Here is a 61,824-nt window from a genome sequence, read left to right on the forward strand (position 1 = left end):
ATGGCTCTCCAGGTGGCCGGCCTCATTAGAGCTGAGGGCCACGTTGGGCCTGCCAGAACTGCGGAACACCGTCCAGCGCAGGAGGCTTGGGGAAGCTGTTTCCAGTTCTTTCCAGGCCCAGAGACACGTCTCCCCAATGCCTGGCTAGATGTGAGCCCAGGCAGTTTGTGTGCCAGCCTGGAGACTGTCCTCTCACACAACACCCTGGCCAGGGCGAGAGAGGACCTTAGCGACTGAGTCCAGCCCGCTTGCCCCCATTTTCAGTTGAAGAACCTGAGGCTCGCAGAGGCAGGAACCAACTGAAAGGTCAGATCGGGGGGCTTCTCTGAGGCCCAGCAATGTTGCAAAGAGCAGAAATCAGACTACAGCCTCCCCGCTGCCCACCTCTTCCCATTCCTGTTATTTTCCAGTTTCTTTCCATCAGGACCATGGCTCTCTCACCTCCTGAGATTCCTGGCCAGCCCAACTGGCCCCACCGGCCTGAGGCCTCCACCTGAGGCTAGGACTCCGCACCCCCCGCCCCAGCTCACCCGCGGCCCTGGGCTGCCCTGGGCAGTGGGTGTGGGCACCGGGGAGGGAAGAGGGTCAGGAGCTGCCACCCGGGTCCACTCCTGCCACTAATGGAAAAAATGTCACCTTTTGAAAAAACGACTCTTCCACTGAGACCCTGTGTGGGAGCTTCTGCTTTTCCTTACACCACCTCCCGGACCATTCATTCTTCCCTCTGACGTTCATTCTCATTCCCTGAAACCTTGCTGAGAACTGAGACTTGGCGCCGTGCCCTGTGCCCAGGGCACTGACACTACTTACCAACTCCGCCCAGGTCCTTGGGTGCTCCCAGTCTGGTTGAGGAGACATCAGCGTGGGCATTTGCCACCAATGTGATCATGCTAGAGGCCCAGAGCATGCCCGTCAGCCCCAAGGCCTTGACCGGTCAGAGAAGGCCTCAAATGGAACTTGAGGAGACACTTCCTGGAGAGACGAGGTGGAGAGAGGCATCCCGGAAGCCCTCACTGAGGGGAGAAGGAAAGAGGGACGACAGAGCTGGAGTTCCCGTGCCTCAAACTACAGGCTGAACGGGCGCAAAGAGGGTGAGGCTGAGGGTGACAGAAGAGGCCACGTGTGAAGATGGCTGAAGGCAGGTCTGAAGTGGGTTTTCCAACATCCCCAGGCAGTTAACGCAATTTTGACTCTCTCTACCTGGAGACAGAGTCATATCCCACAGTTTAAGGGCTTAGTCCCCTAAGATCACCCCCACCTGTGCTGCTGGCTAATTAGCTGTGAATTGGTGGTTCCGCAACCTCCTCCTCAGGTTTGATTAATTTGCTAGAGTGGCTCATGGAATTTAAAGAAATATTTACTTACATTTACTAGTTTATTTTAAAGGATATAGAGGATGAAGATGAACACCCAGATAAAGAGATACAAAGAGCAGAACCTGGAAGGGTTCCTAGTGAACACATGTGGGTGTGTTCACTAACCCAGGGGCTCTCTAAACCCCGTAGTTTAGGGATTTATAAACGAGCTTTATTATGTAGGCACAATTGATTGAATCCTTGTGATTCAACCAAAGTCATTGATTCAACCTCCTCCAGACCCTTCCCCCTCCCTGAAGGTCAGAGGTCAGATGTGGGGTGTAGTGGGGCTGAACATTCCAACCCTCTAATCCAGGGTTGGTTCACCTGGCAACAATTCAGGTGTGGTTGAAAGGGGCTTGTTCTAAACAACAAAAGACACTTTTATGGCTCTCGTCACTTACAAAATTCCATGAATTTTAGGAGCTATGTGCCAGAAACCGGGATGAAGACCAAATATATATTTCTTATGATAAATCACAATACCACAGAAGCATAATGTTTGGAGTTGATCCTGTTAATGTTGGGGAAGCCCCTGAAGTTTTGAGCAGGGGAGAGATACAATCAAATATGCATTCCAGAAACACCCTTCTGGCTTATAGGGCAAAGGCCAGGAGGACTGGGATTGAGGAGTCTGGGGGTGTCAAGTCCAACCCTCCCTTTTCCCTCAGAAGCTGGGGCCTTCTGGAGAGGTTCCAGGCAGTTCCAACAAGCCCACATTCTTTGTAGAATGCCAGGCCTGGTATTTCTTTTCCTTACTGAGCCTTAGGCTTCCCACCCAGCAATAGGAAGGATGAAACTCAATCATATCTCAGGGGATTTCACTCCCAGATAAATCAGAATCAACCATGGAACTTTCTACATGACAAACATATGGACGTCGTCCCAAGCTTACTAATCACCCCTTCATTCCCCAAATATTTATTGAGCACAGTCCACGTCCTGGACAAGTTCTAGGCAGTAGAGACATGGCAATGGGCAAAGACCCAGCCCTCATGGAGCTTAGACTCTCTGGGGAGGGGACTGGACATCTATATTTAGAAAAGCTCCAATGGTGATCAGAAAAGATTGGAAAAGCCAGGTGTTATGGGCTAAAACGTGTCCCCCTCAAATTCATATGTTGAAGTCCTAACCCCCAGCACCTCAGAATGTGACTGCATTGGAGACAGGGCTGTTAAAGAAATAATTAAGATAAATGAGATAATTGGGGGGGGGGTCTCATCTAGTATGACTGGTGTCCTTATAAGAGGAGGAGATTAGGACACAGACAGACAGAGGAGAGACCATGTCTAGACACAGGGAGAAGACGGCCATCTAAAAGCCAAGGAGAGATGCCTCAGAAGAAACCAGCCCTGCTGACACCTTGGCCTTGGACTGCTAGCCTCCAGAATTGTGAGAAAATTGATGTCTGTAGTTTAAGCCACCCAGTCTGTGGTACTTAGTAAAGGCAGCCCTAGCACATTAATACCCCTAGCCTGACCCAGGAACTTAAAGGAACTGGCCAAGGACGCAGGATGCAGATGGGAAGGACATCTGAGCAGTGTGAGCTGGGTAACCCAAATCTTAGTGATATCTCCAGAGATCTGGCCCTGATAGAAGACAGTTAACTTCACATAGGTTCACAGAGGCATGATTCTCTGTTCGCTCAGAACAGCCTAGTGTTGCAGCCCTGCCCTACACCCTGGCAGGCCTGGCTTGGGCTCCTGCTCACCCGCAAAGAGCCACAACTACAGGAATGACCCTAAGAGTCCAAGGTTCTTGCCCTCTGCAAGGAGGCTTCAGTGGGAATGGGCCTCGGGAACATCACCAGGGACCCATGCTGCCCAGAGAGACCCAGAATGGGCAAGGACCTGGCCTGAAGTCACACAGCATGACAGATGACAGCCAACCAGTCTCACCCCCTGCTGGTCCCAGCTGCTTCACTCCTCCAGCCCCGGCACCTTGCCCAAACCTGCTGCCACCCACTCTGCTTTCCCACCCTCTCTTCCCCACCTCTCTGGCTCTGGCTAAGGCCAGGAGCATGATTTCAGAATGATGAAACCCAGCTCCTAAGGTCACGCCGGCCTCTCTGCAGTGGCTGTAATTTTGCACTGCCCCATTCCCCCCCTCCCCCTGCCCCAGCAAGCTGGGGAAGCTTCCAGGCCTTTGGCACATGTCTGGGGGAAATGTGAGGATGAGACGATCAGAAGGGATCACTTCAAACCAGGTCAAGAGGAACTGTACATTACAGACCATCTCCTGACCCAGCGCTGGTCTGGGGGACACACAGACCCACAATGCAACCTTCTGCTCACGTCATGCCTTCACCCGTCATCCCACTTAATCCTCGTGGCATCCCGTTTACACTGAGGCTTTCCAAGTCAACACCACCAGCTGCTGGTACCTCTGTCCCCCATGCTAGGCTGATTCATGTCTCTGGGGTCTTGCTGCTGCCGTTCTCCCTGTCTGGATTGTTCTTTTTTCCTTCTTCCCAATCCTACTTATCTCCTTTTCTTGGCTAACTCCTACTCATTCTTTAAGGCCTAGCTCTGGTGTCATCTTTTCCAGGAAGCCTTCCCTGACCATCCTCTCAGCAGGTGGGTCTATATGTGTCCCCTCTGCACACTCATAACAATCTATCTTTGTGTTCTTCACATTGTATTTTAATTACTTGCTTATGTGTCTGTCTGTTCCCTCATCCAGAATGGAAGCTTCCCAAGAGCAGGGATGGGGTTGGAACTAGGTCTGATCCATCCTGATGCCCCAGCCCCCAGCACAGAGCGGAGCATAGCATGAGTCACTGAATGTTTGACAACCTGCTTCCCCACCCTAACAAAGAGAGATGAGACAGGAGTGTTACCCTCCCCTGCCATTTTACAGAAAACTGAGGCCCAAGAGAAATTACCTGAGCTGTTCAAGGTCCCAGGGTGAGATAGTATCAGAGCAGGGACTAGAATCCAGCCCTCCTGGAGCTTAGACTAGTTCTCTTACACTGCAAGGACAACATTATTGGAGCAGCCAGCCAAAAGGGCCCACTGAGCCATCCTCGGTGTATTAGTTTCCCATTGCTGCTATAATGAATTGCCACAAACTTAGTGGCTTAAAACAACATAACTTTTTTCTCTTATAGTCCTGGAGTTCAGAAGTTCAAAATGGGTCTCACTGGGCTAAAATCAAGACATTGGTAGCTCTGTATTCGTTTCTGAACACTCTAGGGGAGAATCCATTTTCTTAATTCTCCCAGCTTCTCGAGGCTGCTCCTATTCCTTGGCTCATGGCCATCTTCTTGCTTCAAAGCCAACAATGGCTGGTCAAGTCTTTCTTACACTGCAGCACTCTGACACTCCCCCTTGTGCTTCCCTCTTCAATGTATTAGGATCTCACGATCGCACTGAGCTCGCCCAGATAAATGAGGTTAATCGCCCATCTCAAGCAGCTGATCTGCAATCTTAATTCTCTTTGCCCTGTGATCTAACATATCCTCAGGTTCCAGGAAATAGGAAGTGGCTATCTTTCAGAGGTGAGGGGTTGTTATTCTGCCTACCACACTGGTGGGCAAGAAAGTAACGGATCTGTCAAGGGTGGAGTGACACCCTCAGCAGTGTGCCCAGAAATGTCCTGGCTTAAACCTGTCATCCTGAGGTAATTACTGATAGCACCCCCTTCCACTCTCAGAATTATTTGAAGGATAAATCGTATGGTTACCCTAGTCACAGACTATCAGAGCAGGTGGTCCAAGCCTACCACTTTGTAGATAAAGAAATTAAGGAAGGGAAGAAACTTGCCCTCCTGGTCACACAGTGACAGAGATGAGAATAAAATTCAGATCTTCTGTCAGGAGGAGAAAGCCAGGGTGGTGCCCAGTTCAGACTGAAATTTTTCTTTCATCAAGTCAAGAAAGCTTCCTATGGGGTAGGGTATAGCTCAAGTGGTAAAGCACATGCTTAGCACGCACAAGGTTCTGGGTTCAATTCCCAGTACCTCCGTTTAAAAAAACTAATTAAATAAGTAAACTTAATTACCCCCTCAAAAATAAATAAAAGCAAGAAGGCTTCCTAGAGGAAGTGGTAGGCAGTCATCAGTGATGATGGTAATGAAGATGATGATGACAACTTATTAAATACTTCCCATATTCCAGGCAGTGCTAAGTAATGCTGAATATTTTATATGTATCATCTCCTTTGGTCCTCATGAAAATCCTGGATCATTTTACAAATAGGGAACTAAGATTTAGAGTAGTCAAGTGACCAACCAGTAGGTACTGAAGCTCAGTTTCAAACCCCTATCCTTCTTATTATAAACCTAATGTCTTTCCTCTCTACTTAGAGGGTTACTGACCTTGGGGAACTAAAAGGACTAGAAGCTTTACTCTGGAGAAGAATCAGCTTTGGGGTAGAGGTGGAGGGTGAAGGAGGGGCTGGTGATTTATCAAGCCTGGGAATCTATGCGGGAAAGAACACGAAGCTGAGGTGGCTCTATCAGTTGTGTTTAATTTCCACTGAGGAGTAAATTATGGTCACAGCAGGAGGAGTTTATCTATCTGTTTTAAAAGGTTTATTTTTTCCATATCTGCTCAAAGTAGCACATTTGGAAAATGCCAAAAGCAAAAAGAAGATAATAACTATCATGATAATTCCATACTCCCAACAAACCACTGTTAAGATTTTGACACATTTCCTTACAGGGATTTTTTTTAATGAAATATTTTAACATATGAAAAAGTATAAGAACAATGTTATCGACACCCATGTACCCACCGTTCAGCTTGAGAAATAAGCTGTTACATTCATGAACTCTGGTGCACCTGTTTCCCATTGAATTCCCTGCTTCCCTGACAAGAGATCCTTCCAGACTATTCTCTATGCATATAACTTTTACTTAGTTGATATCACTGTGATTTTACAATTTTACCAGAAGAGTTCAGGAGAAACATCAGAGGATCTCAACCTCCCTCAGTCAGCAGTTCCAATTTTTTTTTTTCTTACGGAAAAGAGAAAGAAGCTTTGGAATGGCTCCACATTCACCCATGTGGTTCTTGGTGGCCTAGCGATGTCACAGCACCCTTGGTGTTTCCTACCCCAGGTGTGTGGGTGTGAATCTGGTTCAGCACAGTCCCTCCTCCTGCCCTCTCCCCACCTGTCTGACCCATGTGCTCTCCATCCTCCCTCTTGGTCTCCACCTTTCCCTTTTCTCCCCTCTCAGCCTCACTGCCTTCTCCTGTCAGTCCCTTCCCTTGTCGTCCCATCTCCTGTCTCAGGCCCCTCTCCTCATCTAAGCTGCTGCCCCTCCTCTACTGTGATGCTCAGCCAGGTGGACAGAGCAGCTCTGCTTCCTGCCAAAGGTCTTGCTGCCCAAGGGTTATAAAGTCCCCCACATCTTCCCCGCCGACACCTGGAATTCCTCCATTTCAGCTAAGTCCTTGATTATCAGGACTGGAAGCGCACTTAGAAACTATCTAGCACCCCCTCTTCCTGGCCCCATTTTATAGCTGAAGAAATAGGCTGAGGGGAGAATTGATCTGCCCGGCATCACCCGGCAGGGTGGACGACAGAGCAGAACCAGAACCGGGGGCTCCTGCCTCTTGTTCCAGTACTCTTGAGACCCCTCCCACTGGGTCGTACCCACAAGCCTGCTTCCAGAGAAACGGTGTGTTGTGTGCCTGGGTGTGGGGTGCTGGCCCCTGCCACTGTCATCTCTGGAGCAAGGAAGTACCTGCAGCGGGGCAGGAGTAGGGTGGGCCACGACCTGGCATCTGAGACATCCATTCGAGGGAAGAGGGTCAGAGCTGGCGAGGTCTCCGATCATCCAGAGCCCACTCCTTCCAGGCGGAAGGAAGCTGGAGCTCAGAGGGACTGTGCTTTGCCCAGGGGAAATGCACAGTCTGTGGTGTTGCCACCTGATTCATGCTGACTGGCTGCCCAAACTGGCTTGTGGTCTGGGAGAAAGAAACCCATGGGCCCTGAGGAGACACAGCCTCTCTTCCCGTGTTCACGTGTCCCCTCTTTCTCATTTTCTGAGACACACATGTGTGTTAGTGAGAAAAAGCAGGACTGCTTGGGAGCAGTGAGGAGCTAGTGGTTGGCTGTGAGATCATTCTGCAAAAAGTCTTAAGTGCCAGATGAATTTGATCTTGATCCTGTGGGACGTAAGGAGTTAGGACATAGGATGGAGGCCTGCTCTATCATTTAGTAGTTGTGTGACCTTGGGCAAGTAACTAAATAAACTCCGAGCCTCCAGATCCTCATCTGTAAGACTGCATAACGGTAACATTTAATGTGCAGATTAAATAAGATGGTGCAGGGGGAGCACACAGTGCAGAGCCTGGCACACACATTTACCCACGGTGAGTGGCACCTGTGTCACTCCTGCAGATATCCTGGGCTTGCACTGGGTGCTGCTGCCAAGAACCTTAGACCTACACCTAGTTTAGCTGCACCCAATTTCTTAGACCTTGCTTAGTACCTCACTATCAAAGGCCTGACCCCAAAGAGGGTCAAAGGTGAGAGAGATGTGTTCTCTCTAACCTGTCAAACACAGAGCTCATGGTCTTTCTGAACAGCTAGCTGCGTGCACGCACAGGAGCTGTGATTCTTACTGGTGAGGGGACAGGTGTGACATGATGGAGGCAGGTGTCCTGGGAGGGAGGACCTGGAGGTGTAGGGCTGTGAGGCAGCTCTGGCCAAACCACATGTTCCTTGGGGATAAAGGGCCAAGATTCTGCTCTGAATGCCAGTGCCCAGCACAGGGCAGACATCAGGGAGTGACAGTGGGCTGCCTGTCCCGCTGCATCCAGACCCCTCTCAACAACATCCACAGGCCACCAGGGATGCTGCAAAGACCACAGACTCAGGGGCAGCCCCTCCTGAGCTCACCCCAGCTTCACCACCACTAACTGGAAATGGAACAAGCCTCCCCTGCAGCCTCTCCGAATCTCAGTTTCTCATCTGTCAACAGGATACTACTACTCACCTGATGGAGTTGACCTATTCCATGAAACATCACACACAGTGCACACTGCACATGGCTGGCATGGAGTAAATGCTCCAAAAACAGTTGTGGCTATGTTTTGTGTAAATCCCCTCTTCCCAGACAGACTGTGAGCCCTTGGAGGGCTGTGCTGGGGTCTTTTTTCTTGTGCCCCCTCAGACCCAAATGGTGCCAGGCACCCAAGGGTTTTGTTTTTTTTTTTTAACCCTGTACCCATTGACCAAATGACGGAAGAATCTGCTAACCTGAGGGAGGGAAGAAGGCGAGGATTTGCCATTTGGTGTTTTCACGCGGGTGAGATCATAAATGATGAATCACGTGTAATTGGATGCTGAGTCTCTGCGTGGTTTCCAATTTGTGATCTCATTTTATTCGCACAACCCCTGCCCCCTGCCAACATCATGTTTTGTGGGAAGATATGGAGACACAGGGATGGGTCGCCCCAATTTCCAGATGAGAAAACTGAGCTTAGGAGAGGCTGAGCGACTTATCTGGGCCACCTGGCAGTTACTGCCATGGCTGGGGCTTCTTCCTTCCAGCCCGAGGGTTTCTGCAGGAGTCCAGAGGTAAGTCTTGGTTGCTCAGGTTGTATGGGGCCGAGACCCACTGATCATTGTGGGTACATGCAGGCGTGGTGAGGGAGCACAGGACTTCTCAGGTGGAATGGCCTTTTTGAAATCAGTGTCTAAATGGTGCCTCTACTGGCCCAGCAGCTCCTCCAGTGCCCTCCAGAGGTGCAGCCTCAGCTCCCCCTTAGCCTCTTCTAGTCCTGTGACTCAGCCTCCCGTGCTCTCTGCTGCCTACTCTTTCCTGCCTGCTTTCTGGGCCTCCTATTTAAACCCCCTAAAAGGCAGAATCTGTTACCGAGGCAAGCATTTAGTTTGCAAGGAGCACAGGCTCTCTCAGGCCATCTTAGGAAGATTTTCTTAGGTCAGGGGATGCATGGTCTGGATCTGGGAAAAGCTCGGACACTAAGGCAGTCTTCTACAAGCTCCATCCTCCTCCACTCTCACTTGCCCAGTGCTCTGACCAGCCCTATCCAGAATCCTGGAGGGAACATGCAGACAGCCCGAGCTATTCACTGTTGGTGAGCTAAGCACCTCACCAGCTGACCCTTCTCAGAGGCCACCTTGGGGCCCAGGGAACCTATGAGCTCGTACTCTTCCTGCCTCTGCTTGGATCAGCGGTCTTCCCTGGGCAAACACCTGCCCAGCAATGCTTCCTCAAAAGGTCACAGGGTAGCTGTGTCACCAGAAGAAAATGCTGGGCAGGCATGGCAGGACTGCAAACATCCTTACTATCCTCAGACTGGCTTTCCTCGTCTTACCCTGGGGTGCCACTAGGGGGCAGGATTCCCAGGCCGGGGCACCTCATAGAGAACTAATCTCTCTGAGGTCCAGCCTAGAGATGGCTGTTTTCCCCTGAGATGTGGCTAGGGTAGAAGGGGCATATAAGTCAAACCTGGCAATGTACATGTCCAGAGTAGCCATTTTCCTCAGAAGGGGCTATGCACGTAGCACGCTCTCTGAGGCAGGCAATGACCCTCTCTTGCAGAGGGACCTCTGAGTGGGAGCCAAGTGAAACAGCCAGTGACTCCCTGGGTCCACAGTCAGAGCCCTGTCAGCCCACAAGGTGTGTGACAGATTGGGACTCAGGGCAAGTGTTGCCTCATGCTGTTCTGGAAAATTCTACGCAGCAAGTGGGGAGGTGCAGATGGGGTGAAGTGCCCTGTGGGTGTGGAGGGATGGCTGGAGTGAATGTGCAGGCCTCCTATAGGCCTACCTGGAATGAGCCTGTTGCAGTGTAGAATTCACGGTGATGTCAAAAGAGGAAGAAATGGTACACAGGTCCCCATACTGGGTGGGCCTGGGGAGCTAGAGACCACAGGAGGGCCATACCCAGGGGCTGTTGTGAGGGACCCAGCACAGTCAGGCCCCCCGAAGGGAGGTCTCGAGTCTTCGCACTGCTGACCACCACTAGCCCTTCCTGCTATAGCCCCGAATGGGGCGTGTGTGAGGACCAGGAAGAAGATTTTAGCTCTGGCTTTACTTTCCCCTTCTAGGAAAGGGCATTTAAGTCTGGTTCAGTCGATTCATGGGAGGATTAGGGAGAGACGAGAGAAGCTACCTAGTAGGCTGCGTCCAGGCTTTGCTATGACGCTAAGAGGACTGGGATCCACCTGCTGAACATCTCCAGGGGATGCCCCTAAACCCAACTGAAAGCGAGGCACTGCAGGGCAATGTGGTGTTTCTGGTCATGGTACTCCCCAGGGCCTTCTTAGCTCTGATCCATGGGAATATCTAGAACAAGAGGCTTCTAGAAGCAAGTGACTGGCTTCTTACAGGCTGTCCCCACTGATTTAGAAGGAACCCAAGGTACCCTGAGGCAACATGGGGAGGCTCTGGTCCCAACTTTACTGGGTGACCTCAGATAAGTTATTATCTCTCCCAAGACTTGGTTTCTTCAACTGTCATCTGGGAAAAACAGTATGTATTCTGTTCTGTGAGTTTATATGAAAACACCCTGAATACAGCAGAGCTCTGTGCAGATCTTGCCATTAGACTGTAATGGAACTTACCAGAAAGCAGGAGCCTGATTGTCCAGTTCATCTTTGTGAACTCAGTGCCTGGCATGCAACAGGTGGTCAGTAAATCTTTTCTAAATAAACCAACAATGGAAAAGGAGCATTTTTGAGACTCAATTTGGGTCATTCCAACAGCCAGCAGAAGGGGAGGCCGAGGGGCCTGTTGTAAAGGGCATCGGGCTGGCAGATCTGAGTTCTAGCCCAGTCCTGCCACTGGCTTGCTGAGGAACCTGGGACAAGTCACACCACCAGTCAAGGCCTCGGTTTCCTCATTTGCTCAATGAAGGGGTTGGACAAGAGAAGCCCTCAGGCTGCTTCTAGGCTCTGAGGTCCCAGGGATTTGCTGGGAGGTGAACACAGGCTCACCCTCACCTGGATCCTTGATGACCCTGGAGCCACTCTCCTGGCCATGTCCTCCTCCCCTCCTGTTTTCTTTCTTCATCTTCTTAATATTTTTTTTTTTACTCTGATGGGTTATTTTCTTTTTCAGGAGTTTAAACACTGCTCTGGTCTTTCTGTACATATGTGTCCTACCCCCTTTCCATGACCTCCACCCCGATTTGGGGAGCTCCCTGTGGGCAGCGCTGCCTCCTCCAAGCACTTTATAGGCAGGACTGTCTCACCTCCTCAGCCCGCACATCCCCCTCCCCGCCCCCATCAGATAGGGACAAGCCTCATCTTCTCCCTTGGATAGGACCCAGGGCTGTGGCCGCCCTCACGATGGGTGGGGGGAGGGCAGAGTGACACACTTGCTGACAGACCAAGGCGGCGCTCTGAGGGGAACGGGCCAGCAGCCGCAAAGGTGCAGCCTGTGCCAGGTGGGCCTTGCCAGCTGGAGCTATTTTTAGAAGCCGTGTTTGCAAATTTTGTGTTAATAGTGGCTCTGTCCAAGCTTTGGCTCCCAGGGCTGAGGGAGGGAGGGAGTCTTTGAGAAACCTGCCCTCCCTCCTTGTTCCCCTCCTCATTAGTGCTTTTCTCTTCACAGGTGCCTGGGATCAGTGGGGAACTTTCATCCAGGTTGGAGCCCTCCCCAGCCAGCCGTCTGCAGACACAAGGCAAATGGGGGTGGGGGTGGGAGTCAGGGAGAGGGAGGTAGAGAGGCTTACAGCTCAGGTTGCTAGAGGCCCAGTCTCCAAGGGAGAGGCCCCTGGCCACAGGACCCCTCTGTCAGTGCTCATGTCACTGGACAGAAATTGTTTCCTGGTCTGTCACCCACCGAGGTGGTGATCTCAGGCCCCCACCAGGCTCTGTATCTCTCTGATGGCAGCCACCCTCACCCAAAGTCTCCTGCCAGTTCTTCACTGAGCCTGTGCTGGCCTAGGCTGAGTTCTGATCTGGAGGCATGGAAGGAAATACTACTCAAAGTATGTATCTTCTAAGGGTCAGCTCATGAAGGGAGGGGACTGGCGGCAGAGAGGTGAGCAAGGCCCATACGGTCCCAACCTCAGGGGCCCCAGTCTGGCAGAAAAGGCTACGGCCTTGAGCAGATCATTACCACTGTGGTTGGAAGAGACAGTGCTGCCCACAGGGAGCTCCCCAAATCGTGGTAGGGGTAGGGGGTGGGTGGGACATTACTGAAAGAGAAGTGATGGGTACTGGGAGAGTTCAACCTGCTGTGAGCTGACAGCTGAAGGATGAGAAGTCAGGTGAAAAGTGGGTGGAAGGAACATCCACATAGCAGGAACAAGTTCTCATCACAGGAGGCCTAAGTGTAAAGGCCCAGAGCTTGAGCCTAAGGTTCAGTGATTCTGGGACCTGAGTGGCCAGGGGATCCTTCCAAGCACAGAGACTCCCATGGAAGAGGCTCCAATATTTCTCTGATCCCCACCCACCTACACAGACCTGCACCCTTGCAGGCACATTCACTACCTCACCCCACCCCCATGTACAGCCCAGTCTGGAAGGTGCCGTCCCTGCAGGGCAGTGCCACGGGTGCACAACCAGGGGATCCTAGAGACCCGGGCCTGGAAGGGACCTCAGGGAGCCACACGACTCCTGGTTAGGGCTCTGCTTGAATACCCCAGCGCTGGGCAGTGCACTCTGATCAGCAGCTTAACAGGGAGTTAGCAGGTTCTGACCAGGAAAGTTCTTCCTACTGAAACCCACCTTTCTGTTACTCCCAGTTGTCCCTAGCCCTGCTCTCCCTATGCTGGGAGGCAGCCTCCTGTAACTTCTGGAGTCACACTCTTGGATTCCAGGCCTGGCTCTTTTAGACCTGTGTGAAATTGGGCAAGATGCTCAAACTCTCCGGGCTTCATCTGTAAAATGGGGCTATTAACAGACTTAAGAGAAATAAAATGAAGTGGGAAAAGCTTTCGCCCAGGGCCGGGAATACAATAAGCGCTCAATAAATATTCTTAGTGATTACGACTAGGTTACCATCATTATCATGTAATACAAGGGGACACTGAGGCCCCGAGGGGTAAGGGACCGGCCCAAGGTAGCCCCCAGAGGAGCGTTGGGGGTGAGGGCCGCAGAGCGAGGAGCAGGCCGGGCGGGGGCGAGCGGTCGTGGCCTCAGGGGCCCTCTCGTGGCTCGGCCCCCCTCGCCGCCCGGGCACCACTCGGCTGCCGCGCTTTACGAGCAAAAACAAACACGTCCCACAAGCGGCCCCTGTGCGGCGCGGCCCCGAGCCCGCCAGCGCCGCCGCCGCCCGGTCAAAGCCGGCTTTGTGCCCGCGCCGCCGCCCCCGCGGCCCAGGCGATTTTAATTAGTGTCTGGGTCTGCGCCGAGAGATGGGAATCAAAGCCCCCGTTCTTCCAGCGTCCCCGCCCCGACCCCCGCCTCCTGCCTCCCGGATCCCCCGGGCTCCGCGTACCCCTGCTGGCGGCCGCAGGAAGTGGAGCCTTCCCGGGCAACCGCCTCGAGTTCGAGTCTCGCCTTTTACGACAGAGGGACGTGAGGCACGTTATTCGTGCTCCGAGCCTCAGTTTCCCCCAATAATAATACTCATCTGGTCAGCCAGCCCTTAACACGTTAGTGGAAGGGGTTACGTAAGAAAATAGGAGGACTAGCCCTGGGGCAAGGCACCGAAAACCCTTCTTAGGGGATAGGAGGCTGCGTCTTAGGTAAGTTGAGGTGTTCACGGCGGGGACAGAAAACGCAGCCCTGGCAGAGGGAACAGGCTCGTAAAAGGCGGGCTTGTCGCATCCTCCAGAGGTGGGCCGCGGAGTTCGGACTTTTCATCTGTGTGGAAGGTGTTTGAGGTGGGGAGTGAGAAGGTCATATTGGCTCTGCGGAGAGTTCACTCGGACTGCCCTGTAAAGGAGGGGTTGAAGGGTTGGGGCTGGAGGCAGTGGCTTGGGATGAGGTTTCACACGGGACGAAGTCTGATACGGGCTGAGGCAGCCGCCAGAGGAATGGGGGGGGGCGGGGAGGGGGAGAGGGGCCCTTGAGGGGGAAGGCTGCATCGCGGGCAGTGTTCTGCTACGAGGTTTTGACCCTTACGCTCTTGAGGGTTTCTTAAAGGGTAGCCTGGACTTTCGCGTCTACCTGGGGTGCTTGTTTAAAATGCCCAAACCTGGACCTACTCCACACCTGCTGAATCAGAACGGGCTTGGGTCCCAGAATCCACATTTCGAACAATCCCCATGTTGATTCCGGTATGTGAATGTGGGATGTGCGGAGGCTGAATGAGCCATGGTCTGTAGGAAACAAATGAATCTTTGGTCTCCATTACCCCAGCACCATGACTGAGGTGGGATACTTGGCTCCACTATTGAGCCCCAGTTTCCTCGTAGAGCAGCGTGTCTTTCAATGGACCTCCATGTCCTTGCCCATAAAATAGGCACAGCCTCTCTCATCTCTTTTTGGGCTTTAGGAGGACCAAAGGTGCCCTTGCTTGGGAAAGGCCATTAGAGGCAAGAAAACTCTAAACAGTCCCCTCTTCTACATGCTGCCATTAACTCGTCTAAAGCCATATTTGTGCATGACTGCTGTTGCTCAACATCTTTCTGTGGCTCCCAAATGCCTTCAAAATAAAACTCTTGACTCCTCAGCCTGGTGTTCCAGATTGGGTCCTGGCCACACCTGCAGCCTCCTTTCTCACAGTCCCCCAGCTTGGTCTGAAACAACCCTCTATCCCGAACACCTGTGCTTTCTTGCTTCCTTGCCTTTGTCCCAGCTGGACATGCCCTTCCTCCCCACTCCTTCCACCTCCCCCATTTTCTATTGATTTCTTTATAACCCTGTTGAAGGGCTGCCTCTTCCATTCCTGCCTCACCCTACCCCCTGCCCCAGTCTCCTGTGAACTATTCCAGCATGCCCTAGTCCTCTGTTAGAGCACTAACAACCTTCTACACTGATTAAGATCTTGGGTTTGCAGTTTGATAAACCTTGTTTGTTGCCACGACTCTACCATTGTGTGACCTTGGGCAAGTCCCTTAACCTCTATTTCCTTGTGATTATTGAGGGGATTCAAGGACATTAGGAAAAGGGAAGGTACTTGGGGCAGTCAATGCAGTGTCATAATTAAGACTGTGGACTCTGAACTAGAGTACATTTGTTTGAAACCACATTCTCCTCCACTCATTGGCAGTATGGCTTTGGGTAAGATTACTAAATCCCCTCTTTGCTGCAGTTTCCCCAACTATAAAATTTGGATAATATTAATGTGACAGACAGACCCTAGGGTGGCCCCCATGATGTTCACACCCATGTAATCGTTCTATTTGAGTGTGAGTGGAACCTGTGATTTTTTTCTGGCCAGTGGAGTACGGCAGAGGTGAAGGGATTTTTGCAGATTAATTCAGATTCCAAATCAATTGATATTTGAGTTACTTAAAAGGAAGATTATCCTGCCTAGGCCTGATTTAATCAAGTGAAAGTTCCTAAAAGAGGAACCAGACCCTCCTTGGAGTCATAGACTCTGTTCCTGACTTTTGAGAAATAAGCCATTATGTTGTGAGAGGGCTCGTGAAAAGGGCATGTGGTGGTCTCTAGGAACTGAGAGTGGCCCCTGGTTGACTCAAGAAAACAGGGACTTCAGTTCTGCGACCACAAGGAGGTGAATTTTGCCAGTACCTTGAGGGTGCTTTGTAGTGGGTCTTTCCCCCAGTTGACTCTTTGATGAGACTGCAGCCCCTACTGACACCAGGTTTGGAGACTGGTGAGACCATAAAGCAGAGAACCCAGTTAAGCTGTGTTCAGACTTCTGACCTATATAAACTTTGAGATAATGAATGTGTTTTTTTGAGTAAATTGATGTACAATATTTTAGTTTCGGATGTACGACATAGTAATCTGACAGTCAAATACATTATAAAATGTATGTATATGTATAACTGAATTGCTTTGCTGTACACCTGAAACTAACATTGTAAATCGACTACAATGCAATAAAAACAGAATTTAAAAAGATATATTACAAAATAATCACCATGACAAATCCAGTAACCATCTGTCACCACACAAAATTAGTACAGTACTATGACTATATATTCCTTATGCTGTAGATTATGTCCCTGCAATTTACTTATAACAGGAAGTTTGAATCTCTTAATCTCTTTCACCCATTTCACCTATTTTGCCCAATACCCTACCCATAATAAATGTGCTTTAAACTGCTAAATTTATGGTAGTTTGTTACTCAGCCTAGAAAACAAATACAAATAGTATCTACTTTATAGGGTTCTGGTAATGATTAAATTAGGTCACTAAGGTAAAGCCTTAGTCTGGTTCTAGGCTCATGGGAGATGCTCAGTAATTGGTTGCAATTAGCTGCCATTGTTATTATGTTTAGAATATAGCACTTTACAAATTTTTAATCACCTTATTAATTTTTTTTTAAAGTAGAATTTGCAATCAGGAAACCTACATTTGAGCAAACTTGCTATGAGACCTTCACTTTGTTGGGTTATGTCTGTTAGGATACTTTAGGCTGCAAGTACAGAAACCTGACCAATAGTGGCTGTCTTAGGTTGGAATTCCTAGAAGCAGAACTTGAGACAAGGAATCTTGTGAAAGTGATGTATTAAGAAGGATTTTTGAGACAAGCCAGTAGTAGGGAAGTGTAGAAGTGGGACTGGGAGGGCAAGTATGATATCAAGCAAGTCCCACAAAGGGAATCTTTGGCTTCTTCCTGCAGAGGAGCTCTGGGGATAGCACAGATCATTCCTCAGAGCTGTACAGGTCAGTACAAGGCAGCTGGAGGACTGACATCTCCATACTCATCCGTCATTGGTTAAGGGGCACCTGTGGGTGGATGGGGGTGTAAATTCCCAGGCTTTTCAGGCTTTCCATGCTCACAGGCAAAGTGGGCTCCGGCAGCCTGAGGGCCATCTTCTGACAAGGAGAAGCAGGTGCTGGCTGTTGGGAGTGAAAGCACTCTGGGAGCCGGCAAGTATGAAAATGCTAAAGGGATGAGAGGGTCATTGGCAGTACTGCTACAGTGGCCTAAGTTATAAGGACATCTGTTGTTTTCTTAACAAAAAATGTAGGTGGTCCCCAGATTGGGCTCAGTGTGGGGTCATTGGTGTCATCAAGGACTCAACTCTGTACAGCCTTCCTCAACATTGCTGACTTTCATAATCCTTGGCCTCATGGTTACAAGATGGCTGCTACAGCTCCATGTCTCATGTCCGTAGCATTTGAAGCAGGAAGCAGTGAAAAGTTTTTCTCCTCATGTGACTCTCTACTATGTGGAAGAAAATCTCCCTGCCCTCTGTAACACCCCACCAGAAATGGGGTCATGTGCCCAGTTCTAGACAGTCTCCAGCAGAAAGAGTTGGGTTGCCAAAGCTGACTTAGATCAGTCATGGTTTGCTCTAGATGCTGAGCACCCATCCAAATAGGGTTCTGTTGGCAAAGAGGAGGTTGGGGAATGGCTGCTGGGTGGGCAGCCAAAAGTATCTGCCATAGAACATCACTTTTCCTCATTTGTGAAAGAGGAACCTGCCTCTGAGATTCCTGGTGAGGATGAAATGAGAGGACTTCAATGGCTGTGCATATCCACATTGTTTCTACTTTGTTGCACTGTGAGCTCCTTGAAGGTAGAAGCCATCATGACTGACTCGCCTTTGCTTCCCTTGATTCTACTGTGGAAATGATGTTTAACCCCATCTACTTCTCTCCATCTCTGTTGCCACTCCTTAGTCCAGACTGCCATCATCTCTCTCATGATAGCTGAGATAAATTACTCACCGATGGCTTTGCTTCCATTCTTGGCTCCTTCTAAGGCTTTTTCTCCCACAGAAGCCTGAGGGATCTTTGTAAAACCCAAATCTGATTGAGTCATCTCTTTGCTGAAAAAATGGTGGTGATGTTTAGAATAATGACTGGTTTGGAGTAGGCCCTGGCCAATCAGAATAAGCACCAGCATTGACAGCCACGCCAGGACATCCTCCCTGAGCACTATCCCTGTTCTCAGGGCCCTGGAAGAGCTGGCCTCTGCCTACCTCTCTGGGCTTTTCTCTAGAGACTGTCCTCCCCACTCCCTGCTGCTGTCCAGCCACCTCCACTGCCCAGCCCGACTCTCTTGCCAGGCTGATCTGCTTGTGCTTCCCCAGATGTACCATCTTACTGGTCTCCAGGCCTCCAAGTATGCCGTTTCCTAGGACTGGAACATGATTTCTCCACTCTCTTTGGCTACTTCCTTAAGTCTCTATTTGGGTGTCCCCTCCTCAGTGTGCTTTTTCTGAAACCCCTCTCCCCCCAACATGGTTGCTCACAGCTCCCCCAATGCTTTCTTCTGTTGGAGTGCTTGTCACTCTCAACTGTCATGTTTATGTCTCTTTCTCCCTCACCAGACTGGCATCTTTTTGAGGGTACAGTGGGACACAGAGGACAGTTATATGACCGGTGCTGGTAGTAATGGGTAGTGATAGTGGTGGTGATGGTGGAGGGCAGGGCCACTACTCTTAGATCCAGGCAAGGGGGACCCTCCTTCTGGCCCATACCCTCTAGAGAGCCCCACTCTGACCTGCTTCCAGCTGCACCCCTAACCATATAGCACAAGGAGTCTGTGGGACCAAGGGGTTGCATGCCCCCCACTTCCCTCCTAGGCCAGAGAACCCAGGATTCTGGAATTCTCTGTCCAGACAGCCTGAGTCTGCTTCCAGGACTGTGCAGTCCTCTCCTCCAGGTCTGTTTTCTAAGCTTCAGGGGTAGTTTGCCCAGGGAGTGGGGAGGGAAGAGGGGCATTTGTATGAAGCTTGGATATTTCTCTGGTTACTATTGCTGCATAACAGATTACTCCAGAACTTAGCTTACAATGACTATTTCTGGAGGGGATTTTAAATATTTTTAATTGAAATATAGTTGATGTACAATATTATGTTAGTTTCTAATATACTACATAATGATTTGACTTTTGCATACCACGGTAAGTCTAGTAACCATCTGTCCCCGTATAAAGTTATTACAATGTTGTTGACTGTATTCCTTATGCTGTATATTACATCCCCTGGCTTATTTATTATATAACTGGAGATTTTTTACCTCTTAATCCCTTACAACTACTTCGCCCAACCTTCACCCCACTTCCCTCCCTTCTGGCAACCACTCATTTGTTCCCTGTATCTGTGAGTCTATTTTTCTTTCATTTGTTTATTTCTTTAGAATCCACGTATAAGTGAGATCAGGCAGTATTTGTGTCTCTCTGTCTGACTTATTTCACTTAGCATAATACCCTCTAGGTCCATTCGTGTTGTGGCAAATGGCAAAATTTCATTCTTTTTCATGGCTAATATCCCATTGTATGTGTGTATATATGTATCATATATATATTTATATATACATCTCTATCACATCTTCTTTATCCATTAATCTGTCAATGGACACTTAAGTTGCTTCCATATCTTGGCTATTGAAAATAATGCTGTGGTGAGACACAGAGAACAGACTTATGGTTACTAGGGGGAAAAGGGGATAGGAAGGGATAAACTGAGAGTTCGGAATTTGCCCCTTTTGGGGAGTGATACATGTGTAGTTTATTGTACAGAAATTATACCACAATAAAGTTGTTTAAAAAAATAATGCCATGATGAACATTGGTGTGCATGTATCTTTTCAAATTAGTCTTTTTGTTTTCTTTGGATAAATACCCAGAAGTGGAATTGGCAGTTCCTATGGTAGTTCTATTTTTAATTTTTTCAGGAATGTCCATAATGTTTTGCACAGTGGCTGCATGAATTTACAGTCCCCACCAGCAGTGTAAGGAGTTCCCTTTTCTCCACATCCTCACCAACACTTGCTATTTGTTGTCTTTTTGATAATAGCCATTCTGACAGGTGTGAGGTGATATCTTATTGTGGTTTTGATTTGCATTTCTTTCCCTGATGGTTACTGATGTTGAGCATCTTTTCGTGTGTCTCTTGGCCATCTGTATATCTTCTTTGGAAAAAGTGTCTATTTAGGTCATCTGCCCATTTTTAAATTGGGTTGTTTGTTTTTTTTGATGTTGAGTTTTATGAGTTACTTTTATATTTTGGATATTAACTCCCTATCAGATATATCATTTGCAAATATCTTCTCCCATTCAGTAGGCTGCCTTTTCATTTTGTTGGTAGTTTCCCTTGCTGTGCAAACACTTTTTAGATTGATGTAGTCACATTTGTTTACTTTTGCTTTTGTTTCCCTTGCCTGAGGAGACATATCTGAAAAAATATTGCTAAGACTGATGTCAAAGAGCATACTGCCTATGTTTTCAAGGAGCTTTATAATTCCAGGTCTTACATTTAAGTCTTTAATACATTTTGAGTTAACTTTTGTGTATGGTGTGAAAAAGTAGTCCAGTTGATTCTTTTGCATGTGACTGTTCAGATTCCTCAACACTATTTATTGAAGAGGCTGTCTTTCCCCCATTGTATAGTCTTGCCTCCTTTGTCTCGATCAATTCCCCATATAAATGTGGGTTCATTTCTGAACTCTCTGTTCTGTTCCATTGATCTATGTGTCTATTTTTGTATCAGGACCATGCTATTTTGATTACTGTAGCTCTGTAGTATAGTTTGAAATCAGAGCCCGTGACACCTCTAGTTTTGTACTTCTTTCTCAAAACTGTTTTGGTTATTCAGGGTCTTTTGAGTTCCCATACAAACTTTAGAATTACTTGTAAAGCAACTATTTTTTTTAATGCTCATGAATTCTGTGGGTTAGGAACTTGGACAGGGCACAATGGGAATGGTGCGTCTCTGCTTCATGATATCTGGGGGGAAGACTGGCAGGGAAGACTCAGTAACTGGGGTGTGGAAGCATCTGGAGGGGTCTTTATCTGTGCATCTGATGGCTGATGTTGATGGTTGGCTGGGAGGTCAGTGGGGGCTGTTGACTGGAGCATCTGTCTGTGGCCTCTCCATGTGCTCTGGGCTTCCTCACAGTGTGGTGGCCTCAGAGCAGTTGGACTTCTTAGAGCAAGTATCTCAGTAAGCAGAGCAGTGGCTGCATTGCCTTTTCTGTCCTGGCCTTGGAAGTCACCCAGCAAAATCTGTTGGTTACAGGTGAATAACAGTCCACCTAGACTTAAGGGGAGGGGACATGGGCCACACCTCTCCATGAGAGGAGTATAAAAGCATTTGTGGACTGTTTTAAAACCACTAAAGACATACAGACTAGAGTGTCCACACCTAGTCTGTGTGTATATGAGGCCCCTGGGAGTTCGGGACAGAGCTGGAATGAGGAGAGAGGTGGGCCATGAGCTGGAAGCCAGGGGTTGGTCTCCCTGAGCTTCCACGTTCTGCAAAGAATTCAGAGAAGTCAGACATATTAAAATTTGAACTTGGCCTTCCAGGTCATTAAGAAAGTGTATTTGTCAAGGTGGGAAGATAGAACATATGTGTTTTATAGTTAATTTAATTTTTAACTTTTAAATATTTCAGGTATGATAAGCAGCCTCCACTTATATTCCTAGCTGGACCCTGTAAATGTGAGGGGTGGTCCTGGTGATGGAGGTGACAGTAATAGTGGTGGCAGTGGTAGTAATGGTGGGGAAAACAGTAGTGGCGATCGCTCAAGGGCTCAGCATTTATTGTGCACCTACTGTGTGTCTGCAGTCAACCACATCTTACCACTATTATCTTCACCATCATCAGCTCCCTTCCTTCCCTCATTTCTTTCTCCAATAAGCATGTATTACTGGAGCCACACTAGGGGCTGGGAATGCTGAGATGACCACCAAATGGTCTGTGGCTCAAGAAGCTTCCTGTCCAGTGAGAGAAAGGCTCAGGAACAGATCATTGCAGAAGGTTGAGTTCAATTACAGAAGAGCATACAATGCTGGGGCAGCAGAGAGGACCAGGGGAAGCTATTCTGAGGAAGTCTCCTGAGGTCTAGCCTCCTGAAATCTAAGCTGGGCCACTATAAACAGAGAATAGGAAAAAGCACTCCAGAAAGTGGGAACAGCATGTTTAAGGTGTGGAAGAGAGGACACTGGTTTAAGAAATGATCTGAAGGTCTAGCAGTGGCAGCCTGGGAGCAGGGATCCCTTTTCTGACCATGTGTGTGCTGTCCACCCCCTTATTTGGGGGCACTGCCTCTCAGTCCAGTCATATGATTCTTGTACCTCATCCCTGTCCACCCAAGGTGGACCAATCCAAGTCCTTCCCTAGAATCTTTCTACTGGAATTGGAAGGGAAGAGCCTTTGCATCCTATCTGATTGAGAGCTGGCAGGATGCTGAGCAGTGCCACAGTGTTTTGTCTGCTTCTTGAAAGAGTTGGTCGGAAAGAAAGTGATGATATGCAGAGGATAACAGAGAGAGAACATCCTGGTGGTGCTGGAGCCCACATCCATCCCAGCTTGATCAAGTGGGGCAGCACACTGGACCCTGAGTTGCTGCTGGGAGAAAAGGTGGGGGAACTGTGCTGAAGAGGCAGCAGGATTCAGATGCTGAAGGGCCAGAAGAGGGAGTTTCAATGCTGTTCTGAGGGCAGAGGGAAACCACTGAAGGAGGGGCTTAGTGGAGAGGAGACAGGGGAAGATTCATGTTTTTCAAAGATCATTCTGGGTTGATAGGCAAGATTTGCTAGGAGGGGATAGGGGTGGAGAGGAAAGGCTGGCGGCAGGGGAGCTGGTGAGAAGACAGATTTCCTCATCCCAGAAGTCATAGGACAGAGGGAGGGGACAGACTTTGGAGTCAGACCCTGTGGGTTCCAGTCATAGCCCCAAGTCTTCATTGCTGTTTGACTTTGGGCAAGTTATATGAGCTCTGTTCTGTTTTGAGGGTAGATAAAGGTGGGGAGAGACATTAGATGTCATGTGATCATTTAAACAGCCTTGGGCCGGGACCAGAGATCCAGGTCCTAATTTCCATTATAGAAAGTCTGAGATAGCCCCAGTTCATAGAAACCCATGCCATCCCCCCCCCCACCACCCTCAGCCAACCTCCTAAGGTACTTACTGTTCATCTTCCATGAGCTGACCCTGCAGGAGGAGAAGGCAGGCAGTGGGTGTCTCCCAGGGAAGGAGAGTGGCCGGGCCTGCCCTGGAGAGAGATGCCATTGTGCCTGGTGGGGCCCCAGGCCTTCCCTCACCCCCAGGCCAGCCCCAAACCACAGGCCACGTCCTGTTTCTCAGAAATATAGTTATTTCCCAGAGCCCAGGGTTCATGGAGAGGCGGGAAGAGGTAGCTTCACAGCTGCTGGAGGAGGAGGAGGAAACCTGGAGGCCAGGCTTGGCCTAATAATAGGATGGTCAAGTTTGGGGGCCAGGAAGCTATCTGGGAAGGTTGGGTGGAGCAGAGGCTGCGCCTGGCCCAGCCCAGGACCTGGGCCCTCTAGTGCTCTTGGAGCCATTGGGGCACAGAATCCCAGACCTCAGCTGGAGTCCAAGCCCTCCATTTACTAGTGTGTGATCTTGATTAGGTCACTTCCTCTCCCTGAGCCTTAGTTTCCTTGGCTCCATAATGTGATTGACATCCCTGCTTCACTGGGTTGTCCTGGGGGTCAGATGAGACAATGGACTTGACCGTGCATATAGGAGCGGATGTCCCTACTTCTTCCAGAGCCTGGAATGTGCCCAGCCTAGTCACCAAGCAGGATGGTGGACCCCACAGGACTCCTTGCTGGAGTCTCCCTGAGCCGCATCAGGGACAGAGCTGGGCAGCTCCAGGGGACCACCCTGTCCCTCTCCCCCATCACACTCATGGGGAGACCAGCCAGGGTTATGCAGTGAGTTAGTGGCCAAGGAAGAATGGATTTTAACGTGTCCCTAAATCTTCCATTCCTCCATCTTCATTTCTGTTTATTCTACTTTTCCCTCTCCTGTGAGGTCTTCTCATCACCAAGACTTGCTTAAATCTCTCCTGTTTGAAAAACCCCCTTCTTCCATCTCATATCCACTGCCAGCCACTGCCCTGCCTCTCTCCCCTCCTTTGCCACCAAAGTTCTTCAAAGGCTTGTCTGTTTCCTCACCTCCCAGACACCACCTCAGCCCCCACCCCCAGCCTGCTTCTGCCTCCCAGCCCCCCTGACATTGCCCATTGCCATGCTCACCAGAAGCCCCCTTCTGCGGAGGACCCTCTGGGCTTCATCTGTTGTAATCTCAGCCACGCGCCCTCCTGGCTTCTCTCTCACCTCCACGTGGTTCCTTGCTGAGGCTCCAGGGTTCTGTCCTAATGCCCCTTTTCTTTTCATTCTACACTTTCTCCCAAGCCAGTGCCTCCTGCAGGCCATCAGCTCCCAAATCCCCTTCTCTGGCCCAACCTTCTCTCCAGACCGTAATACACCAAAGGGCTGAGTCTTCTGAAACTCAGCTCAGCTAAAACTCCTGGTTCTCTCCTTGTCACCACACAAGGCACCAGCTATACCCAGGACCCCCCTCTCCCTCAGCCCGACGTCCTTAGCTCTGCCTTCCCTCCTATCTCTGTCACCTCTCTCCTGCCCGGGTGCTGTCATCCCTTCTGTGGACCCCACAACAACCTCCAACCTGGTGTCCGCCTCGCTCCTCCACACCGTCCTTCACCCAGCAGGCAGATCTAAACAACAGATCTGACAGAAGCACTGAAACCCTTTCAAGGCCATCTGCTGCCCTCAGGGTGATGGTAAAGCTTCTCAGCTGGGTATTCAGCCTGACTTCCCTCTGCTCTTTGCCTCACATTTTATTGTCCAGCAACAGTGAGCTGTTTGTGGTTCTCCCTGTAAGATGCTATTTTTCATCTTCCACGCAGCTATCTCTTCCTGCTCCATTGCCCACCCTCCGCTCACTTCCTCCATGTTTTCTTCTCATCCCTGCTCATCCTTCAGAGCCAGCTGGAGCATCCCTCATCTGGGCAGGGACTGTGTTCCCCTCAGCCCTGCTGTCACAGCCCTTGCACTCATGGTGTTGTGAGGCCTCATCTCCTGCTCAAGACTTTAGCTCCACCACTGTGTCAGTGGTCTAGCGTAAGGCCTAGCCCAGTGTAGCTCAGAAAGTGTTTTATGAATGAGTACAGGGAAGGAGAAGACAACTGAGAGAGATGTAAAACCCTGGGAGAGCTGCTTTGAGATTGCCGAGGCAAGCTTTGTGTTGACACACTCAAAAAGGTCTGGACCAAAGTCAGGAAGTGCTGATATGCTGAACATGCCTCCCGTGGTGGGAAAGATTTGGGGTGAACATCACAAGCTTTGGATTAGCCCATCAGAGAAACCCGAAGGCAGTTGGCCTGCAACACCAGGAGAAGTGTACAGGGAGGTCATTCCTGTCCTTAGGCCCCAGAGATGCCCCTGATTACAGAGCCCCACCTTCAATCCCATTCTTCAGTGGAGGGGGCCCCCTGTGCAAGGGCAAGAGTGGGGTTGGGGTGGCAGGGAAAGCTCCACTGAGAAGGAGACATCTGAGCTAGTTTGAAGGATGACCAGTTAACCATGTGAAAGTCTGATTCCTATGCTTTAAATTTGGGAGGCTCTGAAGCCAGCCTGGATGTCCAGGTTAACCCCACGTGGTGAGCAAGCAAGGCCAGAATGAAGAGTCTTCTCCAAGAGGGACAGGCAGAGGCTGTGAGGAGCTGGACATCTTCTGACTCAGAGGCAGATGGGGAAGATTCCAGCCATGTTCCTCAAACCCCAGACTCTCAAACCAGGCCCCCAGGAGCTGGCAGAGGGAGTTTGGGGAGGGTGACAGCCATCCCTACACAGTGAGGGTGGCCTCAGGAAGCTACTGAGCAGACTTCTGAGCTCAGATACTCCACTTTCAAGACCAGGGCTTGGGTCAGAACCCCCTAAGTGGCTGCGGGTGGCAGAATCCAGCCAACAAACCACCTGACCCATCTCTCCACAGCTTTCAGTCAAGCTTGAGGGTGAGGGGCGTGGCCAGAGGATGACCAAGACTGACTATGCTGGTCAGAGAGCACAGGTCTGGGCGTCAGTAGGTCTAAGTTCTCATCTAATCACCACTCATGACTGTGGGGCTTTGAGGAAGACATTGGCCAATCCTGAATGTCTGTTTTCTCCTCTCTAAAATGGGGGTAATTCCTACACCGTTCACCTTAAGTAGAATCCTGAGCATTAAAACATCTTTGAAATGGTACAGAATTGTACATGTGGGCAGGAGAAATGGCTAATGTTGTCTTTAATTGTAACTGTTAGGCCTTCTTCCCAGACCGTGGTGCCAGGGTTGGCAGTCCAACTGCCGAGTCTTGGAAATCCTCTGAGGTGAGAATATTTGGGTTTATAACATTGGTCACGGTGGAACGGGAGGAGTGCTAGCTTGGAGCAAGAGACCTGGCATCCAGTTCCAAATCTGCTACCACCCTGTTCTGTTGCTTCAGGCAAATTACTGCTCCTCTCTAAACTCAGCATACTCATTGTAAAGGGGAGCTGACAATTGTCAGGATCCCTGGAATATCTGCTGGGAAAGTGCTTTGAGGCTCCATGTCCCACCTCCACTGGCTAACTAGAGTCAGTCCCCTTTCCTAGGTACAGTGCCAGAGAGCTCTAGGCGGGGCTGCCCACAAAAGCGGGAGGTGCTGTAGCTGGGGGCTGGGGACAGAAGGCTGGGGAACTAGCCCAGGCTCTGGTAACAGCTCACCTTGAGGACAGGAGCTAATCTCTGCCCCTCCTGCATCTCTGTTTCCAGCCCTATAAAATGGGAATAACCAGGCCTGTCTTGCAGTCCCTGTGAGAACATGTGGAGACTGGATATGGACTTAGTAGGCAGGGTTGAGGGGTAATGCAACTTCATATTTATTAATATATAACAACAAAAATGATAAAGCTCATATCTGCAGCTGTTTAGGTCTTTGTTATAAGGTCTTGGTCACTTTGTCTGGACTGGCTGTGACCTTCAGCTCCGGGGTCTGGGCTAGGAAGACGTTCCAGTGACCTGCATGGAGAAAAGAGGAAGAGTCGTGTGTGTAGGTGTGTGTGTTTGGTGTGTGTGTGTGCACACTTGTGCGCAACAGAGGCATAGTGACTGGGATGGAGAAAACTTAGGGCAAGGAGGACTGTGCCGCCTGGGTTTGGAGCCCACAGGGAGGACGGAGGTGAGTGCCCCATTGTATCCCATATCCCAGTGGGTTCTGGCACATGACCCCACCTTCAACCAACCAACATTTAGGGGCTGGGCTAGTTTCCCAGCACCTGTTGGCGACCCTCCCATCTGTGACTTCCTCTCCCCCACCTGAAGACCCATGTGGGTCCATCTTCCTCAGTGCAGTGTAGAGCAAATGAAGGGGATCAGGAGAGCTTCAGTGGGAAATGGTCCAGGAGAGAGAGGCAAAGTAGCACCAGGGTTTAGGTGCTCAGACCCCCTCCTCCACAGCCCTGTCTCCCTTACCCCCAAGACCGAATCCAGCTGGCTCTGCGTTACCTTCCTGCTCCCAAGCTCCCGAGCGCCTGAGTTGGGAAATCTCTGGCCCAGACGCCCACTGGATTCCTGTGCCGGGAACTGACGTCTGTGGCTGACAGCCCCCCTCCCGGCACCAGCAGCCTGGAACTCCCCGAGAGGCCCCAGCTCCCAGCCTTGCTCTCTTCCCAGGCCCCAGTCCTCAGCCCCGGATCCCACCTTCGTGGGTGCCAGTGAGCAGCCGGAAGTTCTGTGCCTCTTTCTGAAAGTCTTGCTTCCTGACTTTCTTGATCTGAATCAAGTGGAAGATTCCTGAGGGCAGAGACAAGGGCGTGAGCAGGAAAGGCAGTGAAATGGGGTGACTTAGACCTGGGACAGACTGAGTCACCTCCCTCCCTTCCCCCATTCCTACCAGACACCAAATCCTGTGAACTAAATTCCCTAAATATTTTGAATCTGTTCTCCTGTCCCCACTGTCACCCTCCCCATTTGGGCTCCATCATGTCTTGCCTGGGTTACTACACTAGACTTCTGACCTCTTTAACCCTGCCTTGAATCTGTGACCCTGACTGTGGTCATTTGAAAATATACCTGTTACCCTGTCACTCCCCTTCCCTGCCCCTGCCACCATCACTATCCTGCTTGCACACTGCTCACCTGTCCACAACGCGAGGCCAAGGGGGTCGGGGGAGGAAGGAGGGAGGAAGGAAAGAAGAAAAACTGTCAGGCCTATAGGGACTGGTCAAGCTTTTTGTGGGGCATAGAACGTATGGTAAAAATCAATAAGTGATTTGCCGCAGACACCAAAGTACTCCAGGTGCCAGGGTTGTAGGTCCTCTTGCAGCTCAAGGCTCAGTTCCCCCCTAGCGCCCTTGCCTGGGCTCAAGCCCTGACCTGCTGCTTGATGTTCCTGAGGGGCCAGGCTTTTACACAGGCCGCCCTCTCTGCCAGAACACCTTTCCTGTTGCCACCAGGTGAACTATTCCTCCTCCCAGCCTTAGCTGGGAAGTCTTCCTTGATCCTCTCTCTCCCCATAAATAGTTATAATATCATTTCTTCTTTGGAAGCACCCACAGCTCTTGGTTTCTGTTTGTGATTGTTCCTATTTCTAATGTGCTATCATTTGGGTCTACTTTTGCCTCTCCTATGAGACTCAGAATTCCTGGAGGTCTTTCCTTTCTAGGTCCCCTGAGCCTGGCCGACATTAGTTATGCTGAATGAATGAATGATGAATGAATCCTTAGATGGATAGATGGATGGATGGATAGCTGGTTGGATGGATGGATGGATAAGCAAATACATGTGTACTCAGTCTAGGCCAGGCCCTGAGGGGGAATGAGGTATTAGCTGGATCTCCTTGATGTTTGCATCCCCTGGGGAGCTGGCCACAGGCACCACACATGGCACAGAGGCCCTGAGTACATGGGCTATGAGGTCGTGCCAGCTGTTACCAGCAGGGGCTGTGGCCAGAAAGAACAGATGCAACAGCAAGGCCTCTGCTAGGCCAGCACCGCCCTCAGGAAAACCAAGAGCTGGCCTTGCTTATGGGAATCTGAGTGGGATCCCACTGAGGGGAACAGATGGCACTGGTCCTAGGACTGAGGTCCAGGAAGCCTCAGGCCCCCAACCCAGTTGCCAAGGACCAGAATATGGGACAGACTCACTCGAAAGGCCCAGGCTACATCACAAGCATGAGATGGGGATAGGTCCTTCTGCCCCAGGTCTGCCACTGCACCAGTCCCAGCACACAAATTGGAGAGAAGGTGATAGGGTGAGGGCAGGTCCCCTCACTGTAGCCTAAATGCCTGACTGAAAGGTCCGAGCCCTTGGGCCTGGAATCAAGAGCTTGCCTAAGGGTCAAGGTTGTCCCTCTTGCTCTTTGAAGGGCATGCTAGGCCTGAGAGCGGCTGGTCCCTGTGTGTCCCCATGGCAAAGGTGGCAGTGGTGGGTGAGTGCCAATAGATAAGACAGGCTCAGCTTAGTGTGAAGGGCCCCCTCAGGGTGGAGCCATTCCCAGAATGGTAAGTGAATCAGCTGTCTGGAGGTAGGGTGGGGGTGTGTGCAGTCAGGGGCTAGAGACCATCAGGGATGCTGCAGGGGGACTTCTTTCCCGGGCAAGATTAGGAATCGAGACCCCTGAGGTCCCTTCTGCTCTGAAATTCCAGAATCTAAAACGCCCTTAACCCTAATCCCCAACTCTCTGCTCAGACTCTGGGGCCTGCGACTGGCCCCACTGTGGTGCGGCCTCTCTCAGCACAGCTTTCAGTGTCCACATGCTCACTTCGTCTCCAGGCCAATTCTCCTCTTCCTCTCCTGGCCCCCAAGATCTGCTGTTTCCACGTGTCTGGGTGAGGACATAGTAAAGGTTTCCCACTGACAACTGGATCTTGGGAGGGTTTGCTTTGACTCCCATGGCCTGGGACAGGGAGGTAATGGGGAGGCTGAGGGGCATTTCAGCCACCCGAAGGCTCAGGAGGTGGCAGGGAGGTTTGCTAGTGACAGGAGGGCAGGGCCTGGCACTGTGAAGTGGAAGAGCCCCCCCATCCAACCTTGTTCCTTTTTGCGAGGCCAGTGGTAATGAGATTTGGCCTTGAGTTATGACCTCCCTCTCTGCCAACCTGGGCCTTCCTCAGGCCCCTCACTAAAAGCATAAGGTCACCTTTGTGGAGATGGCACTGGGGACAGCCAGACCCGGATTTGAATCTTTGCTTGCCTGCTTAAACTGTGTGATTTTGAGCAAGTCATTTTACCTCTCAGACTCAGTTTTCTTATCTGCAAAATGGGGCATTAATACATAACCCTCAGGTCTCTTATGTGGATGAAGTGAAGCACGTTACATAGCACCTGCTACGCACCAATCACAGAGCCCCAGGCATATAAGCGTGGGCTCTGGAGCCTGAATTTGAGGCTGTCTCTGCCAGCCTGCCTGCAGTGTGCCCCTCTTGCCTTTCTAAATCCTGTCCAGCCCAGGCCCATCTTCCATGAAGCCTTCCCTGACCAGCTCAGCTCCCAGGGAGTGCCGCTGTACCCAGGGCCCGGAGCCCTGAGCTCCTGAGGACAGAGGCTAGACTTGTTACTCTGTGGTCCCAGCACCTGACAGGGGCTGGAGGGAGGCTGAGTGTAAACATGCAGCCCCACCTGGCCAGACACTGATGGAACCTTAAGATTCAAAACAATTATGGGGGTTACTGAATCTACTCAGCCACTGGCAGAAGCCCCACCTAGCCCTTGCCTGCACACTTCCCTGGATGGAGCATGCCCCTCTCTTCACTGCAGGAAGGCTCTAAGATTAAGAAGGTGCTACCTCTCACTGACTGAAATCTGCTTCTCTGTAATTCTAACTGATGGATGATGTGGGGTGAGAAGGAAGCTGACATTTTTAGTGCCTACTGTTGCTCAGGGGCGGTACCTATGTTATTTCATTTAATCCTCCAAAACCCTTTCTCCCTCATTAACAGAAGAGAAATCTGAGGCCCAGAGAGGTCAAGTGATTGCCCAAGGCCACATAGCTAAGAAATGGCAGAGCTGGGATTCAAACCCAGGTCTGATACCAAAGCCCCTGCATGTTTTCTGACCCTTGCGGTCACTCAGAACACAACTGCTCCCTCTGCCTGGGGGCAGTCCTTCAGACCCATGAAGCCAGCGGTCCTGTTCCCCTGAGTCTTCTCTTTTCCAGGCTGAACAGCTCCGCTTTCTTCGTCCATTCCTCCTACGACAGGAGGCAGAGTAGAGCAGGGAAAGAGCCGCATCTTGACGTCACAAGACCTGGGCTCTAGCTCCCGTCCTCCACTTACTGGCTGTGTGGCCTTGGGCCAGGTACTTCACCTCTCTGAGCCTCAGTTTCCTCATCTGTAAAATGGGGATAATAATACCTAACTCTCAGGATCGTTGAGGAGCAAAAGAGATAATGAATGTGAAAGCACTTTGTAAACTCCAAAGTGCTTCATACATTAGCTGTTATCATTGTCATCATGCTTATTATCAACCCCTCTTCCACCCCCCACCTCCTACCCCACCCCCACCCCCTGCTGCCAGCCAAACACATCAGTAGAGAAAAATGACCTTAGAGCTAATTCCCACTTAAAGGATTTAATTTGTTTTACTTTATCCAGGGGATTTATGTTTTACAGGAAGAGCCAAAAAACTGAACTCTCAGCAATTCCCTTATCAATGAAAACTCCTCCTCTTGACTTTCAGTTGGTGATAGGAGCAGCCTATTGAATAGGGTGTTTCTCACAGAACGAGAAATATATTCTGATGTGACTTACCTTGGAGGGATAGAATCTACCATATAGATACAGAAAAGGCTGACTGAGACCAGCCTTAAGGATTTGAGGATGCTGTGAGGGCCCTCCTGCCTGAAAAGATCTCTCCTCCCAGACTGCTGCTGTTCAACCAGTGGACAGCTCTTTATTCTTTTGGGGTAGGCACGACTGTCCTGGCTCCTCACAAAGTGTAACCACCCCTTTCCCCCAGGAGAGGGAGCACTTCGAGGCCCTGGCATCTCAGAGTGGGTGAGCTTATTGGAACTGTCAGATAGAATCACTGTCTCCCTCTGCCTTGGAATCTGGAACTCTTAAACCTGGAAGGTGGCCTCAGGCAGGTCTTCCTGGGCCAGAGGCACTTGATCAATAAAACTCCCCTAAAGCCCTTGGGGGGTCTGGAGCACAGGAAGGGGGACAGGCCAGAGGTGTGCTGAGCTGGGAGTGCGCCATTGCTCACCTTTTACCAGCTTCCAGAGGTAGATCTCCACCTGCTCAGAGGCCTCACGCTCAAGGGCAAAGCGATGCAGGTTGTCTGGGCTTGGGGATACTGATGTGTGGACGAGGACGCGGCCTGGCGCCTTCGGACACCTGGTGGCACTGATCTCACTGTGGCCAGGGTCGGCCTTGTCCTCTGGGAGAGACAAAGAGCTCATGAATGCTCTGCCTCCCCACCCCTGGTAGCCCAGGAAGAGGGGCCACAGGTCTGACATCCCCCTCAGTGTCTCTGCTGTTATTGGGAAAGTTTGGGTGCCCCTGGGAAGAGAAGGGGATCTCTGGGGAAGAGAGAGGGGGACTCACCCCCATTCACCTCCCATTGATTGGCATGTCAGAAAACTTCTCACCCTTCAGGGCCCAGCTCACTTTCCACCTCCTCCAGGCAGTCCACTGGAGCAGCTCAGCCCACCCTGTTTCCTCCCACCCATAGCTTGTAAAACTCTTCTTGCTTGTGGCTCTCACTCATGCCCTTAATCCCACACGGCCTTGCGTGGCCTTTTAATTATTTCACTTGGGTATATTTTCTCTCTAAAAAACCCCACAGGGTGAAGGGCAGGAATCGTATTCTCCAAGCCTTTTGAGTCACTCACACCATCAAGCACAAGGAATACACACAGAAGGAAAGGTTTGGGAGGAGTTGAGGTGACGATGGCAGTAATGATGATGATGGGTGTGAGAGTGGGCGAGATGGTGATCATGATGATGGCGGCTGTAGTGGTGGTGGTGGGTGGTGGGGGTGGAGATGGCAGTGGTGATGATGGTGGGGATGGTGGTAATGTTTTTGGTACCAAATTAGATCCAGTCCTAAAGCCTCAACGTTTTAATGTTCTGAGGACATTCCTCAGAACTTCCCATGAATCAAAATTCCCTGACTATCTTGAAGGGCTAAGTCCCTCCCTACACATACCCCCACCTTTGAGACTCTTACTAGGTGTGAAGCCCTTCAAGACATCCAGCTAAGAGCTATCATGCTACTGTCTCAACATCTTTAAGGGGAAATGGACTGTTGTCTGGTGGTGGAGCCCAAGAGCTCCAGGTGTGTTTGTGAAGGAGCCCATGAGTGAAGTCAAGAATTCAAGCCACTCTCACAGAGACGTCAGGTTGAACCCCTGTCCTTCATCCCATCATGCTCCCTTCTTAACCCCATCTCTGTTTTACATTACTCTAGAAATAATTGTTAGCCTTTATGTCTGGGTTTTGATTTGCAATTTATAAAGTATTTTTGTCAACTCTGTGTCTGAGGCTCAGAAAGGTAAAGTAATCTATCTTAGCCTATAACAGTAAGTTAGGTAAGTCATTTGGGAAGCCAGCTAATGCAAACTCACATCTCCTGACGTGCAGTCCTAGGGTAGGTGGAGATAGGATAATCATAGCCACTCAGCTATCTCATTTGTGAAATAACTGAGATGTAAGAATTAAATGAATTCTGTGAAATCATAGTACAAGACTGGGTACACAGTAGGTTCTCGATACATGTTCCTTCCTCTTTTTCTTCCCTGTTCCTCTCCTTTTGGTTTTGCTAATCCAGCCCTGTAACCAGCTGTGGTCAGGGCACAGCCTCAACTTGCACCTTCTCCTCCGCCTTCCTCCCAGGCTTGAAGGAAGGAGCCAGCCCCTCACAACAGCTACTGTTGACAGTCACAGGCTGCTCTTCTCAGTGAGATACTCTGACGTTCTCTCCTACCGCTTACTAATCCCAGGGTCATGTGACATTGTTGAAAGAACTCAGCTGGCAAGTCTGGAAACCTGACTTCTAGAAGCTTAGCCCACCCTGTTTCCCCCCACCTATAGCTTTTAAAAGCTTGTTTACGCCTCCCACTCACGCCCTTAATCTCACACTGCCCTGTGTTGCCTTAGAACTGTTCCACTTGGGTATGTTTTCTTTCTGAAATACACCCATGAGGCAAAGGACAGGAATCAGGTCCTCCAAGTCTTTTGAGTCACTCACACCAGCAAGCACAGGCTCTTAACACACAGAGAAGGGAGTATTTGGGAGGGGTTGAGGTGATGATGATGGTAATGACAATGACGGGTGTGAGAGTGGGGGAGGTTCTGGAAGCCCGAGTTCTAGCTCCAGCTCCAATACTGCTTTGCTGTGTGACTTAGGAAAGTCCCTTCCCTTCTCTGGGCCTCAGTTATCCTGTATATTGATGAGTACGGAAGGAAGACAACAGTGGTCAAGAGCATTGTCTTTGGAGTAAGACAGACCAGGGTTCAAGTCCCAGCTCTGTCACTTACAGCTGCAGGACCTGGGCCAAGGTGTTTACCTTCTTGTTCTGTAAAAGGGAGATAAAGATGCCTGCCCTGCCCACTGTGGTGAGGATTGCATGACTTCATGCATGCAAAATACCTACCTGGCACATGGTAAATGCTTGATAAACATTGGCCATTCCTCTTAAAGTCCTAATAGCCTAAGATTTCATGACTTCACAGAATCCAGGACATTATTTGATTCTATGTATATGTCTGAGCGCCTCGGAATCTGTAACATTAGATGGTTCCATAAGTCTAACATTTTACAAGTTGGGCATTTTCCATTGCTCTGCTTCTAACAATCTGTGCCTCTAAAACCCTGCATCCTGTGGCTCTGAGTCCATGCCCCATCCATGTTGGAGATGTTACAAGTGTCTGTGCCCCGGGGAGAGACCCAGGGCTCACACTGGCCCTCCCTGCCCCCAGCCTCTCTTTGTACCTGGGCAAATCTTGCAGCACTTCCCAGCTACTTTCTCAGGGTGACGGCAGGGGTACTCAGTGGGGCAGATCACCCGCTGGCAGTCCTGGCGGCCGTCCTGACAGGTACACAGGATGCAGGGCAGGGGTCCGAAGGAGCGGAAGGCTGGGTGCCACACCTCCCCATGGGAGTACGTCTTCCCGCCATGCACACAGGCTGGGCCAAGGAGGGCAGGAAGGCAGGAGGGTCAGTGCCTCAGACTCAGGACCAGGGTCCAATAATGGGTAGGGGTAGGGCCTTGGGGTGCCCCTGCTCCGCCAGTCTGGCCCAGCCACACAGCCTGCAAAGTGGAGGCCAGGGAATAAACTAGCCCCCTGTCCCTGACACCACCCCCCACACACCCTATCTCAGCACTCAGGACTGAGACGGGCCCAGTAAGTTCTTTCTAAAGATGGAGAGTCCTCCCCTGTGCTTCATGGGTGGAGCGCAGAGAGGGATAACCTGACAGTAGGAGACCTGAGATCAAGTGCTGTCACTACCTGGCCAGGTGAGCTTTGGCAGGTCCCTTCCCCTTTCTCAGCGTCAGGGTACCAAAGAGGGCCTGAACAGATGCCTCTGCATCTCCTCCCGCTTCACCAGTCAGGGTGTCCTGCTCTGAGGCCCCTTTCCTCCCCCTCTGCTGCCTCAGTTGTCGACTTGGTCTCCTTCCCCACCCCATCCTGATGGTCCTCCTGCAGGCCAGCTCTGCTCCCTCCTTCCTTCATCAAAAACTTTCCCCCACCACTTCCTTATATTATAATAATTGGATGTATTTATCTGTCTCCCCTCCTGGTCTTTGAGCCCCTTGAGGACAGGGACCATTTTCATCTCTCTGTTCTGTGCCCCTCAATTCCCAGCAAAGACATGGCAGGTGCTCAGAAAAATACTGTTGTGTGACCTGTAGTCCTGGTTCCATGACTAGTTCTGTCTCTAGCTCAATACTCTGAACCTCAGTGTCCTCATCTGTCAAAAAGGGGTTTAGACCTGACATTCTATGAGTCTGCAAGCTTATGGCCAAGTTGAGATGAGGGAACCACTGGGTGGGGAAACAGGGATGGGAGGAGGGAGCAGTCAGGGCCCCCCCTTTCCCACCTCAGGGGTGAGCAGAGGCTCCAGTCCCCACCTTTCTTGTGTTTCTCCTTCAGGACAATCTTGACTGTTGTGCTGCCAGCCTCCTTTGGTCGGAAGTGGCGAGGGATGAAGCCCAGAGGGGAGCTGGGGCCAGTGGGGGTTGGGGTGCCCAGGCCTCTCCTTCTCCCGTCGTCCCCTGAACACAGATCCTGGGAATGCCTCTGCAAAGGGCAGGAAGGATGACGACCATTGATGGGCCATTGCCAGGGGAGGAGCAGCAAGACAGAGGCTGCAGGGAGAGGCCCGAGGATGCCTCTCATGACTGAGCACAACTGCCCAGGGAAGAGATGGCACCAGCTCTGGATAGAAAGATCTGGATGGGGCTGAAGACATTCCCAGACAATAGATCTTTGAAAACGCTCAGAGGATAGTGGTTTGGAAATCTGGCCTCCACCAAGCCCTCCTCAGGCAGGCAGAGTCAGAGCCTTGGAGCTAAGCTGGGCAGAGGGTGCTGAAGTGATCGGGGACCTGGAGAACTTAATATTTAAGAAATAGAAGATGAGAATGTAGTGAAGATGAGAGTCAGGAAATTCTTCTTTGTCTGAGAAGATTTAGGTGATGGGGAAGGGGATGCCTTCTGAAGATCCTATCGGGCCCCAGAATCCCACAGGGCCAGACTAAGAGCAGGTCCTGTCCAGAGATGATGGGTCTTGGGGACCCCCTTTCCTGAGCCCCTGGAATCCAAAATCCCACAGCCCCACCCCTCTAGATCAGGTCTTGGGAGGGCTGATAGAGCAAAGGGTGTGTGTGAAGGCAGCACAAGTGGGCAGGAGCTTCCCAGCCCAGAGATTAGGAGTTGGGAGCTCCAGGCCGTGGGAGAGGAGAAAGTGGGCTGGGAGCAAGGGGCAGAGCTTATCAACTGCTCTCTGACACAGAGTCACTCACATGCCTTCTTCTGCAGCCCTCTCCTGCCTGTACAGTCTCTGAGTCAGTCCTTCGATGGCTGGACTGAGCTCACAAGAGCTCCCAGAGTGGATGCTGTGTCCCAGACCCCCGCACAGAGCCAGGCCCATAGGAGGCTCCCAGGAAATGCTTGTCAAGTGGAACAGAGGCAAATGAGAATTGAAGAGCCCAGCCCCCAAATGGTGACTTGCCCACATCATCCAGCAAGTCGTAAGTAGCTAAGCCTGAACTAAACCTGGTGGGTTTCACTTAGTTTCCTCCTATGGAGAGGACAGGGAGGAAGGGGGATGGCAGGTCAGGTCCCATGGCCCAAGACCCAGCCTGGGAAGGGAGGATGAGCTGGTGGAGGAGAAGGGAGAGCTCATTGGTTCAGACCCCTGGGGAGCCTCTGGGAAGGGGATCCTGACCTCCAGTTCCCCACGGTCCAGGTGACCCAGGTTGAAAGAGCAGGTGGCGCTGTTCACATTGTAGACACAGCACAGATGTTGGACAGGTTCGTGTGTTAGCGTATGAGCCCCTTCTTCCACCTCTTTCCTTTCCAAACAGGGAGAGCTGGGTAGTTTCGCCTCCCCTAACTCTAGACCAAGATCGAGAGGGGCCAAGATGGAGCCAGCAACCGAGAGGTGGCCCCAAAGACTGGTACCTCAGAAGCTGGATGGGGAAGGTTGGCTCAAGTCAGGCAACTCCCTTGGGGAATATACTGCCCAGAGGCAGCCTGAATAAGGACAGACACAGACTCTGCATGGAATGGTGTCAGAGTTTCCCAGGAGAGAGATCGGGAAGTAGGGGCCTGCCCCTGCCCTGGGTGGTATTTTTTCCCAGACCCCTCCTGGCCTACCAGCCACAGTGGGAGCTGTGATAGACGTTTAAGGAGAAGGTCTGGAACGTGGTGGGCGCTAATGGAGCCGACCCAAGGGACAAATGAGAAATGAAGACAATAACTGGTATTACCTGCTCTGGAGTCATGGGATTTAGGCCCTGGACACCAGCCCCCTTGCCACCTCTCCCCACCTTGTCTATAAAGCTGTGCACTCACCACCCCACGATGTGATTGCGTGGCATCCTCTTCAGCTGATTTCTCACTGGACCCATCTGGAAACCCAAAGGGAAGTCAGGTCAGCCGTTTCCTCCTCAGCCTTGCTGGCAGAGCCATGGAGGTCTCTACCTCTAGGCTCTGCCCCTTCCAGGCCTGGTGCAACTTCTGCAGCCACCAAGCCCTGGTAGGTCCCTTTGCCCCAGTGGGGACTCATTCCCACTTCTCATTACAGCCTCTCCTCACCCTTGGGTTGATGAAGTCCCTACAACTGGGTCGCTGCCTCAGTTTTCCCACATTGGCCTTCTGGTCACCATTAAGACTGAACCGCTTGGCTGGGCCAAAGCAGCTTGTTCAGTGGCCATCATGGATGGCCCAAGGGTCCCGAATGCCACCCCCATGGCCTGCTGAGCTGCAGTCCCCTGGGCAGCCTCTGCCAGCCACACCTGAAGTCACCAGACTTGGTCTATACTATATACTTATGGTGGTTACCCTTTTTGGTCCCTCTGATCATACAGCTGCAACAGCCTAGGACTCCTCCTTCACCTACTCCCTGGGGTTCCAGTACCCAAAACCCTTTGGAGTCCTGTGGCTTCCTAAATCCCTGAATGGTAGTCCCTCCCTATCACCCCTACTTCACATACAATTTGGATTCAAAGACCCAGGATGCTGGAATCAGACTGTTCTTTAGAAGTCACCGAGGCCAAACTCTCAGTGCACACACAGCACAGCTGAGGCCCAGAGAGAAGAAAGAATCTGTAGGAACTAGCTTGAAAAACCAGGACTAAATGAGTCACTTGTGTCCAGTCACTTGGCCCCTGGTCCAGTGCCCTTCCAACAATGCCAGCATTGGGGAAGCGGTCTACAGTGGAGAACACCCCTCCCTGAGTCCTGCCTCCTCCAGGAAGTTTTCCTGGACTACCCCAGCCCACAGGGAACAGTCCTACCACCTGTGCACTTCATTCTGCCCAAGCTGCTTGCCCTGCATTAGCTGATGTGTTTGTTGCCTTTCTCTGTTCTGTCCAGAGATTCTACCTGGATTCTGCTTGACACAGGTGCTCTTAGCCCAGGCCTGTGCCCAGCTCTGCCATGAGGAGGACAGGAGGACAGGTGATCCCTGCCTGTACAGACCCCTCTCCTGTGCCTCTTCTGATCCTCTCCACCTCATCTGATTGCAGGGATGTTGTCGCCTCGTGGCAGGCATTAAGCAGCAGTCCCTCCATTGCCAGACTTCCCTCAGACTCAGCCTGCCAGCCTATGCCCTCTTGTCAGGCCTCCTCCATGTCTCCACCCCCACTTCTTACCCCACCCCACTCCTGCCTCCCGCTCCCAAGGGCAGCCCAGCATGGACAGGGAGCTTGAGGGAATTACCCTTGGTGGGGTGAACCTTTGGCCAATGGGAGTTGGTGGCTGGTGGACAAACTCTTCCCTTTCCTCTGTCACCTTCAGACATTTCTGAGATGTGGAAGACGACTTAGAGCAATAGGTCACACTTGATATCAGTATCAGGCCAAGGCCAGCTCCCCCACATACCTGCATTGTTTTTCCCTCCTCCCTGCTTCACTCTCCCTTCCCCTCCTTCCTGCTCCCTGGGATTACAATTAAAAAATTATGCACATCAGCCTCTGGCACAGGCTCAGCTTTCTGGGGGGTGCAGCTAAGCTGCCACCCTGGGGAAGGAATGGTCTGCTGCATGCAGGTGAACCCTGAGTCCTCCCCCTGCACCCCCCACCCAATAGCCCATGACTATGTCCCTGGGGTGGGGGTGTGGGCACTGCCACCTCTAGTGAAAGACTCACCTTTGCAGGCCTGACAGCAGGAGGCGGGCAGAGGGAGGGGTGCAGGGCAGCCAGGTTCCGGGCAGGTCATGAGGCCGCAGTAGATCTGGCCCTCCTGACAGTCAGAGCAAACAGGAGCTGGGAGATGAGCTCTGATGAGGACCTGCACCTTGGGGCTGGGAGAGCCCCTGCCCTGGGGCCAATGGCCTTGAGTCTCCTCTGAGGTAGGGAGGGAGGGAGCAGCAGAGCATCCTTGGCCAGGCCCAGCCAGCTCAGAGTGGGGGTCCCTGTACCCTCCCCACTCCCACTCCAGGCCTTGAGGTAACAGTCATCCTTCAGCTTCTAAAGCGTTTCCATACCGAGTCTCTCCCTAGGCTCTTACCAGAAGTCAGTGAGGTGGGATTCTGCCATCCTATAGATGAGGGAGGGACTGGGGAGGGGCCTGGACCCTCTGAAGTCAGAGACACAGCCCAGAAGAACAGACTAGAACCCTGCCTTCAGGCTTTTCATACTGCAATCAATGTCCCTGTCCCCTGGCCTAGAACAGGGAGCCCAGCATAAAGGAGGGGGATGGGTGGGTGACACCTTGGGCTCATCTTGCTCTTACTAAAAACCCTAGGTTCCCAACTTCAGGACCCAGCTTGGAAAGGCAAGACTACAGGGGAAAGGGCCTTCTTGGAGTTGGGAGGCCAGATGACCTTTGACCTCACTTCTCTTCTCCAGGCCTCAGTTTACTCCTCTGTGAAACAGGGGCACTCCCATCTGGGTTGTAAAATCAAATGCGGGAATGGTTATGAAAACCCTTTTTAAACTGCAAGGCACAATGTGTACCGGGGAGGAAGTGATACTGTCTTAAGTCTTCTCCCTTCTCCTTTTCCAGGGAATCTCAGAAGTAAGGATTCTGATCCTTCAGATGAGGCCAGAAGTCAAACCAGTCCCAGGTAAACAGGTATGAGAAAAAAGGGGAGACCCAAGTATCAGGGAGACGGGACAAAGAATCATAAGAATGCTCTCACCACTCCACCACTGTCAGTTCTGTCTCTTCCCACAGCCTCCTCGTTATCCAGTCCCTCCTCCCTTCATAGGAGGTGACACAATGCAGGTAAAGAAATGTGGGTTTTGGAATCACGTGGCCCTGGGTCTGAATTCTGGCTCTGCTGCCTAACTAGCTGTGTGACCTTAGGCAAATTGCTTAATTGTGCTGAGCCTCTGTTTTCTTATCTAAACTGTATGAATAGTGATATCCTTCTCTCGGGGCCATTGGGATGCTGTATATAAATGTAAGACATTTCCTAGTAGGTACAGGGTACTATTTCACTGCAAGAGGCCCAGGCCCTGCAAAAATAACTATTCTCCAGGTTGATTTCTAAATGGTCATTATTATTGTAAGTTGTTGGCTTTGCAGCACAGATACCTTAAAATTCAGGTTCTCAGAGTGATGGGATCCTCTCACTGAGAAGATGGGAGGCAGGCCGAGAGAGGTGACTCTTTCAAGGTCACACAGGGGACCATGGCAGAGCTGGACCTACAACATGGGTGTCTGATACCTAGTCTAAGCCTCTTACCCTCATCGCTGCTGAGTCAGATTATTATTTTAAACAGAGAGGACCTTGGAGATCACTTGGTCAGACTCCCTTACTCACTCAGAGGAACTGAGGCCCAGAGAAGTTTGATGGTCAGGTATTAGAGAAATTAGGAGGGCAGGAGTTTCTTCCACCAATGCACAGATTTGCTAAGCCCATGGGTGAGGATGACAAGCCAAAGGCCATGCCTAGAACACCCGCAAGGAGGAGGGGGAGAATTTCCAGATCAGGCCCTGTTTGGCTTCAGTCTGTGTCCCCTGATAACACTACTGAGTCAGCCCTGTGTGTCCCTCAGCACAACTCTGACCACAGCAGGGGAGTTTAAGCAGCTTCAGATTAAATTCCACTCGCTACAAACCATCTGGTCCTGTCTCTTTGCCTGAGGATTGATAATTGACCATTCACTCATTCATTCATTCAACAATCATCGTAGACATCTGTGTGCCAGGCTCTGAGCTGGGAGCAGTGGAGGATACAGAAATGAACTGAGTATGTCCCCTCCACTCAAGGAGTCTACTGGGGGCCACAGTAATGGCAAATATCACTGCCAGGTGACAAGGCAGCTCAGGAGGCTGCAGAAGCCCAGAGAAAGGCAGGATGTATCAAACCCCAGATGTTCCCTTCTCCCTAAGCCCATTCACTCTCATTCTCCTTTGACCAAGGTAACAGTTCCCCATAGTCCACACCACGGTGCTCTGCAGGCCCAGACAAAAGGCCTGTGCAAAAGGGAAGTAGAAGGTCTTACGGTGCAGCTGCAGAGGACACACTGGTTGGGCAGGCGGGAAGGGAGCAGCTCATGGGCGCTGAAGATCTCTCCATGTTGGTACATGGTCCCGTTGTGCTGGCAGGACCTTGGGGGAGCCCGGAGCCCAGAGGGGGTGTGAGGTTCTGCAAGTGGGGAAAGGTGGGAGGAGGAAGAAAATGAGGGGTCATGTGGATCTAAGAGCTTTGCCAGAATTAACTGGGCCACTTTACTGAACTTTTTGTATATTATCCCATGTTGTCCTTTAAACTGAGCTCTGGCCTCAGCCTTCCCAGCCAGCCCTCATATCAGTGAATCAAGAGGTCCTCCAACACCTACGTCTGACCACGTCCCTCCCTCCCATGGCCCTTTAGCCTGTCGGTTTCAGAGCTGGCCCTGTTTGGAGTGAGAAGTTAAGGTCAGAAGCCTCAGCTCCACCGAGCCCTATGAGTAATGAATGGGGACCTGCATTAGTTCATCCAACATTCAGTGAGCATCCATGGAGCACCTCCTAGTGCCAGGCACTGCTCTAGGTGCTGGGGATACAGCACTGAACAAAAGTAGAGTTAGCTGGTGTGATCTGGACTGTCCTTGGTATAAGTCCTGTCATTCCCTGGCCACCAGAGCCCCCTCCCCATCCCCTGCCAATTAGCCAGTTTGGGTAGGTAGGTAAGCCTTGGGTCCAAGGGGGAACCATTCATTCTTTCAGGACACCTTTACTAAGCACCTTCTCTGCACCAGGCACCGTGCTACATGTTGGGAGTGGAGTGTGAATAAGGCTTAGCCCTTCCCATCAAGAAACTGACAGTCTAACTGGGTAGAGAGACAGGCCACAAGCGGTGACACCAGTACAGTAGTAGGGCAAATAGAAGAACAGAAGTTAGGAGGAGCCCCTAACTCAGCCATGGAGGGTGGTCAGGGAAGGCTTCCTGAAGGGCTGATGGCTGAGCTGTCTTGAGGAACACGCAGAGGGGCAGGTCCCAGAAAGAGAGAGGAAGTAAGGAACATGTGAGGAAGAAGGGGCCTGAGCCAAGGCACAGTCAGCAAGGAGTGGTCAGGACTCCTGGAGTCAGCCTCAGCTGGGGAGGAGGCAAGATGCCCGTCACTGGGCAGGATGAAGCACAGAGCCTCTGTTTCCCTGGGGAACCCAGAGCCAGAATCTCTAGGACCCAAGCTGGAGCCATGGTGAGATTCCTACTGGGGTCCCACTTGGAAAATGAGCGCCTCTGCATACATACTCCACACGGGTCTCCAGAGCCATGGTTCCAGAGTCTGGAGCTTCCCTCCCTTCATCACCTTCTTGGTGCCCAAACATGGATTCTCCTCTCAACTGCTCCCTGCCTTCTAGGTTGGCTTTCCCACTGGCCACCTCTCATTTGCCAATTGCTTATGCCAGGTTCTTCTCAGACCACCTCACCTCTCCTTTCCCTTACCTCTGCTTGCTAGAATCCCAGTCTCAGAGGCTCTTAGTAGAATCTCAAAATCATGGACATTTAGCATCAGGACACACAGCTCCCTGAACCGCAGGACTGGGAGGAATCTAAGAGTATCTGTACTCCCACTCCTTCGGTCATTCCCAATCCCAGGACAGTAATCCTAGGGTCACCCTGCAGAGCCTCCCTGCTGACTCACCTCCACTTACACAGGGCATGTCCATTCCCTTGGGAGATTGGAGCCCATGTGGGCTGTCAGCAGGCCAAGCGCACCCGTTTTCTTCAGCTATTTCCCACATTCCCTCCTAGCAAGCACAGCTACTTAAGAATGAGAAGTTTTTTGCTGCCCCTGCCTTCCTTGGGGATCCATGGAGGATGTCTTCCCCTGAGCACCTGGGTGTCACAATAGCTCTGATCTAGAAACTGTGCTCTTGTTCCAGGGGTCTCCTTCAGCTGGAGGCTGTGTCAGGAGTGGGATAAGGGTCAGTGAGCAGGTGGGAGGCTGGCACAAGGGGAGGAGTGAGGCTACTTACCCACACACCGGGGACAGCACTGCTGCGGCTCGGTCACGGGCTCAGGGCAGTGGACAGGCGGGCAGTGGAGGCGGTAACAACTCACATGGGCACTCTGAAGGGGACACAGGGGTCAGTCCTACTTCCAAAGAGCTGTTGCCTTCCACTGTCCCCTCCCGAAACCACCCTCCACCCTAACTGTGGGGCACTGTCCTCGTTTTAAGCCTGCAATGGGATAAAAGTGATTAACTCCATGTGTCCAGTCTCTCCCCTTCCCCTGCTCAGTTGTGTGGCTCTCCAATCGTGTCCCTCCCCTACCATGGAGGGGGGCACTGTGTGCCTGGATTTGCACTGGATTTGTCCCTTTGTGGTGTTTGAGAAATACAAGTAAAAGACTTGGGTTATTTCAGCATGATCTTGATTATGCTATTTTAACTCAGGGGTTTTGTTCCTTTACTTCTGGACCTGAGCCTCGTGGCTTAAGAGAGGAGTGTGACACTGGAGGGCAGGGGATAGGGATGGGAACATGGCTAGAAACAGGATGTGGAGAAGACTCAGGGCTTGGTGATCTGCCCCCTAAACCTCTAGGAGATGTGAGTGACCCTGCACAAAGCCTTAGAATTGGCACCAGAGAAGGAGGGGCCCGAAGTTCTTAGGCTTTTTCAAGTACAGCAAATGAAAGAGAAGGGGAAGAGAAACATTCACAGAGAGATGTGCAGAAACAGAGGAGCTGGAAGGAGAGGCCACCACTGGAGGTTTTTCCAGCTCTCCAGGAAGTTTGTCAGCCTGTCCCAGGCATCCCACACCTTCCTCTCCCTTCTGCTATCACGAGCCATTATATCTGTCTCTTCTATTCAACTGTGAATTCCCAAGAACAAGGACCAAACCTCAGTCTATTTGTCTCTGAACTGTCAGCACAGGGTCTTGCTCCAAGCAAGTGCCTGCTGAAGTTTGAATGAACAAACAAGCAAATGAATGAGAGCCAGGAGGGGAGGGAGAGGTGGTCTCCCTCTTAAACAAATGGCGCTGGCTTTGATTAAACTTAGAAGTTGCCAGGTGTGTTTCCAGCTCCCTTGCCCACTTGAGTGCCCCAGCCACACTTCCCTCAGAGACAGCCTCCTGCCCCATGGAGAACCCTGGACCAGGCCTTAGTCCCGCTGGGGTCACTGCTTCCCAAGATGGCCAGGAGTGATCACAAGGACTAATCAGGGCATCCTAGAATCCACAGAATTGACCTGAGCCCCAAAAGGGGCCTTCTTGAGGCACACAGGGATCCTTAATAGATGTCCAGAGAGTGAACTGACCCCTTAGATTAGACCCTAGGGTGGAGTGTTGTCAGAAGAGTTAGAATCTCTCTCTGGATTCTGGCCTTGAAGGAACCAAGGGCTGGAGAACAGCGACATGCAGCAGGAAGTGAGGTGAAGACAGGCTAGGGGGCGAAAGGGCAGGGGGCAAGGCGAGAGGCCTTGCAGCCAAAGGGTGCCTCTCAGGAAAGTCATAACTACCATTTATTGGGTTGCTCTAGGCAAGGGCTCTGTGTTATATGAAAATGTATCAGCTCACTTCATCTCAACAGTCCTAGAGGTGGGCATTATTATCCACACTTTCAAAAGGAGAAGAGAGCCACTGAGGGGTGAAGTTGCCTAAGATCACACAGCAGGAAAACACTGTCTAGTGTCTGTGTACTTCCCGTGATGCTGAGCTGTGTTTGGTGGATGGGGCAGGGACTCAGTCATTCACTCAATATTTACTGCAGGACAGCTGGGTGCCAGGTCTTCTTCTGAGCACTCGGGCCATAGCAGTGAGTAAGAGACAAGGGTTCTGCTCTCACGGAGCTTACCTCCTAGCAGGGGGAGGCAGACTATAAAAAATAAACAAGTAGGAACAAGATCATGTCAGATGTTACATTTATAATAGGAGTAAAACAGAGTAACGTGATTGTGTTAACAAGATTGGGCTATTTTAGAAACAGCTGTAGAGAAAGCCTCATAAGGAGGTAACATTATGTTGTGAACTGCAAGATGAGAAGGAATCATTCCTGGGAAGATCTCGGGGAAGAACATTCTGGGTAGAAGAACAAGTAGAAATGAGTTTGAAGTGTTGGCCCAGGGAGGAAATGAGGTTGTAGAATAAGGCAGAAATCAGATCGTGTAAAGCCCGCAGCAGGCGATTTGAATTTTACTTTAGGTTCAACGAAAAGCTGTTGGAGGGTTTTAGATGCTGCTGGAATGACATGATTAGTTTCATGCTCAGAAAAGATCCTTCTAGCTGCTCTCTGGTGGACAGATTAGAAAGGGGTACGAGGAGACCCTGTGGGTTGCTCGTGTAGCAGCCCGGGTGAGAGAAGGAGGTGGCTTAGATTAGGGGGAGCGGGGATGATGGGGAGAAGTGGAGGGTTTTGGGGTGTATTTGGAGGATGTCGGCTATAGCTCCTCGAGCTGAGGAAACTGTATGTGTGAACTCTGGGAGGGAGAAATGAATTAGCTTCACTGGATCACAAAACTTGGACTTGGTCAACTGGACCGCATGATATGTCTGGAATTTTCTGTTATGGTTTCCTTCCTGTTTTTGGCTATATTTCATAAAGTTCTCTTTGAAAAGGCTGATTGACCTCAGATGTGCTAAGGAAAACCAAGGGGAGGCAGGGATGGGGGGTTATGCCCCCATTGGCATCAGGTTCTTCCTGGGGCCAACACAGTAGAAGCAGTGGGGAAATCAGAGGAAAGGACATCCAGAGGAGTGAGACCTTAGTGGTCAGAGTCAGGAGAGGGGCTGGCCCCTGCCCCCTCCAGCTCCCAGTGTTTCATTAAAAGCTCTTCTCTGCTCCCACCCTGAGTATTGTTTTAACAAGACAGGCTCTCACAGGTCTTCCTCATTCTTCTCTTGGCTTTGTGCAGGGAGAGGGGCTAAGGGGCTGGCTCCAGCTAGGAGTTAGGTACCCTTCCCCTAAGCACCAGCACCTGGACAGAGAGAGCTATGGACTTCATGCCAATGGGGCTGGACCCGAGGCAGCTGATCCAGGGCCAAGGGGGTTCAAGTCTCCCTTCTTCCCCATCCTCTAACTCCATACTTGTCTTGGGAGTTCTGGACCACATGAGGGTCTCATTTATTCCACCTAGTTGACTGTACCAGGCCCTGTGAAGGGTGCTGGGTTGGGGTGGGCTGGGAGGAGACAGGCAAATAAAAAGATCTGGTCTCTGCCCCAGTTTGTACATCCTTCTGCAAGACCCTGAACTGGGCATGAGTGAGTGCTCAGGAAGACCTGCTTCCAGGGCTCCATCAGGGAGGGGCAGTGACTGATAGATACAGATAAGCATTTTACCTGGCCAACAGTGATCAGGAGAAAGGGACAGAGAGACTTACATGGCCTCCCAGAAGAAAATACTTCCAGGTAAGGGATCAAATAAGGTTCCTTGTGGAGGTGGCATTTGGGCGAAGCCTCAAAATATAAATATTTGGACCAGTAGCCTTGGGAGAATGCATCCTAAGGCAGGGGGGCAAGAGAGGAGGCTGGAAGAGATAGCACAAGGAAAGGAAGGATTAGGAGGTCAGGTCAGAAAGGCTCTGTCTTCTGCTGCATGAGCACAGGGAGGCTGGCAGCAGCAGGAAAGAAGGCTGGATGAGAGATGGGAGGCCCGGGTATGCCTACGTATTAGGTACTCAGTAGTGAAGTGATGTGGCCCCTGGTCCCTCAGTTGCTGCTGACAGAGCACTATTCTAGGGGACCTGGTTCCAGAGTGCTCCTCACCCCCAGAATCAGGCTGTCCTCCCTCCTTCTGGGGTGCCTTCTCTAGAGGTCTCTCAGACATACTTGTCACAGGTGGCCAGGTGGCCAGAGGAACCTACCTCAGAGCAAGTGCAGCGCAGGCAGTACATCAGGCCCTGTGGCTCCAGGTAGGGGTGCCAGCTCTCGCCAGGGGAATATCTCTTTCCATGGAAAAGGCAGAACATGTCTGGGCCTGGCAAACCAACCAGTGCTTTGTCAGTTCTAGGAGACTCCAGTCCAAAGTCCCTGCCTCATCCCTCCCTCTTTCTGGCTCTAGGAAGGATGTCATCTGGACGACTCAGGCAAAAGAGAATCCATGGGATGTGCTCTCCTAGTCAGGGGGCCAGAGTTTGAAAATCAGCTTGACCACACACTTACTGTGTGACTTTGGATATGTCACTGACCCTCTCTGAACCTTAACACTTCTCTCACAGAGTGATTAGGAGTCAAGCAGTGAAAGTGCTTTACAGATTTAGATTGTGGTATAAATGTTAGTTATTATGATTAGATGTATAATCTGAGGCCCAGAGACGGTAAACTATACCTCTAAGGACACACAGCAAGTCAGTTATCAAGCAGGTATGGCAGCCGAAGTCTCCTGACTCACAGTGCAGTGCTCTTTCTGCCCTCATAATTAAACTTGCTTCCTTTTCCTTTGTCCCATTTTGCTTATTTATTTACTACATTTCTGCACCTTCTTCTCCCTTGCCCTCTGCTGCTCCCCTGCCTCCATACACACACACACACACCTTCTCTGGGCCCTGTGACCTACCTTTTGAATAATGCCACTGACAGCAGCTTTCCTGCTCTCATACTACACTGTGTCCTCATATCTCAGTGAGCTCTGAGGAAAGTGTCTGAATTGGGAAAACAAAGTGTTGCCTAGCGAAAGGTTGTTAGAAAGCTGACTTTTAAATATCCTTAAATATAGTCATTGGTACTGTGACTGCATATCAATGGATTATTTTTGTAATCTGCATATCAGTTTTCAATATGTAGATGAATGCTTCTAAAAATGATTGAAACAGTTTGTTTCATTATGTGGGTTAGCTCTCTCTCCTGCAATCCTGCTTTCCTGAAACCTCCACCTCTCTCTCACCTCCAGTCAATTGCTCAGTCTTTCAAACTCTCTAGAACACTCCTGACCTGTCACCAGTTCACCACTTAGCCCCAGGTCAGGGCTGAGTCAGGCGCTAAGGTCCCCTTGCCCCACCCTTCTACCTGGCCATGTCCCTGCCAACCCTCCTCCACACAGGTACCTGGTGATTTTTACAACCCAGAGGGGATGCCATCATTCCTACAAAAAACTCTCCATTATCTGAAGAATAATCTAAGCCCTTTTAGAGGGAGAAACTGGGAGGCCCAGCACAAGGTAAATGTCCATAAAGATGTTGTTAAACTAAACGAGGTGGAAATTTAGAGAAAGGAACCAACATTTTTTGATAATATTCCCTTTATGTAAATTACTTAATTATCTTATTAACATCAATGTTTTGGGGATTAAATTGGATAATGCTTGGATAGTGCTTACTTAGCCCAATTCCTGACACTTAGTTGAATGCTATTATTATGATAATTATGGTAACAATGACCCTGCAAGATGGACCTCACCATCTGTTCATGATTCAAGAGGATCTGGTCAGTTTTAGAGTCATTGGGACTATTCCCATGATTGTGAGAAAACTAGATGAGAAAACCAAGGATCACAGAGACTGAGTGACTTGCCTGTGGCCACCCAGCTATTAATTTGAACCTAGGACTCCAGGTTCCCAAGCAGAACTCTTTTCAGCACACCTCACCCACTATGGCTTTTTGCCCAAAATCAGGGCCTAGAGGTTCCTTCTCTCGGCCACACTGACCACCATACCCCATTCCTTATTTTTTTTCTCTTGGTCCCCGGTTGGCCTAGAATCTAGAGGTTGCCTTTCATGCCTCCTCCTACACACTGTCTAGACCTTCACACTTTCTGAATCATTCTTAGACATTTTAACTTGCAGAATCGCAACGCACTTAAAGTGGTACAGTAGCGGGGTCGGTTCACCCACGAGGCAGGAATTCCCTCAGTGTTGGGGTGGGCTGGAGTGCAGCCCCCCGCACACAGCTCAGAGGACAGGAGCTAAGGGCTGTTCCTAACCTTCGAAAGTTTCCTTTGTGAGAAGCTGAGACCAGCCACCCTCTGGCTCCCTGCACTGCTTCTGCCTCTTGGGCCTCCCAGAGCAAAGATTTGAGGCCATGGTCATGATGCCTTCAGAGTCTGTGCTTCAACGGCCACTGGGGACCATAGCTTAGTTCCCTCCCCACCTCCATCCCAACCCCCCAAAGTAGAGGGGGAATCAGACAGCAGATCCCGTTCCCAGCAAGGCCCCGGCTGGCCTGGCCCGGCTGGCCTGGCCCGTATCAAATGAGCTGTGTTTATCTCTCAGCCTCCACTGGCAGAGAGGGTGGGACACAGGCCCAGCTGGGGTGCTTGTCAGAGCCAGCCCAACTCTCCAAGGACTGAATAATGTCTTTCTTCCTCAGTCTCCTCCCCGGACCAGGGAAGGAGGCGATTGCAACACTACCGTGGCCTTAGGTCTCAGCCTCACTGCTGAAGAAACCCTGTCCCAGCTTCCTTGGGGCGGCCCTGTAGCCTGGCCCCTGTGCCAGCTGGCACCACCAACCCCTCCCCGCCTGCTCAGATCATGAAAACAGACAGAATGTCTCATCCCCTGCCCAGGCCAGGAGCCCCTGCCCCCTACCGACCAACCTGGCAGAAGCTGAGAGTGTGGGGGGCCTGGCTAGCTGTCCCTCAACCCCAGGAACCACAATCCCCACCCCACTATACCCCGCAAGTTTCCAAGGTCAGAGTCACAAGGGAGGGTGGCATTGCCTGGAGCTCCCTCTTCTAGGGAGGTGAGTGCCTGAGGCCATGCCAAAACCAGGCAGGAGGAGGAGCTGCCAGGACCGCAGGCTGCCCCATCCCCATAGTCCTGGCACTCGCCCCATCCTTGCACATGGCTGGTGGAAGGAGCTCTGGTTCCTTGTGCCACAAATTCACTGTGTGACGTTGAGGAAGACACTTTCTTTCCTTCTCTGAGCCTCAGTTTCCCATCTGAAAAATAAGGGCCGGGGATGAACTTTGATCTTCAAAGCTTTTCTGCACAGATAGTTTATGAAGCCATGATCTCAAAATTCTAAGACTCCAAGGCTCTAGGTTTCTAAGATTCAAGATTTGAGAATTCCAGGTTTCTAAGAGCCTATACTGCATTATAAAATGAAGCTTCTAGAGTTGTATGATGTTGTAGTTCTAAGAGTTGTTCATTTTAAGCTTCCATGATTCAGGGCATGTTGATGGTGCCATATGCCTAGGTTCTCACGGTCTCCAAGGTGGGCTAGGATGAGGTTCAGGCAGCCAGCGGGGCCGATCCTGAGTGACAGGGAGAAGGAGACAGGGTTTGTCTCTCACACCCCCTCCCTTCCCATCCACTGCCTCTGGTCCTCTGGGTCATTCCCACCCCAGCCCTGGCCCTAGGCCTGCCCTGCTTCCTCTCTCCCCTCGCCCCACCATATCTCACCCCACCCATCGTCTCTCTCTGTCTCTAACTCGGGGGCCAGCTTCACCCTCTCTCGGGACTTTAGGAGTCAATGGCCCCTGGCAGTGATGTCTAACCCAGGAAAAAGACATTAGTGCAGGAAGTTTTTGTTTGAGGAGGACAGTTGGCCCTGTTCCAGGTTTTAGACAGAGAAGAATTAAAGTGGGACAGGTTTCATGCCCCTCAAAACCCCTCACTCAGTGCACATGTGTAAATAGTCCAAAATCCCTGGCTTTGGAATCAGATATGCTGGGGTTCAAATTGGATTTGGCTTTTATCTGCAGCCTGCTTTCAGATAAGCTATTTAAACATTCCAAGCCTCAGTTTCCATATCTGTTAAGTGGGATTAGAAATAATGTCTACCTTTGGGGGGTTATTGCAGAATTAAATCAAATAATATATGTAATATGCCTAATGCCTTCCACATATTAGATGTTCAATTAAGTGTAAGTTAAAAACAAACAGACAAAAAGCAGATCTGGGTGCTGACCCCAAACTTCCCTAACACTCTGTTTCTCATAGTCTTCCTTTTACTCCCAGAATTCTATAGGAAGCCCCCAGGTACCTATTAGGGCACAGATATCATGGTACCTGCCACTAAGGTCAAATCTCCCAGGTTTCAGCCTCACCAACCCTGTTTCCTCTGGTTCCCTGCACTTTTCGAGCCTCATTCACAAGCTAGATTCCCTCAACACCACCTCTGTCTACACAGATCTCGGGCTGGCATACAGAGATGACAGTGATCAGAAAGGTTGAAGGAGAGAATGGGAGGGCAGGGGTGAGAGGCCAGAGGTCAGGCTAGAGAAAGAGGCAGAGGTTCACAAAGGGCCTTGAGTGCCCCAAGGGCAAAGGAAAGCCACAGAAAGGCATTCATCTGTATGCCCCTGGTCAGGTTTGCATTTTAGAATCATCACTGGGGCTGCAGGAATGGAGAATGGATTGGAGGGCAAGACTAGAGGCAGAGAGAGGAGAGGGGAGGCTGCGACAGTCATCTGTTTTGAGATAATGCTGGCCTGGCCCAAGGTGGAAGCAGTGCTGATGGGTAGGAGTACAGATCTGAGGAAATTTTGGTAGGTACAGTGGGTAGGCTTTCAGACAGACTAGATATGGGTGGACAGGGTGAAGGAGCAGTCAAGGATGCGATTCAGGTTTCAGGCCTGCATAACCAGGTGAATGTGGGGCTTTTCGCACAGTAGGCAGTAAATGTTATTATTAGTTTTGATATCTTATTATCATTAGTAATGGTACCATTTGTTCCTGCTATTCATTTATTGAGCATTTTGTATATCAGGTCATACATGTCCATGGGCCTGGTACCTGATTAAATAAGACACCAGTCCTCACCTACAAGGAGCTCATAGTCTAATGGAGAAGACAGATATAATACAAACAGTTTGACAAATGCTGTAATAGTGGAAGCAAAAGGTCCTCAGGGACGGCTTCCTTGAAAAGATGCCTGTGAAGGAGTTAACAAAGTAGAGATGTGCAGAGCAGAAGCTGCATGCAAAGGCACAGGAATGGGGCTGACCGTGGTTCACACAGGCCACAGAAGTTGGCTGGGCCTGCTAGGTGCTAGCCCTTCTTTCCGCAGGAAGCATCCACTTGGATAGACCACAGCTGAAGCTCTTTACCTTGCTTGACACTGACTTAACGTGACTGGATTTAGTTGATGTAATCTGAATTCAGGGCAGCGATATTTACTAGACAGACTCTGGTGTCTGTTACAGTGTTATCAAGTCACCCCAGCCTGTCATGAGCAGGCTCCCACCAGCTTTCCCAGCATAACTCTCTGCAGTAGCCCTCTTTTCAGTCTTACCTCTTCTTGCTAAATTTCTCTCTCTCCCCCACCCCCACCCATGCTCCTTCATGCTTCTGTGCCTTTGCACATGCTGTTTCCTCTGCCTGGAAATGTGATTCCCCATCTCCAATGTTTGACCAACTCCATGTTCTTCCAAAGCCTGTTTAGGTGCCACCCTGTGAAGCTGCCCCAACCTTCTAGGCCATTGGTCAGTCCTTCCTCGAGGCTCCCACAGAAGTGAGTTCAGCCCTCCATCACAACTCTCATCAGGCTGGATTAGAAGTACTTATTGAATGGGTTCTTCTTCCTTACTAAACTGTGAGCTTCTTGAGAGCAAGGACCAGATCTCATTCATTTTTGTATCTCCAGTGGTCTACGAAGAGCCTACGCAGAGTTAGTGCTTGATGAATGAATGTACGGTGAAAGAATGGAGTTAACAGAGAGGGGAGGATCCAGAAGAGGAAGTGATTGATGGTCCTTAATCCTGGAAACCTCCTGCTTTAACAAAAAGAGAACTTCATTCTGCAATAGGAAAATGAAATCCCTCTCAGCACTTTGACCTTGCCACCTAACAGGAATTAGTTTGAGCTCCCTTTTCTAGCTCCTGTCATCTGAACTCCCAAACTACCCACCAAACCAAACACTGTGTACAGAAAGGTCAGGAGCCTGGGCAGGTATGAGGATGAGCGATTCCATGATCTTCACATGTAAGTCAAAATTCCTGAACTGTCTCATCCAAGGTCATCCCACAGTCTGCCTTAAAACTCCCGTGTTATGATAAAGGACTCTTAGGGGGCCAGTCAGGACTGGGAATTCTTCCAATAGGAAGCAGAAAAGACAACCAGAAAAAAGCTTCTGGGCTGCAGGAGAGGCTGGATACCTCTGGAAATGGCCCCAGGTGGAGCTGGGACTGGAACTGTGGCTGGCCTGTCCCCAGCCTGCAGGAACTCAGGAAACCTGAGCGAGCCAGGCTGCGTGGGAATGTGAGAATGTTTACATTTTTTCCCTCATGCCCACACAGCCATACTTTATTCATTTATAGTCCCCTTTTCACACAAACTTGCTCCCCTCTAAGACATAAGCTGTGCTCTGGGCACTGGCACCCGAAGGCAGAGGCCTCCTAAGGGAATCAGAAGCAAACCTCGGCTCTTCAGTGGCGGAGCTGTGCAATCTAGGGAAAAGGCCCTCACTTCTCTGAACCTGAATTCTTATCTGGCACATGACAGATGTTTGGGAGCCTAGAAGGACCTCAAAGGAGAGAGTCATCAAACCAGGAAAAGTTGCTCTGTTGCCTGGCAAGGGTCAGAGGGCAGAGAAGAGACTGTTTACGTTCTATTCTGCCTTGATGTCGATTAGACATACGCACTTAGATTCACAGAATCTTAGAAGTTAGGGACCGAGAGATGATATCCAATCCTCTATTTTACAGAAGTGGACACTGAGTCCCAGAGAGGACTGGAACTTGTCTAAGGTCATTGATTTTTGCCAGCACAAACTCCAATGCCAGTCTTCGGATCTGGGTAGGTGAGGGCTGCTTATAGAAACACCCATCCCCAAAGGGACAGGACCAGAAGAAATGACTTTAGATTGCAAACAAAAGGATTCAGGCGAGACACACACAAAAAATCTTGACTACAAAAATGGGTAACAGAAGAAGAGTATGGAACAGGCTTCTCTGGGGTGGGATCCTGCCCAGAGGCAGGGGAATGCCTGCAGTGATCTTTGCAGTGCAGCTCCCAGGGGCACTGCTTACATGCCAGTCCTTTTCTTTGGGAGTCCAAGGGATTCAAGGTCTCTCTCCCAGAGCCTGGCGCCGTGGCCGGCGGCTGGGGGAACTTGAGAGGCCAGTCCTGGAACAGGTGCAACAGCTGGAGCAACTGCACAGCTGCTGCCCGGCTCCAGCTCAGCAGCCTGCAAGCGAGTGAGTGAGACAGAGACCTCTACTGGTGGGAGAGAGGAAGTGCAGAACCTTCCAGATAGACCTGAAGAGGGGCCTGACTGGAGCCAGATGTCCAGCTTTCCCTCAGGTGCCCCCCTACACCTTCATGTACATCTGGACAGGTGGATGGGTATATGACTAAGCTGAACAGCAGGGAAGGGTCCCCACTGGCATATCTTCCTCTATATCCACTGTCCCAGGCCCTCTAGGCATTTTCTGTTGGTGTCTGAGGGTCTGTCTGTTCACTCCTCCCTGGCAGGGCAGGAGTACCAGGCTGCATACCCACACTCCCCCAACTCCCTTTTCCAAAAGTCAGAGTGGACTCATAATCAAGGCAACAGAATCTTTGGATTTTAGAGTCTTAGAATCACGGGATGTTAAAGCTGAAATGGTTCTCAATGATAATCTATTAGACTCCCAACCATCTCATGCCTTACAGCTGAGAAAACTCAGGGGCAAAGAAGGGCAACTGGCCTGGGTCATGGTTGGAATTGGTGGGAGAGCCAGGGCTAGAACCCTGAACTTCTGATTCCAAGTTTACCCTCTGTACCACATCATATTACAGGAGCTCCCTTCCCACCCCATCTCTGCTTCTGGGGTGTGGGATTTTGTCACCTGGAGAAAAAAAAAAAAAACTTTGATTCCCATAGTATACACAACCCTTGGAGATAGAATAGAGGGGCCGATGTTTTTACCTAGTAACTGACTCTCTCCTGCAATCAGGATTGGATGTAGGGAAAGAAGAGAAAGCAGAAGCATGCTGGGCACCTTAAAAGGGGCAAGGGGCAATCAGTAAGGGAAGAGCACAAGGAAGAGGAGCTGACATTGGACAAATCAATCACTGGAGAGGGATCTGAGATTCTAGGCAGATTCTCATTCCACAGAGGCATTGGGGGATGAGTGTCCAAAGCAGTCGACATCATGCTTGCATGCATCGCAGCCTGGGACTGAGATCAGCACTGGTCAGGGACCCGCCCTGGGTAAGGGCTCTAGCCAAGAGTGGAATTGGGTTTGATCTATGGTAGCATTTGAGGATTAGGGCTTGACCTGTGGCTGGAGTTGAGACTCAGTCTGGGCTGAGATCAGGGCTCAATCTGTGGCTGGAAATAGAGCCAAGGATAGAACAACCTTTGTTTGAATAACCTTGTACTTTAACTGAGGAACAGGCTGCCACACATGTTCACAGGCCCTTGGCATTTTGCACGACTGGGCTACCTCAAGAGTCAGACACCAGGAGGGCTTGAGAATTTCCATCTGTTGGCTACATTTCTGAAAGCACCTAAGATGTCACCAGGAGACTCCTTACCTACAACAGGCCTGACATCTTACTAACTAAATTGACTAAACTAAGATGAGGACCTTTATAAGAGATCTTCAAATAGGACCTTGGAAAATGACTATAGGATTGTTTCTAGATTCATAGATTGTTAGCATTATACAAAGTGAGGCTCAGAGAAGGGAAGTGATTTGTCCTAATTCACACAACCAACAAGCGACAAATTAGAGATTAGGATCCAGGCCTCTGTTCTTTTCTTTAATAAATTTGATGTGTGACCTTGGGCAAGTTACTCCCCCTTTCTGGGCTTCAGTTTAACTATAAGGATTGGTACATTGAAGGGTAGAAGCAGATGATTTTCAAAGGTTCTTCCAGCTCTGACACTCCAGGATCTTAACACACCCCTCTGACTACTAGTCCACCTCACCTTAACTCAACAATTCTGCTCTGAGGTTTTTCTTGCATGTCAGGAGCTAGGCTCCAGACAAGGAGAGATGGAATACAGGCAGCACCTTCTGAGAAATATGGGTCCAAAGGCCAGTGGAGGGCAGAGGAGGGGAGATCAGAGTGGGTCAGGTGACAGGGAGAGTTTGCTTGCAAAGGTATGACCTGAGCAGAGCTGCAGTGGGCTGACAGGCTATGGGAGGCAAGGAGGAGGGGTATGAGTGGGTCATGAGCAATCTGCATAAAGATCTGATTCCAGGACATCTTTCTAAGATGCATCCAGGGCAATGGTATATGGAGAAAAGCCTTGGGGGTTAAGAGTGGTGTGCCAAGTGGAAGGGAGGCTGGCATGGAGGGCATCCTGTGCTAAGTCTCTTTTAAGAAACAACAGGAAGCTGTTTGGAGGAAACCTCCCGGGCTCAAGGAGGGGAAGGAGACTTTTACTGAGTAGGAGGCATTGTGCTGGGCACATTCACGCAGTCACCTTCTTTAATCCAAGAAGCCTTTGGGTTCCAGGTGAATATGTGGCAGACAGATGCAGAAACTGAGGCTCAGAGAAGTTGTCACTTATGAGTCACACAGCTACTAAGGGGCAGAGCCAGGATTTGAACCCAACACTGGTCTCTCTTCAGGACTTGTTACTAAGGACTTCTGTGAGTCTCACGCTGCTGGCAGCCCAGAGATGACCAGACATACAGCCTGCCCTCATGAGCAGAGACAAGAATAAAACAAAATCCAGCACTGCTGGCTCCAGAAAGTCACATGCAAAAGAAGGCAGATGGGGGAGCTGAGCTGTGGGGTGGGAAGAGCTCTAGGCTGGGAAACTGGGGTCTTCATCCCAGGTTTTGCCCTCAGCAGCCTGGAGTGAGTCACTGCCCCTCCTGGGCTTCGGTTTCTTCTTTGAGTATAAGTCAAGGTTTGAACTAAGCTCCTTCCTTCTTTTTAAGACACTCTTTGGTTTTGTTTTCCATGCTCAAAGCGTTCCAAGAGATTGGCAGAGGGTAGAGCGTAGGTTCACCAGCCTATCGTGGAAACACTGAGGAAACTGAGGTTCAGGGAGGTTGTATAAACTGTTTGAGGTTACACTATGTCCAAGTGGAAAAGCATGAATTAGGGAATTGATTTTTTCAAGAACCTACCATGCACCAGCCAGTTGCTGGTGCTAGCTGCTTTACATGTTTTCTTGAATCTAATCCTCCCAACAGTCTTGGGATTTTCACTTCCTATTTTATAGATTAGGCTCAGAGAAATGCCCTCCATGCCTGCCTCCTACTGGCTGATACTCAGCAGATCTGGGATAGTGAAGACCCTCATCTATTTCACTTGTGCCCTGCTGCCTCCCAGAGTCTCACAACTCCAAATCAGGGTTCCCTCCAGGTGCTGTGGGGAGGGAAAGAAAGCATAGGATTTGGAATTGGAGAGTTCTGGCTTTGGACGGCTCGCTAGCTCTCTAAACTTGAGCAAGTTTCTTCTCTCAGTCTAAGTTTTCTCATCTGTGAAATGCAAATGATAAAACCCACCTCCTGGGAGTGCTGTGAGGATCAAAAGAGAAAAGGAATGGGAAGGTTATCCTAGTTGGCTCTTCTTTCTTTCCACTGGCTCTCTTTAAATGCAATAGCCTCTTCATCTGCATCACACCCTTGCAGCCAAACATACCCAGCTCTCTACTAGGAATAAGCATGTGCCCTCCAAAAAAAAAAAAAAAAAAAAAAAAAAAGCACAGTGCCCTGTATTCTCTTCCACCTTTTCCACTGCCCTGGGTGCCCTCATCCTCAGGTCCATGGCAGCAGCCTCCTTGGCTCTGAGTCTTGCCAAGTTCCCCTCAGTCTCCCAGACTCATCAGCCGACACTGGTCTGCAGAGGAATCTCCACCCTCCCAGCACAGGTGCTCCCTGGATGACTGTCAGAACAGGCTGGGGTACCAGGTCCTGGAACCTTCCCGCACATCCCAGGGATGGCATCCCTCTTCTGCCCACCCAGCACACCCACCCTGCTACTTACGGGCTCGAGCTTGGGAGTCCAAGGGGAACCAGAGCAGCGCGAGTCCCAGCAAGGAGGAGAGAACCCTTACCTCGGGAACCATCCTTCCTTCCCCCAGGGCCAGGCCGCCAGGCATTGAGCCGGGAAGGGAGTCGGGAGAAAGTGAAATGAGCGGGGGACACTGAGGCACAGCGGCACAAAGCAATCCACAGACCCAGGGAGGGTGGCTGCTCCGGTGGAGAGTCTGAGAAGGGTCAAGCAGATGGTGAGGATAGAGGAGGTCCAAGGTGGGAATAAGAGAAAGGTGGAAAGAGAACGAGGGAAAGAGATGGAGAGATTGAGGAAGGTATGCAGGACGGAAAAGCGATTAAAGCAAGGGAGAAGGTGAGTGGGAAGGGTGGAGAAGAAAGACGGGAGAGGACAGGAGTCTGCCCAGCGCGCAGCGCTGGGCGAGGCGCGAGGGACCGGCGAGCTGTTCCGGGCGCGCGGGCTAGAAGTCACCGGCGCCCGCTGCTCGGTGGGCTCGGGGTCGGGCCGTGGGGTCCTGGGGCCCGGCGGGGCGGCGGTACCGGCGGCGGCGGCGCGGCGGCCGCGGGGGGAGGCTGCGCGCAGGCCGGCTGTGCACGCCAAGGGCGCCAGGCGCCGCGCTCGGGCGCATTTGTACTTTGCCGCGGGAAGCAGGCAGCCCCGGCCTGGCGCTGGCCTAGCGCTGGCGCCTCCTCTGGGGCACCACGGGCTCGGTGGATTGGCCACCCGAGAAACAGGCCCACTTTCCCCCCTCCTCTCTCGTGCGGGTCTCTGGGACGGACTCTCCAGGCGCGGCGCCGAGAGGAGGCGAGGGGGCTGGGGAGGGGGAAGGAGCCACCCGGGCCACGGGTTTTAACCCCTGACTCCCCGCGGCGCCCAGAGTGCAGGAGGACGGACCCAGTTAGGCTTTAGGGGGAACTTTCGGGTGGGGAAGGATGAGATGTCAGGGAGAGAGAGGAGAAGCGGGCTGCGGAACCGAGAGGGGCTCAGGTTAGGGAGCCAGGAGGTGAGTGCACAAAGCCCCACCTCTGGTTGGAATCGGGACACTTGCTCTTCTTAATTCTGTTTGTAGTCTTGGCCACTCCACTTTAGAGTCTGTTTCCCGTCTCTAAAATTGGGATCTTACTATTTTCAGTATCTTCTAATATTTGTAATGTCTTCCCACAATTGTTTCGAACATGAAATGAGACAATGAACGTCAAAGCACTCAGATCTCGAAAAGAAGGGTTCATAACTCCAGGCGCCTGGAATGCTCTTATCAGTTACCCCCCCCCGAACCCACAGGCACCATGCCTAAGCTGAAATCCAGCCCAGCTGGATCCTTGGCCCTTCCTCTGGAGGTCTTCCCCTGCTTCCCCCTCCCACTCCTGAAGCAGACCACAATCTCTCCTTTGCCTCTGCTGCAGGTGAGGCCTGCATCTCTCTGGGATTGTTGGTCCTATTCAGTCCTCTTCAGTAAGAGCTTTTTGTCAGTGTTGTCTTTCTTACCAGAAGGTGAGCTCCTCGAGGGCAGGGCCCTGAAGCTCCCCACCCCAGCCTGTGGTTGGTGTTGCATACCTTGTACTGAATGAGTGTGTGAATCAGTAGGACCTAAGAAGAGAACAAAAGCTCTATCCAGACAAGAAACACTCAGACTGAACTTAAAAGTATAGGGCCCTTGGCCTGGCTCTCTCCCTAGCTTGTTTAGACATCTTGGCTAGGTTCATCCATCCCCACTTTGGACCTCAACTTCCTGCCCAGCTTCTCTTGTAGAGCTGCTGGAAACTCCAGTGAATGTTGGAGAGGAGAAGGCTCGGAGGAGTAAGAGACAAGATGGATGTTGAATTACATCCCACTCTGGTAGGGAGTCACATTTCCAGATTCAAACACTTCTGACTGGCTATGTGTAAAGATAACTTCTGGGCTAAGGCTGGGTTTCCCCTCCACTGCGCTTCCAGTCCATCCCCTCCAGAGCAGAGAGCACTGGGAGGAACCAGTGATTCCAGAAACAGAGCATCCCCAGGGCTCTCAGAATCAGAGACAAACATGATCTGCCCCTGGGTGCCCTTCAGGCTTAATTTCTCCTGCTACAACCTCGCCAGCCACTTCCTCTCCCTTAAGTATAGTTTAACAGATAATGAGAGCTATGTATGTCATCATGCTTCCCTTTTTGCCTAGGCTTTCAGGGAACTCAGTTAAATTTAGTGTTTGATTGCAGAAATAATTTCATCCCAAGGATGTAGGACAGAAATCTTTTCCTTTCTCTATCTTTGCTTAAAGTCTACTCTACACATAGATTCATGTCTTAGGTAACAGAGAGGGGTTAAGATTGGCCTCCCCTACATCCTGTCCATTCTGCTTCAGGAAAAGTCTCTACCATGAGACCAAAAACGGTCTCAACCCTCCTCTGCATCCTGATTGTCCTCCGAGTTCAGGGCATCATCATAAGGACTTTTCTAACAGCCTCTTAACAAGTCTTCTGCCCCTAGCGTAGGCCCCTCCAATCTGTTTTCCTCACACTGCCGTAAGAATTATGTAGATCATTTCTACTGACAAACCTGATCACATCACTTTCCCACATAAAACCTATTGCTGGAAATAAAAAATAAATAACATTAAATGCAATGTGATATCCTGGATTGGATTCCGGGACAGTAAAATTAGGACCTTAGCAGAAAAACTGGTGGATATACTCTATACTTTGGTGAAGAGTAAGGTACCAACATTGGTTTCTCAGTCTTGACAAAGGCTATGTAAGATGATAACCTTAGGGGAAACAGGGTGAAAGAGATATGGTTCTTAGAAGAAAAACTTTGTACTATCTTGGTAATTTTTCTATGAATCTAAAACCTAAATCTA

The 61,824-nt window shown here is 50.7% G+C and overlaps 1 protein-coding gene across 2 annotated transcripts; it reads right to left on the minus strand.

Moving 5' to 3' along the window:
* Positions 1 to 26,974: 26,974 nt before the first annotated feature.
* CHRDL2 (chordin like 2) lies at positions 26,975 to 59,793 on the minus strand. Of its 2 annotated transcripts, XM_006181582.3 has the most exons (12): positions 58,981 to 59,793; positions 48,031 to 48,143; positions 44,206 to 44,299; positions 42,243 to 42,385; positions 39,936 to 40,029; positions 38,140 to 38,195; positions 36,193 to 36,361; positions 35,052 to 35,246; positions 32,322 to 32,495; positions 31,394 to 31,448; positions 27,819 to 27,911; positions 26,983 to 27,137 (listed from the first exon to the last, which is right to left on the minus strand). In XM_006181582.3, exons 1-12 carry the CDS (start codon positions 59,093 to 59,095, stop codon positions 27,047 to 27,049), a joined length of 1,392 nt encoding a protein of 463 aa, XP_006181644.2. In that variant the 5' UTR covers positions 59,096 to 59,793; the 3' UTR covers positions 26,983 to 27,046. The 2 variants fall into 2 exon arrangements, with proteins under 2 accessions (XP_006181643.1, XP_006181644.2); XM_006181581.3 differs by lacking the exon at positions 31,394 to 31,448 and having other exon boundaries at positions 26,975 to 27,137; positions 58,981 to 59,791.
* Between the last annotated feature and the right edge of the window lie 2,031 nt (positions 59,794 to 61,824).

This window comes from Camelus ferus, chromosome 10 (genome assembly GCF_009834535.1).
Source record: "Camelus ferus isolate YT-003-E chromosome 10, BCGSAC_Cfer_1.0, whole genome shotgun sequence".
NCBI lineage: Eukaryota > Metazoa > Chordata > Mammalia > Artiodactyla > Camelidae > Camelus > Camelus ferus.

Bases quoted from the DNA above. Each gene is read 5' to 3' on its own strand.
- CHRDL2 (XM_006181582.3), bottom strand. From the start codon at position 59,095: ATGCCTGGCGGCCTGGCCCTGGGGGAAGGAAGGATGGTTCCCGAGGTA. The intron at 31,449-32,321 runs GTGAGCAATGGC...CCCATTTTACAG, and splicing joins CCTCTGGAAGCTGGTAAAAG to ATGAGGAAACTGAGGCTCAG. The intron at 27,912-31,393 runs GTAAGTGGAGGA...CTCTGCCCTCAG, and splicing joins GGCCCAAGGCCACACAGCCA to GAATCTTCCACTTGATTCAG.